The sequence below is a fragment of the Spinacia oleracea genome, chromosome 4 (assembly GCF_020520425.1).
Source record: "Spinacia oleracea cultivar Varoflay chromosome 4, BTI_SOV_V1, whole genome shotgun sequence".
Lineage (NCBI taxonomy): Eukaryota > Viridiplantae > Streptophyta > Magnoliopsida > Caryophyllales > Amaranthaceae > Spinacia > Spinacia oleracea.
In genome coordinates, this window is record NC_079490.1 from 150,772,093 (window position 1) to 150,844,181 (window position 72,089).

Consider the following 72,089-nt stretch of genomic DNA (forward strand, 5'->3'; position numbering starts at 1 on the left):
TGGGACACCATAGTACAATCCGTCTGTTGCGAGTTCAAAGCTACCAACAACGAAGCAGAGTACGAAGCTTTGATCTTGGGGTTGTCATTAGCACTCGACATGAATATCCGCCGACTTAAGGTACGTTGCGATTCTTTATTAATTATCAGCCAGATTAACGGTTCGTATGCAGCGAAGGACTCAAAGATGCAGGCCTACTTGGAAATAGCAAAAATGCTCGTGAACAAGTTCGACTCATGCACCTTACAACAAATACCAAGAGACCAAAACACCCAGGCTGACGCCTTAGCCAATCTTGGCTCAAACATCAAACCTAAACTCACCTCCATCCCCGTAGTCCACTTAATGTATCCAGCCATCACCAAAGATAACCTACCCATCACCGAACAGTCTCAACCTACTCAAATGCCCTCATGGCGCGACCCTTATATACACTGGCTTAAACACAACACTACCCCACCTGGAGTCACCCACGAAAAAGCCTTCCGCATGAAAGCCTCCAGATTTATCCTAATCCATGGGGTATTGTTCAGAAAGTCGGTTGCAGGACCGTACCTGAGATGCCTTGATCATGACGAGATTGAGTCGACATTGCGCAACATACATGATGGAGAATGTGGAAACCACGCCGGAGGAAGAAGCTTAGCCCACAAAACCCTTACCATGGGATATTTCTGGCCCACCATGAAAAAAGACGCAATCACCTTTGCTAAGAAGTACGACTCCTGCCAACGGTTCGCGTCCATCTCTCATCAACCTTGTGAAGTACTCCATCCTATCTTGTCCCCTTGGCCCTTCACGAAATGGGGGATGGACATAGTAGGTCCCTTACCACAAGCGTCAGGACAACGCGTCTTCATGTTGGCAATGACTGATTACTTCTCCAAATAGATCGAAGCATAAGCTTTCAAGCGAGTTCGAGATACCGAAGTCATCTCGTTCATCAAACGAAATATCCTTAGTCGGTTCGGTATCCCTTCCGAGATCGTCTGCGACAATGGTTCTCAGTTCATCAGCAACAAAACCAAAGAATTCTGCAGTAGGTATAACATCACCTTGCACACCTCAACACCAAGATATCCTCGAGCAAATGGCCAAGCCGAGTCAAGTAACAAAATCATCATCAATAACCTCAAGAAACGCCTCGATGACGCCAAAGGAAGATGGGCAGAAGAGTTACCTATGATCCTTTGGGCCGACAGGACGACGCCAAAGACGGCAACCAACCACACTCCTTTCTCCTTGGTCTTCGATTGCGAGGCAGTCATCCCTCCCGAAGTCGAACTCCCCACAGCAAGAAGCAGTTTCATGGCTCCGGGAATGAACGACTCAGTCTTGGCTTACGACATCGATACTGTTGACGAACTTAGGGAAGCGGCACTAGTCAGGATGGCCTCCTACCAACAAGCCGTCGCGAACAGCTACAACAAGAATGTGAGGGTTCGGATATTTCAGCAGGGAGATTGGGTTCTGCGCAAGGTCTTCCCAAACAAAAAGGATCCTCGACACGGCAAATTGGCCCCGACATGGGAAGGTCCCTACCAGATCGTGAGACGAACAGGACATGGCGCATACGAGTTGGTCGACAAAGACGGCACACCCATCCCAAGAAGTTGGAATGCGACACACCTAAAACTATACCATTTATGAACAATCGAATAATTTTTGCTTTCTAGTTTTTCTAACACAACAGGTACTCTAGAATTCATCACCATTATGTCGATACCCCCGAGACAGAGTGGGCATGACGTATTACGAAGTCGAGAACATCTCGAACTATATACACTTATAAGTAACAAGAAGTTAAGTTCCTCTCCTCTATCTTTTTTTTTTCTTTTTCTTTCCTCCTTGTATGTTATCACCATTACTGACTTAGGCATCGGAGGGTCGTTGGCTCCACCAACGGCCAACCCTCACGCCATCGTCTTGTTTTGCAGACAACACCGTGGCAACATCATAAGTATACACTTAGGAGTAATAACGAACATAAAGACTCGACTCGACTTCGTCCCGTATTTCTCCTTGAACTCTTTCTTTCTTTTTTTTTCCTTGTCGTAATTTCCTCTCATTTTTATGTTGCTCCATACTGACTTAAGCATCGGAGGGCCGTTGGCTCCACCAACGGCCAATCCTCACGCTCTGCTGTGTTGACAGTATGGTGCCTACATGGTGACGGATTCGACAAGGAGAAAACAGATGAAGCAAAGTGTACAACACAGCATACAGGAAAACAAAAGTCGAAATTGTGCACGCATGTTTAGAAAAACGAAGTGAAAGGAAAACAATGTTCTTTTATTCAAAAATGCTTGTATACATTGCATATTACAAATCTTACAAACTACAAAACACAATTTAGGGCATTATAAAAACGCCTGGTACACTACAATGTACACTACATACATAATGGAATACAGATCTACATTTTTTCTACAGCATACATTTCTTGCAGGTTCCCCTTTGACAGGCTGGAGGCGTCACCAAAGTCGAACTCTAGGTATGTGCCCAACCTGCAAAACAAAACACCAAGCCAAACACATTTTTCCAAAAACAAAGCAAGCAACACAGAATTCGCAAACCACAAATATTTGCATGACTTGCCCCCTTGGACAAGCCCAAAAACATTCAAAAGACTGCCGCCTTCAAGGCGAAACACAGCCACAAATATGTTTTCGACCTTCCCAAAGGCCGAACACACAAAACATTGTTTAAAAAAAAGCCATTGTGTAACAAACACAAACATTCAAATTTTAAATTTTTTAAGGAGGGGGGACAGAACCACTCCTGATGGTCTGCTGGGCCTGCATTCTCCCCTTGTTCGCCATCGCCTGGTGCCGCCATCGTCTCGACATTGGGGCTGGTTGCAGTTGCACCCTCCTCGACGTCTTCTTCATCGCTAACGGCACCAGGGGGGATATAGTCCTCGGGGAATGCAGTGTTGAACTGAGCAATGTCTTCGTCAGGAGTCCAGTTCACATGTTTGCCCGCCTTGAACTCCTCCATCATCTCGGCCTTCATTTTCCAAGTGTAGTAACCAGCACACTCGTAAATCCTCGCCTTGACTTTGGAGAGAGACGTCTTCAGCTCGTCGACCTCAGCAACCAGCGTCTCCTTCTCAGCGTTCAACTGTGCGACCTCAGCAGCCCCCTTCTCTTGACTCACCTGCAGCGCCTCAGCCCTTGTTGTCGCCTCCTTGGCCACACCGCCAAGACGACCAGCCTCCTGCTTTGCCTTCTTCATTTCATTTTTCAGTTTTACTATTTGATCTTCTAACATGATGACATGATGACGTGTGGCTAGAGCAGATTGCAGGGCCTGTGCGAAAGCAAATCATTTAAGAGTGTTTAAGAGTGATGAGATGAGGATGGAAGAGGCGAAGAAAATAAAAAAGAAAGAGCAAACACATACCCTCCATGCATCCGAGACACTCTCGACAGTTGCAGCTACTGGGGACAAAGATTCCTGGCGATCCCGGCTTGACGGCATCCAGAGCGGTCGACTTCAGGCCAAAGCTGAACCCGTGGCGCATCTGCCGACCCGTAGTCGTCAGGGAACTCCACTGCAAGCTTCCTCTTCTGAGACGAAGGCGGCAGCTTTTTCTCAGCAGGCAGAAGCGAGCTGGTTTCCCCCGTCACCGTGGTGTCAGTTGAAGCCTTTGGCGGCCTCGGTGGTGACAACACAGTGATGGGTTTGGCTCGAGACACACTTCCCAGTGACTCCAGCCTCTTTCTCAGCAATGCATCCGCAGATGGGGCCTTGCCAGAGTGTGTCGACGGGCCAGTACCTGTTGATAGCATTTATTTGACGACTCAGTCTCGTCACAGCAATTGTAAATTGTATTTCGTATTGAAAAGGGCGACGAACCCAAATAGAATGTAAACTAACCCTAATCCATGTTTACCTGTTGATGTCGACATGTCCGTAGGTTCAGAAACTTCTTCTTCTTGAGAAGGCTCCTCGCGTTCGAACTTGAGGCCGATGAAAGCTCTGTCCTTTAGAGGGACCCCCAACAGCACAACAGTCTTTTCTATGGCTTCGGCACCGACACCAACTGTGTCGAAAGATGCACCTACAAAAACACAAAAGTGAGACAAAGTCAAATCAACAAGCCCAAAAAACACCAAAAACAAACAAAATACCTCTAGCCATCCACTCCCCCGTCAAGAAGTCGGAGTCGGGCCCCAAACTAGCCAACTCCACAAAAAAGAACCGACCCATCCACCCGCGGTCGTTCGACTTGTCCGCACCAAGAAGAGCCTCCCTGACATCCTTGACATGCAGCAAGTACCTACCAGCCCCATAATTTTGGATCTTGTAGGTGTAAACAAGGTCCTCAACCCGAAATTCCATGTCCAGTTTGCCGGCCAGATGGTCGACCAAGTACATTACCCTCCAGACCTGCGGCATCAGTTGCGCTGGCGGCACAGCCAGTGCCCTTAGAACTCCTCGCACCAGTGGCGAGAAGGGATAAGTATACCCAATTCTGAAGGGATACTCATAGAAGCACACCCAGCCGTCCGATACCCAATCGGCCCGTTCGTCGGGCTGCGGCAAGCGAATTACCCCCGACGGAGGAAAACCACACTCCTCCCTGAGCGCCTCCACATCCTGCTTCCCCCAAGTGGCCGGCCGAGCATTCTTCCTGTCTAGAATGTGGGTAGGGCTGAAAATCGGCCCCTCAACCAGATCGCACTCCACCACCACTCTCTTGTTCTTCGCACGGGTGGATTTCGTCCCCATTCGTTGCGACATAGAAGGAATCAAAGAAAGAAAGAAGAAGAGAAGAATATGGAAGCCGAGCAGTTACCTGAAAGAAGGAGAGAGAAAGAGCGCCGATCGTTTTTTTTTCTGGGAAAGAGAAGAGAGAGATTGCAGAAGTGATTGCGGATGGTTGGAAGCGCAAACCTATTTATTGGCGCAGATGGACGGTTGGCTTCTCCAAGGTAAAATTCATAATGATCCTAACGCCGTCAGTGTTGGGGAGGTTAAGAGGCGGTTTTCGTTTTTCCTTCCGTGAAACCCATTTCTCCTTTTTTGAACTTCCCGGAATAAATTCAAAATGGGTTTGGGGACAATTGCTAGGGGGAAAAATACCCTCTTGGTGACATTGGCATACGTGGCAAGCATTGCTTACGTGGATGCCAACAAGGCGCAAGGTGGCATTATTCAAACGGTATTCCCAACTGCTGGGCTCAAAACGGACGTTACAAACCCTTGATGAAGTCGGCCTTCATTACGTATTTATTACCTAATTACGAGCAATTATTCTATAAACGTTACATTCTTGTTGTAAAAGCCTATAAAATGTCTTAGTCTTGTCTATTTTACATACATGATTTTCCAAGCAATAAACCTACGATTATCTTATGCTATTACAACTTGCTCTCACCATTTTCAATTATCTAGCTCGATCGATTGTTAGCACCTTCATCAAGGCAAGCTCGTCTCTAAGTCAAATTTGCCCAAAACATTTACCAGAACACAAAATGAAGAATTCACTGTCATACTCATATATGTTTACGATATGCTCCTTACTGGGACAAATCAAAGTCAAATAGAAGAAGTGAAGAAACAGTTGCATGTAGCTTTCACTATCAAAGATTTGGGGCTATTGAAGTACTTTTTGGGGATTGAAGTAATGAGGACAAATGATGGAACTCTTATATCTCAGAAGAAGTATATCAAAGACATTATCAATTCTTTTGGTTTAGATAATAGTCCTGGTCTTTCTACTCCTCTACCTATGGGTCTCAAGCTTTCAACTGATGTTGGTGAGGTACTTACAAACCCAGAAGATTACAGAAGATTAATTGGCAGACTCTTATATCTCAGTATTACGAGGCCTGACTTGTCTTATGCGGTTCAACATTTGTCTCAATTTTTGAGTTGTCCAAGAGAACCTCACTTGAGAGCCGCACATCATATATATAGTGAGATACTTGAAGACTACTGTGGATATTGGTTTGTTTTATTCTGCGTTCTCTTCACTTGATCTAAATGCTTATTCAGATGCTGATTGGAGTGGTTGCCAATTCTCTAGTAGATCTCTAAGTGCTTATTGTGTGTATTTGGGAGATAATCTAGTGTCTTGGAAGACAAAGAAGCAAAAGACAGTGAGTAAATCTTCAACAGAAGCTGAATACAGAAGTATGTCAAGCACAACAAGTGAAATGGTTTGGGTTGCAGGCCTATTAGAAGATCTGAAGATAAATGTTCAGAAACCCGTGCCTTTGTTCTGTGACAACAGTTCATCCAAGTTTTTAGCACATAATCCCGCATTCCATGAGCGTACTAAACACATTAAGCGAGACTATCACTATGTTAGAGAACAGGTTGAAGAAGGTTTTGTTGACACAGTACATGTTTCAAGTGCACAACAACATGCTGATTTGCTCACAAAGGCACTGCCTTCTGCACATCACTACACTTTGATGTCCAAGCTTGTTCTTGATCAGTCCAGCTTGAGGGGAGAGTATGGGAGTTGTAAATAAATATAAGGGTACAAGGGTAATATCACTTTGGTATACCCACAAATATGTTGTTTGTCGGCATTTGTAGGAAGTTAGTTTAGCTCCCTCATTAGTTTGTATTTATACTCTTCTATCTGTTTTGTAGCTAATTAATCAAACACATTAATACAATTACCATTTTTCCTTCTCTTTTGGTCTGACTACTTTCAGTGAGACAGAGGCAGATTAGTAAACACACAACGGGGTTGTCTCTCTCGAACGAATAGAATGGGATTCTATTCTCACTAGTAGAAAAAACCCTTATTGCAGCGGGCTTTTAGACCCCTGTTGCAGCGTACATCGTATGCTGCGACTGGGGGGCCTGCAACAAGTCTGAACTTGTTGCAGCGTACAATGTTCGCTGCTAAAAGTGGTTTTTTGCAGCATACATATGTATGTACGCTGCAACAAGTGCCAAAAAATTGGCAAAAATTTGGATATATGTTCGCTGCAAAAGACTCAACTTTTTGCAGCGTACATTTATTTGTACGCTGTAACAAGTCTGGAATTTTGCGAAATTTTTTTCCCTTGTTGCAGCGTACAATATATATGTACGCTGCAACAAAGCACTTTTGGCGGGAAAATTCTAATTTTGTTTAGGGATACCTAGAGTGCCTTGCACCAAATATAGAAACCTGTCAAAACAATAATAGAATAACGCAACCTGTATAACAAATATAAAAACAACAACTGGAGTTTTGTATATATCCCAAAACCAAAGTGTACGTACCACATACAATTAAATATATGTATGTTCCAATTTCAACGAACGCATACATTTTAATATAAAAGATTGTTCTATAACATCTAAACCAACTCGATCAAGCGCTCATGCCAATAACAAATACTTGCTGGTAAAAACCTTAGCCCATTGCTCACGAACCACATCAATTTCCTCACTAGCATAAGGCGCATTCCTCGGAGTATATACCTTTACAAAAATAAAAATAAAAATTAAGCATTAGATTAAATGCAAATTAAATGTCACATTTTTACATTCAAACAACTAATGACAATGTCCTAACAGTCTAGAATACGAATCAAAAGTAAGGAAAATGTCATTTTAGCAAATGTTGGTACTACGGGAAAACAGATCCAGCAAATGTTGGTGTTGTGAAATCTCTGTATGAAGACCTCAATCTTCAGGTATAATGAATGAAAAAATTATCCTAGAATAGCATGCACAGTAAGTGCTGATTGTTTTCTCCCTCATTTAACTTTTTTTTGTTTTTGGTGTGATAATGATATGTTTATGGTAGGGGATCTTTGCTGAGTATGAGAATCTAACAGTCAGCATTGAGATTCATGCTGCTTTGTTTGTGATTATGAAAAAATAACGACAGTCCCACTTTGTACTGACTGATCTAAATTGAGAAATGGGAAGTCTGGAAGCAAAGACAGACTATTATGATGATCTGGCTTAGGGTATTTAGAATATACCTTCTTTACTTGCATACGCCCATTTTTATCAGGATATACAACTGCAAATGACAATTTTGCATCTCGTCTTCTGGCAGCTGGAGATACTTCTTTCACCTGAAGGTAATAACAACCAATATCACACACATGAAACCTGTGGATACGAGTGAGGGAAGACAGGAGATAAAAATGATGAATAATAATGCGGAGTTCAGGTTTGCAAACATACGAGATCAGTCATCTCTCTAAGTGTAGCATCCATCCAGGTATAAATTTGAACCTTGTCCTTGGGTTCTCCTTGCCTCTCACTGAAAAATCTTCTTGGGTATGGTGACCTCCAATCTAAAGAAGATGAGGAAATTAAATTTAAATTCAGCCAATCTGCAAAATAAACCTGTTTGACAAACCAGGAAATGCATACTAGATACAGAATCATTACAAAGCCATTATCATCTCATAATGACAGCACCAACATATTTTAAAGCATTAAAGAAATGGTCACTAAATAAGTGAAAAGACTGTAGTTTGATCTGCTAGCGCGCAAACGGATAGGAACCTTATGAGAATCATGGCAATCTAAAGAGCTAAAATGCTCACAGGCTAACCATAAGTTATTCAGCAAATGTGCTTTCTCAAAAACATCTTGAGCTAAAAAAGAATCAGTAACAGAATGCTTCTGAGGAAAAGGCGAAATCAAAATAGGAGTATGATTATTTAACTGGATGTGCGGCCGGAGCTCGAGAGATTGCTGACAAGAAAGTGTCAGCAGCTCATGCATGGGTAGAAGCATTAAAGGCCAGTGAGAGAGAGATCAACATAAAAACTGCACTAGTGGAGAGAAAAATTGGAGAACTGAAGCTAGAAGAAGTAAAGAGGATAGAAGAATCGAAAAACATGGCAGAATCGACAACATAGGAGCTACAGCAAGAGAGACACCAAAAAAACAAGAGCTTTCAGGAAAAAAAACAAGAGACCATGAGTATACCTCAACACCAGTAAGTCAACCAAAGTTCTGGAGATCTCTCAACTCTCCTACTACAAGACGTATGAGCACTTCAACTTCTTTATCTGTGAAAAGGAGGATAAATGCAATGCTCAAAGTTGCTTAATATTTTTCTAATGAACGCACTGAGAATGACAAGGCAGACACTCACAATTAATCAGGTTCTCTTATATTTATTCCATAGAATCACATTCAACTGCTATGGGATATACAAACCTGCTTCTTCAGAGTGTATTTCTTTTTGGAGATTTTGTAGCCAATACAATGATTTAATAACAAAGTTCTACAGATAATCTTTAGCAAACTTCAAAAGCAGTCTACTCGTACTTTAAAGCCGATTACAGTAGAAAGCATACCAATCAAAGTTGTACTATACTGCAAGCAGCAAGAGGTGATCAAGCTGACTCCAAACCGAGAATGACCTGTCAAGTCTTCAGGCCCATCACTCCAATTATCTTCATACGCTTTGCGCCAGATTCATGTTAATACGAATCTCAATTGCATACTGCGCTTTCTGAAATTGCACGGAGAAGTTTTATAGGTCAAAAACTGTAGAAAGAGAACACACCCAGGGAGAAAAGATGCAGCTCAGAGAGATAGAGAGGACCTCTATAACCGGAAGAGAGGCAAATGTCCTCTTTGCTTGAGCATTCTTCAAATAATGCGACTCATCTGCTATGACGACCTGCATAAACACAATAGTTCCTAAGACTTTTACCTTGATTTTTATTTGCAATTTCAAGTAAAACCCATCACTAAATTAAATTCACCAACCACATTTATCAACGAAGAAACAAAAACTAACAAAATTCAGTCAATTGCAAGAGTAGCAGCTAGATCTGTATTTTATCTATTTCCTCAAAAATATGTTTTTTCTTGCAGGCCAAGGCAAGAAAGGAGCCAAGAAATCAATACCAGGCATCCAGACCAACAGTGAGACAGAGTGTTGCATTTTGGGAACAGGGAGCAGGTCAGTGATCAGCCAACGAACCAGGTTTAGACAGACAAATATCTGTTCAAATCCAAATCAAATTTTCACAGACTGAATACAGAAAAGGGATAGTGAACCCTCCTAAGACACTAAATCAGAAAAATACAATTAAAAAAGCGAGCTAGAAAGTCTAAATAAAGCTCAATAAGAGAATCAAACAAACAACTTTTATTGTGGAGATATCCTCTGGAAAATATCCACCACTAGGACTCTCGACTAAATTACACGTGACCTAATGCTTCATATTTATATTTCTTAAGCCTATAACTAAGGCTATCTACGAAGTAATATCAAGCACCAATATCAACAACACTGGTACAATAAAAGGATCAAGAATTCAACCAGAAAAGAAAAAAAGAGATCAAGAATGAAGAATCAAATATGGCCATCATCTTTTGGAGGCCGAACTCTGAGTTAGATCCATTTTCAACTCAAAACTGAAACAATTCAAGAGTTCTTGCAGATAAAATGGAGAAAAGATAAGAAGAGATTTCATGAAGTGTGTATATTGTAATTCATGTGTATCATTTAATTCCTACTTTGTGCAACATCAAACCCATAGCTTTTTTAATAATTCAACATGTACACATTTATTCCATGAGTTATTAATGTGACCAACATGTTCAAATGCCGCATTTAACAATCATTGTAAGGTTAGTGGTTACATGAATACAAGGTGCTTAAGGTAGAGACCAAAAGCTAAACTGTAATTATGTCAAACCATTTCCCCCGTAAAATATCCCAACAGAAAATTGGGTGTAGTTAGCAGAGAACAGCAGTGGAATTGTGTGTGAATGCATGAGAATTTACTCAGAGAACTACTTAAGGTTTATTACAAGGTTGTAAGCTTTGACAGTTTTCCGATAGTCGTTGGAAGTGAACCTGTAATCCCTTTATAGAAGGATATATCACTGCATTAATTAAAGAGAATGAATCAGAATCTCAACAGGACAAGTAAAATACCTTCAAGCCTATCAACTTGTTCGATTGAACATGGGCATATTTCAGATGCATTACATGTATAATGTGGTTAAAAAGTTATGAAAACCTACAGAATCTGCAGTTCAGACAATGAATCCAGGTCTCCAGTTAGCTGACCTGTCAAATCCATACTTGTTAGTGTTCTGAACAACAACAAAACAACATTGAAAAGTTAGTTTTCACCCCAGAAAAGTTGTATAGGAATTGTGAGCAGAAAAAGACATCATGAATCTTCAGGTTGCTGCGAATCTTAAGAGCAGGAAAAGAATTTTCAGATATCAAAAGAAGATAAAATCTGAACAACAAAAACCCCTAAAAGTACCTAGACTTAGAAAATTCGTAAATTGACAGAAGGTAGGAATTTGAAACAACTAAAACCCCTAAAATTCGAATTTAAAATACCAAGACCCTAGACAATGCAGAAATTGAGAGAAGCGAATCTGAAACACCAAAAACCCTAAAAAAATCGAAAATTCTAAAAATCAAATTCAGCCCCAAATTATAGAAAAGAAAACCCTAATATACAATTAAATTCATCGAAAATTTTTAGTCACTAAGCCAATAATGGAACAACTTGTATAAATTCAAATTCTACAGAGAAAAAGAAGATGTAAAATTTGAAGAACTTACCTAGTACATATGGTGAGAGGTTGAGAGCATAACTGCAGGAAGGAGAGAGGAAATCATGAAGAAACGAAGTTCGTAGGAGGAGGAGGGACTGAGGAAGTTCGTAGGAGGAGGAGGGACTGAGGAAGTTCGTAGGAGGAGGGACTCGTCAGTGAATTTCGTAGGAGGAAAGAAAAGGATAGAGAGGAGGATAGAGAGGAAAGAAAAGAAAAACCAATATTGCAGCAAACTAATTTTTTACCCGGGCTATTGCAGGGGGCTTTTACTATGTACGCTGCAAAATAAAAGGTCTATTGCAGGGGGCTTTTACTATGTACGCTGCAACAAACTCTTTTGCAGGGGGAAATTAATTTGTACGCTGCAATAACCCTTTAAAGGGTTTGACCCGCGTTGACCTACAGGTTGTTGAAGCGTATTAATCTTTGTACGCTGCAACAAGGGGGCTGCAAAAGGGGGTTTTTCTACTAGTGTCTAATAATGTATATATAGAGAGAGAGAGACAACCCTAATAATAATGTATAAGGTCCTTATAAGCTTATATATAGAGAGATATAACCCTAATAATAAAGACAACGGTAATAAGCTTAACTGTGTATAAGGTCCCCTCAAACGAAAAGAAGTGTGTTTAAGTTGTCTCCTTCTTTTGTATAGTCTCAACTTCTGTATGTACTACGACTTTGTTATCTTCACATGGTCTGATCTGATTTTTCTAGTTTCTGCTCTATTCCGTTACAACTCTTCCTGGTTTAATTTGATATTGTCTGAATACATTCTACGAGAGTGTTTGTATTTTCTGGTCTGATTTAGTCTTATTTTTTCTATCTTGGCCTGATTTTTCTTCTCTGATTTGAGCTTTCAAATTAATCCATTTTGACAAATATTTAGCTTTTTTTTATATTTAAATCAACATGCAATAACACTAGCATGAAAAAGATATTATCACTACCCAAAGCTTAAGCCCTCCTTGCATAAATAGAGAACGTCCCAATAGTGTCCTTTCACTATACGAAATATCTTTTTTTTTAATTTTGTCATACTTCTCAAAAGATGGCAATGAAAAGGTAACTTTACTCCCTTGACTTTCTTAGTGATCTATCGAAGTAAGTTCCTGTAAGGAATAGTCAAGCAAGTTCTTGTAAGGAACAGTCAAGCAAGTTAATGTAAGGAAGTTCTTGTAAAGAAGTCAAGCATGTTCCTGTAAGGAACAAATCTTAGAATTGTTAGATATAATTTATGGGACGAAGAATTAGGGCCGTGATAATCACTGTCCTTAAAGTAATATTAGCCCCCACTTTTCTTGTTATGGGTTACCGGCTAAGATACTTACAAGATTTTCCTAAACTGAGATTAATTATAGCAAAGCAATAATCTACATATTAATATAGAAGCAGTTTTAGAGATAGAGAGGAAGAGAAGAAGATAGAGATTAATGAGAACAGTTAGTAATATAAATAGCCAGATAAACTGACTTGAAACAACGTAACTGTTCAAAATAAAGAGATAAGATTAAGAGGAAGTTAATTAACCACTAATTGCGTGATTAACCAAAAAGCGTGATTAATTATTAACTAATACTCTTAATAAGTGCTAAGTGTTAATCTTGACTATTAATATATATATATAGTAATATTAATAGCCTACCACAAGCACTCCCAAGCCCAAAGCACACACTAGCCCAACTAGTAGGCCCACTTCTATTCAAACATAAGAGGTGGTCTACTAATATAAACGACTCTTTCCATCTTCATTCTATCAATGTGGGACAATTCCCAACAACAAAAACTCACCATTCTTAAAGACTACTCTAACAATCCCCCACTAGTCTTTAAAATATGGTGTCTAATATAATCCAACAGAAATATGCATAAATGAAGGTATCTTTCGATTTGGACCTTCACTTAGTGTAATCTTTCAAAGTACAACGAAATTAATGGCGGCATACAGCATTTGAGCCATAATTTCTAATGTCATAACCGGAAATATTACACACACAATTCTATTACAAGATACGTTCATAAAACTGGTAGCACCATTATGGCCATGTGTTCATCTTGGTCTTCATGAACATCTCCAAAAGTTAATCATACTTTTGCTAAGAGCGGCACCACTCTTTATGTTCATATAGGTGAAATTCAATCTTTACACTTGAAACTTCATTAAGAGTCTTAAACTCATCCTAAAAACATATACTAATTGTACCAAATTAGTATATCAATCAGTTACAACTTGTTTTTACCACATTGAACCTTTATATAGTGATAATACTACAGAAAAGTCCAAGTGATTCAAAACATTCAAATGGGATGTCAAGATGGATTCTTTGACAAAGAAACACCCATAAGTGAACTTGAATATTGAAGTCACAAAGGATCCCTAACCCAGGTCATTGAAAGGTGGACGACAAATGATTAATGAAGATTAGATTGCAAGTAGATTTGTAGTTCGGTTTCTTGAACTAGATTGACTGGATGTCAAAGATCTTTTGCATAGATACTTTTTGGATCTTGTATCGGATTGACCATGAGAACACTTTAAGAGATTAAAGTCATGTCATAAGTAGTTCTCATTAATGGTGATTAGAACTGTTCCTCAAAACAGGAGTAATTATGATTGCTCGTTTGAATAGTTCGCTTTGATGCTCCCTAAACGTCGCACCGTAAAAGGAGACTATAAAAGCAGTTATTGGGCGTACTATGAATCAAAGTGAGAATTCATAGATTGCAAGACTGGATTTTCCTACTATCTTTGATATGATATGGTGTTGTTGTGGAACAAGGCCTCTCGGAGTGTTAGATACTGTGAAAATGCATGGCCGTGCTCATAATGGTTAAGGCTTAACCTTCTGTAAAATTTGAACAGCTGCACTCAGTAATCTGAGAAACACTTTTGGACCTAATAAGGATGGCTTGGATCTTACCTTATGTCCAGTAAGTAACACTAAGCGACAAAGGAATGTGAATGCACACTTGTCTGAATCACAAGTGGGAGACTGAAGGAAATATGTCCTTCACCCAAGGTGCATTAGTCTAATACCAAGGTTCAGATTAATTACTAACAATTAATTCAGTGAGATCAAGTGATCAGAACAGCTGGCTGGAGCAATGCTTCCGAACAGTGAGTTCTAATCTATATTAGGCTCACAGCTTACTCTTGACTGAACCTATAAGATCACACCAATGGCATGTAACAGATCATCGGATTAAATGAATCTGAAATTCATTTAATAGCTTTTCCGGAACTAGTTCGAAAAAACATAAATATACGATATGACGTTGGATCGGAATCGTATATCGTATCTCGTACATTAGTAAGCTAGGAAAAACAAATAATCGTATCATACGACGGTGATTCGTCAAGTATTATACAATAAACAATAGCCGTAAGGCATTGGTCAGGGATACGAGCAAGGCAAAGTTGCCGGCCCGTCGAGCCTAGCGCGCAAGCGCGTAAGGCCCAACGAGCGCAGCAGCTCGCCAGCGCGAGAGCAAGGCCCATGGCCTACGGCTGGGTGCGCGCGGGACAGCAGCAGCGGCAGCGCACAAACAACGAGGCCCAAGGCCCACGGCTGTGTGTTGCTGCGCACGTGCTCGTGGGCTTGTGCTAGAGAGATGGTCGGCCTAAGGCCTTGTGCTTTGGCCGGTCATGTTATAACCTAAGGGTTATAACACCTCCCCTTATCATTATGTTTTTTCAATTTATCATTCTACGTAATTCAGTTTAACCTAAATCAAAAGAGAAACCCTAATCTCTTTTGAGTCTCCGTTCAAACTGTTCTTCCCTAAAAGCCAAAATATCTTGAGTTACTTCTAAGTCGTCGATCGAAAGACTGATCTGAACGTGTCGGTTAACCAAGTAGAGGAACGACATCTGGAGTTCTTATTCATGTTCGTGGTACGTTGAATCTAGGGAAAACACGCTACAAAAGTAAGTCTGCGAAATCTGTACCTTATACATGGTTTCTGGCTTTAAGGATTATTCCGCTGCGTTTATATGTTTTTAACTGTGTTCTCCTACAATATATTCACTTAAATACTTGATCCGTTCACGTACTATTTGTGTGACCCTACGGGTTCAGTCAAGAGTAAGTTGTGGATTAATATTATTAATTCCACTTGAACTGGAGCGGCCTCTAGCTAGGCATTCAGTTGACTTGATCTCACTGAATTATTAACTTAATTAATAATGAAACGCATTTATTAGACTTAGCATTAAATGCAGACTTGGAACAAGGGAATTATTTCCTTTAAAGTCAGCTTATTTTCTCCTCACTCGTTCGGATACGCATAGCCCACCCACTGGTCCTTTTAATTGGAAATTAATATGGAAAATAAAAGTGCCTTTTAAATATAAAATGTTGTTATGAAACTGCAGGAATGAAATATTGCCAGTTTCCAAACACCTTTCCACTTTCCTCCCTCTTATTTCTCCAACTTGTCCACCTTCCATTTATAAGATGCAGGTTTGTATCAGAAAGCCACATTCATCTTTTTAGAGATTGTTGGGAATCAGGGATTTTGTGGAGTTTTATTTTTCAAAGATTAAGAACTAACTGAAATTTTAATTTCAGATCTTTTTTTAGCTTGACTTGGAAGGATTGGCTCATATTTAATTTATCACAGGATAAGGATTGGAAAGTTCTTTTCTGTGTTGCTATGTGGCCTATTTGCATTTCCAGAAATAATGCAGTTTTTGAGCAGAAATTGAAGAAGTCATTCTCGGTTTATAACTCTTTTTATGTTGACTATATTTCTACTAAAAAAATTATGCAGGGTCAAGAGACTCAAATTCCAAAGCTTCCTCAAATTCCCTGGAGTCCTCCTGCTTATGATTTCTTGAAGCTTAATGTTAATGGTAGTTGGCAAAGGATCAATGAATCAGGGAGAGGGGGGTGTTCAGAGGTGTCTCAGGGAATTGGTACATGGGGTTTTCTAGCAAGATCGATGCAATTACTCCTTTAGCTGCTGAGCTCTATGCGGTCCGTGAAGGTTTAACGATGGCAGTGGATTATGATATTCAGAACCTGGAAATAGAAATTGATGCACTTTCCATTATCAGGATACTAGAAACCGTTGGATGACTCCTATCATCATGAGTTATTGTTTTGGACAAATTCGACTTAGAGACGAACTTGCCTTGATGAAGGTGCTAACAATCGATCGAGCTAGATAATTGAAAATGGTGAGAGCAAGTTGTAATAGCATAAGATAATCGTAGGTTTATTGCTTGGAAATCATGTATGTAAAATAGACAAGACTAAGCCATTTTATAGGCATTTACAACAAGAGTGTAACGTCTATGCTTAATTGCTCATAATTAGATAATAAATGCGTAATGAAGGTCGGCTTCATCAAGGGTTTGTAACGTTCGTTTTGAGCCCAGCAGTTGGGAATACCGTTCGAATAATGCCACCTTGCGTCTTGTTGGCAACCACGTATGCAATGCTTGCCACGTATGCCCACGTCACCAAGAGGGTATTTTCCCCCCTAACAATTGTCCCCAAACCCATTTTGAATTTATTCCGGGAAGTTCAAAAAGGAAAAATGGGTTTCACGGAAGGAAAATGGAAACCGCCTCTTAACCTCCCCAACACTGACGGCGTTAGAATCATGATGACTCTTGCCTTAGAGAAGCCAACCGTCCATCTGCGCTAATAAATAGGACTGCGCTTCCATCCATCCGCAATCACTTCTGTAATCTCTCTCTTCTCTTTCCCAGAAAAAACGATCGGCGCTCTTTCTCTCTCCTTTTTCAGGTAACTGCTCGGCTTCCATCTTCTTCTTTCCTTCTTTCTTTCTTCGATTTTCTCTATGTCGCAACGAATGGGAACGAAATCCACCCGCGCGAAGAACAAGAGAGTGGTGGTGGAGTGCGATCTGGTTGGGGGGCCAATTTTCAGCCCTACCCACATTCTGGACAGAAAGAATGCTCGGCCGGCCACTTGGGGGAAGCAGGATGTGGAGGCGCTCAGGGAGGAGTGTGGTTTTCCTCCGTCGGCGGTAATTCGTTTGCCGCAGCCCGACGAACGGGCCGATTGGGTATCGGACGGCTGGGTGTGCTTCTACGAGTATCCCTTCAGAATTGGGTATACTTATCCCTTCTCGCCACTGGTGCGAGGAGTTCTAAGGGCACTGGAGGTGCCGCCGGCGCAACTGATGCCGCAGGTCTGGAGGGTAATGTACTTGGTCGACCATCTGGCCGGAAAACTGGACATGGAATTCCGGGTTGAGGACCTTGTTTACACATACAAGGTCCAAAATTATGGGGCTGGTAGGTACTTGCTGCATGTCAAGGACGACAGGGAGGCTCTTCTTGGTGCAGACAAGTGGAACGACCGCGGGTGGATGGGTCGGTTCTTTTTTGTGGAGTTGGCTAGTTTAGGGCCCGACTCCGACTTCTTGACGGGGGAGTTGATGGCTAGAGGTATTTTGTTTGTTTTTTGGTGTTTTTTGGGCTTGTTGATTTGACTTTGTCTCACTTTTGTGTTTTTGTAGGTGCATCTTTCGACACAGTTGGTGTCGGTGCCGAAGCCATAGAAAAGACTGCTGTGCTGTTGGGGGTCCCTCTAAAGGACAGAGCTTTCATCGGCCTCAAGTTCGAACGCGAAGAACCTTCTCAAGAAGAAGAAGTTTCCGAACCTGCGAACATGTCGACATCAACAGGTAAACATGGATTAGGGTTAGTTTACATTTTTTTTGGGTTCGTCGCCCTTTTCAATACAAAATACAAATTACAACTGCTGTGACGAGACTGAGTCGTCAAACAAATGTTGTCAACAGGTACTGGCCCATCGACACGCTCTGGCAAGGCCCCATCTGCGGATGCATTGCTGAGGAAGAGGCTGGAGTCACTGGGAAGTGTGTCTCGAGCCAAACTCATCACTGTGTTGTCACCACTGAAGCCGCCAAAGGCTTCAACTGATGCCACGGTGACGGGGGAGACCAGCTCGCTTCTGCCTGCTGAGAAAAAGCTGCCGCCTCCATCTCGGAAGAGGAAGCTTGCAGTGGAGTTCCCTGACGACTATGGGTCGGCAGATGCGCCACGAGTTCAGCTTTGGCCTGAAGTCGACCGCCTCTGGATGACGTCAAGCCGGGAGCGCCAGGAATCTTTGTCCCCAGTAGCTGCAACTGTCGAGAGCGTCTCGGATGCATGGAGGGTATGTGTTTGCTTTTCCTTCTTATTTTCTTCGCCTCCTCCATCCTCATCTCGTCATTTTAGTGACTTTAAATAATTTGCTTTCACATAGGCCCTGCAATCTGCTCTAGCCACACGTCATCATGTCATCATGTTAGAAGATCAAATAGTAAAACTGAAAAATGACATGAAGAAGGCAAAGCAGGAAGCTGGTCGTCTTGGCGGTGTGGCCAAGGAGGCGACGGTAAGAGCTGAGGCGCTGCAGGTGAGTCAAGAGAAAGGGGCTGCTGAGGTCGCACAGTTGAACGCCGAGAAGGAGACGCTGGTTGCTGAGGTCGACGAGCTGAAGACGTCTCTCTCCAAAGTCAAGGCGAGGATTTACGAGTGTGCTGGTGTAGACACCTACTTTTGTCCCCGTTCCCGCAAGGGAAAGGTCCGATGATGAAAGCATAAAAACTCCACTTGACAACGCATCTCCTATAAAATAAACGAATCTTGATTCCCCATTTCATTTCACCCGAAACCTGCTATTTATGGAAACCTGCTAAAAAGTAATTGCCGTAAAAGGTAGCTTCTAAAAGTGGCAAAACATAAAGGATAGAAACCTGTCAGAATTAGGTGTTGCACTCCAACATAAATCCTAAATGAGATAGAAAACTGCGAGAATCCTATTCCTAATAGGGTTCGGAAATAAGAGTTACGTATTAATTAAAATCCTAACGAACCTAGGGTTCGTAACGGGCCCAGGCGCATTCCGTCACAAAATTAATACGCGCTAAAAGACTCGAATTAATCTCAAACTCTACGGATTTCAGGAATCCGAATCTGACAAAGAATTCGGCCCAGACATCACTTTCAACGCCCAGAGCCCGGCGCCGAAATCTTTGACGCCCAGCCCTGGGCGCTGAAATTGCATGGATCTCTATTTTCAACGCCCAGCCCTTGGCGCCGAAATCTTTGACGCCCAGAGCTGGGCGCCGAAATTACCTGGGACGTGTTTTTTCCTAATTCTTTATGGATTAGAACTCTGCAATTCTATCTTTCCACGAACTCTTCCCTATAAATAGGCCCCTAGTTTCGACGTGAAAGAACACACAACAACACATAATATATTCTGAGTATTGACTCTAAACCCCTTAGCCTAAGCCTCTCGCTGCGAAACTGTTCACGCGTTCTGTCGCAATCGATCCATAAATCGAACAGAACGTATCCTGTCCCATAATTGAGATTCGTTAAATAAAAGGAGAAATAGCAAAGTCAAAGTGGTTAGTTTTCTGAGAACCGTGACGCACCTCTCAAGGGTGCGTCGTGATGTGTCCCATTTCGATGATTTACCTGCTTTCCTCGCCCTTTTTATGAACTGTTAAACTAACCTAATATGATTGTTCTATCACGCCTAACAAATACAATATTTTTGGGAAATCGGATTATCATGCTAGGTCCCTTAATGTTATTTAAATCAGATAATCACGATCGAATTAGTATTATATGTTGCATATTGCTAAAATCAACTCAGATTAGTTTAATAGTTAACGCATGTCCCTTCACTTATTTATGCTGAGCTAGTAAGGATATCCTGCCTCTGGAGTTATCGACGAGCGAATTACTCCTCTCGGTAGTTACAGTCCCCCGAACCCTCAATCTCTACCTTGCGGGTGTATATTGAGAGATCCCCACACCAGGGATCACAAGGGAACCTACGGTCGTCGTGGTCAAACATAATTGCACTCCCTTTATGTCACAATAACCGGGTTTTGTCAGTTTTTCTCATTGTCGTTAAAAACTGAATGGCGACTCCTATATTACTAGTCAATTGGGTGTATACTCACAGGAAATCCAATTACACTTGATTGAATAAAAAGAATCGTCACACCCACGAGGGACAAGGTCACGCATTAGCCTCGCGCTTTTTCGACCCCCTCACAGTGGCGACTCCGCTGGGGATATTGAAGGAAATACTCGTGCTTGTAGGTAATCAAAATAGCCGAAGGGTGAAACGATCCTACCCCGCGTTTATTTCCCCATCAAGTTGGGACGACCTGAAAATCAGCATATTAATGTGAACGGACAGAACATCATAACGAATCTCGGCTCCCTCGGGAGTTGGGACTAAGGATACCTTTTTTCGCCAATAGGGGGGTGCATACGCCGCGCATGTTTCCCACTCGGTACTTGTGCATGTAGTACACCTATCCCGAACCCAATCGCTCGCCCATTAGGTCCCCCTCGCCTGCCTACCCCCTTGGCTTGCACTTGCGAGTTAGCCTCTTGAACGAAATTCGTCTGTTGAAGACACTACCTCGACCGGGGCATGTGTTGGATCTACGATAGAAGCGGTACCAAGCCAGGCGCAAATACTACCCATAGAAGCCTATCATAAACTACGTGGCATATTTAATTTTCAAATCCATGTTTGTAATGTAGTTATGTGTAGCGAAATATGTGATTGTGTGTGACAAACTATCCTAGAAAACCAATGACCTTAAAAATTGCCCAAACATTCATAGACTAATTTGCCAAAGAGTTATACCGAAACACGTGTTCCGCAAACCCGAATGATCGCCACAAATTAAGCGACGCTCGGGATGGCCTGTAACGAATCCCACAAACGCTGTTACCCGTAAAGGACGTTATTAGGCAAGCACGCAAATCGAAGTCGCATAAACAAAAAACAGAAAACGAGAACCAGCCAGGGACGCATTTTCAACGCCCCTGGCTGGGCGCCAAAATTTCTCACGCCCACTGCTGGGCGCTGAAGTTGCTGCTTCGCTTTTTGGTCAGGCGCAGCAGCCTCGGTGCCCAAGCAAAAAGAAAGTACGTAGCACAAAAAATGCTCATCAAAAGAATTGCTACGAGGGCGTAAGAAAAGCACTCGATTTCAAAAGGCGACTCGTAAAAAATTAATAACTCTTTGCGTCGTTGTTAGGCCTCCTACGACGACAATGCTCGGCACTAAAAACCGAACATGCTAATAATTATGAATGTCACATGGGCGAAGTATTCAAAAAAAAATGTTCGAATAAAGTCTTCAAGAAAAAATAAATGTTCAAATAGAAAATAAATAAATCCGAGTCTAGACTAGGCTATGCCGAAGTACAATCTAAATCCTAAGTCTTAGTTAGAATCAGTCCTAATACTTGGTGTCGTTCTGCAAGTTAAAAGGTTAAACCATATTGAGTCTCCCTTCCTAACATTTAAATCAATGAGCACCCATATATAATTGTCATCCCTTGCTAGGAATCCACGGCATCAATACTCTCTCTCACCAATAAAAGGAATATATTATAGTATTTGCAAAATGGAAACGGTCACATTCTGAAAATCATTCCCCCATAGTCGCACAAACCCCAAAGTGAACCTAAGGTGTCAATACCGTTAGCAAAAAATTAATAGCCTCAAGGCTTAGGATCACATTGGGTCACGACTATCATAGTCCTCTCGAGTCACTCACTCCTTGAAATACTACTAAGTACGGACTAAAAGATTTTCCACGAATGCAACATGACCAACCATGAAAATACCCAAATCGGCATACCATAAGGCTACCATTGGGGTAAAGCAATACACATTAAGAGAGAAGCCGCACTAATGATTCTAGTCTTACAAAAATAAAAATTCGATCTCCCCAACTAAATACCTTGCCAACATTAAGCAAAATGGCGCATGACAAATGAACACCCAAGGGTTAAAATCTGAAGTGTCAACCAACGAAAATTATGGTCCAATTATCCTAAGTCTGAGAGTCGCTTGGTCAAGTGTTATAGGCTTACGCCACGTCACTATTTTGAGTCTAGGCCACCTCCTTATATTCATACACGGGTTATAATCGGAAAATTAATAAAAGTTCGAGTCTAAATCACAACTTCCAATTAAATCCCGTAAAACTGGAATCTGAAAAGAAGCAAAAAAAATTATTTTCGATGTAATTCTTTCATTAAATTTCAATAAGGTAAAAATAACATTTTGAATCTACGCTATTCGCACATTTTAAGAAACGACTTAATACGCTTGCAAAGTAAAACAATTTAAAAGGTCCACCCTAGGCCTACTAAAATTAAAAGGCCCACTGTAGGCCTACCAAACGAGGCTCACTCAGTCTCGCCTCGTGACTCAAAGACCACAACCATCTACCTTTTAGCCCAAATAAAAAATTGATTGAAAGATTTATGTTGGGGAGAAATCCCAAGCAAAAGGAAAAAATAGAAAGAGAAAAGGGAGAGCGAAAAGAGCGAGCCACGAAATACTTAGCCCGTACCTCCCAAAGTGCGAATTTTACCCAAGTAAACGAAGGAAAAGAATTGAGTCAACCAATCCAAATCATAAAATTCTACGATGTCTACCCTTTCCAATCCTTATGCTCTTAGACACCTTCGCTCTGGGGTCCCTGTGCAGCTCATTTAACCCATCCATGTTCTCGTTGCCATAACCCAAGAAACCATTACCTCAACTCTTGTTTTTGAACTTGTTATCAACCGCAAACCACGCACGGCCATTAACACGTGCGTCGTGCCCATCATCTCCAAAGTCCAAACCTGCTCTTACACCACCGTTGGCATAATGACCATATAACTCGTTTGGATACATCCCGTTGATATACCCTTGAGCCGTCCCCATGCTATTCATTGGCCTTGGTTGATGTAATCCTCATGCTCGAATAATACCTATACAACTTATCCTATCTCATTCAACCCATCTTTCAAGCCGTCTTGAGTCACAAATAAAAAGAGACAAATGAAGAGTACATTCTACGCTCAACGTAAAAATAAAAAATGTGAATAATAAAAAGGAAACTTTTCAAAGCGCCTCTAAAGTTAGTCTAAAAAGAAAAGAAGCATTTAGCGCACCAAAAAGATCCGCCCAGAAATAATTTTCAGCGCCCACAGCTGGGCGCCGAAATCTTTAACGCCCCAGCCTGGGCGCTGATTCTCTCTGCTCGCCAAATATTGTCCAGAAGTGCTCGTCATTTTATCCGCACATACACGGAAAAATAACGAACACTTGGGGGGGTACAACACGTATTCAGACATACATACCACCAAAAAAAAAACACATGTACCTCAAAAAAATGTATAAAACAAATTTTTGGCTTACGGCAAGGCAGCAGATTAAAATAATAATAAACTTCACTTATTCTACCATTTCAAATAATATGTTTCCACCTCGGAACGTACTTGTTTAAAATCGGCATTCTAAGAAACCATTTTCTAGGCTAAGAACTACGCAAGACCTGATTCCAAATTAAATCTATTTAAGGCGGATACGTAGGCAATCCATGATTCGGTCCAACCAATTTGACAAAAATATTAAAGCCTATAGAAAAACAAGAATAAAAAATAGAAGTCCCTTATTGAAATTTAATTACTTGCAACCCAAGTCGAAAGAAAAATTGAAAGCACGAAAAAGAATCCAAGTCATCAAGATGCCAAAATTAATGAGCGCACGTCGAAAAATAATAAGGGTACGTACCCTTGCCAGAAAGAGCACTCACAATCCTAGGCACTTAGGCAAGACTAAAAAGATCACTCTGCCTCAATTGAATGGGGGCTAACGCAAGCGTCCATGACCTCTAAAGTACTCGACTTGACCCTCCCTAAAGCGAACTAACTCACTTAAAGACTTTCTTTCACAACTAGACATAGTCGTTCGCTTTAAGACCTTCTTTTACCACTAGACACAGTCATAATCGCCAACAAGTAATAAAGGCAGTAAGCTTGCAATAAAGAGGATTGTTCTACGGAGTCGCCCCATCGTTCCTTCGAACTCAGGGCACCCGTCCATGATAATTCAAATGCTTGCTAATCCCCTGTGAAAAAAATAAGACATTTTCAATAGGACTTGGCACTTAACCAAGGCTCACCCTACTTAGACATATGACACGGGCCTCTAAAATCGAAATCTAAAAGTATCATTAAAGGGAAGACACAACAGCAACTAGGGGCTAAAAATTGAAATGAAAGAGCTAGGGAAAGAACTAAGTATACCTTGACCTTTTGTACAGACATACACCAAGTAAATCTAAGTCAATTTGAAAACGGTTTATATTCCCGCAATTCTGGAGAAGATGGCCCTAAAAGCCCAAAGCATGTGCCACACGGGCACAAGTAATATCTTGACGCCTGCACCCTGGCTTCCAGCAAATCCTTAGACAGCATTCCAAAAATCGTAACAGTATTTTGATTCACTCATGTGATTCTGTACGAACCCTTCTATAAGTCAGCCTACTTAGGACACCTCGGATTGTACACAGCAGGATTCGGATTTTAAATAATTTCCAAATAATTTTCAAAGACTTCTTCGAACATAATAAAGAGTCGTTGGTTTAATCTAAGTATGCGTTTTGCAAGTGAGTCAAAGATATTTCTAAATATAATTATGGGTAAAGAAAGGCACCTAGCTTTTGAGCAAGGCACACTTCAACATGTGACTACCTTGACCATGGAAATGTCGCACAATACGACATCTACAAGAGAAGCAGCAGATCACTACTCGAACGTACCTCGCACTAAACGAGTCTGGTTCAAACTATTCATGATTCGTGTCACCATGAATGCGTAAAAAGCGTATGCAAAGCATTATAGCACCAAGCCAATCCCATAGCTACAATTGGGGGCTTGAGAAAAACACTCTAAAAATGCTCGGAATGACGATTTTATCGCAAATTCTCGACGCTAATGCTATACATACATCATAGGGGCACAATCCTAAGCTTTAATCGTGTAAAAAGAACTTTAGAATGGCTACAACCCCTCCCAAATTCTAAAGCACTACTTAGAATATATAAAGTCACCCCACTAACAAGGGTAACTGAAAATCGCGAGTCACCAAAACTCCGATCAAACCACTGCACATAACGCTCGCCCTATAAAGCGCCCGTTACACAGTCTACATCGTTCCAAAGCAAAAGCGAAAGAAAAAAAAAATCAAAAAAACTGTCAAAGTTCTGCCCAGAAATCATTTTCAACGCCCAGAGCTGGGCGCCGATATCTTTAACGCCCCAGCCTGGGTGCTGAATCTTTCTGCTAGCCAAGTTTTGCCCAGATACAAAAACAAGAAAGAAACACCTGTGAATCATCGCATCGAACGAAGTAGTAAGCCGTGCAAACCCACGCAGAAGGTGCTACACTTGTTCGAGCACCTGAACGATTCAGCACGATGAAGTACTCCAAATAATGATATCCCAACACTTGGAGGAATGTTCTAAGACACGCCGTTAGGCCATACAAAGCCTGCGTTGCAATCCCGCAGTACAAGTCTAAAAAAAGGGTAAGGCACATTGCACTAATGTAGGCACGACCAAGAGCACGTGTAAAAGAGGCAAAGACTACTTATCGCCCAAATTCAAAATGCAAGCCACACGACTTCTACATTAAGGATTAAAGGTAGCAAAATATTACCTACCACGAAAGGGATAGCTCGCACCTACACGAGCGGAACCCCAAGGCATATTTCCCGAAAGAACCTACAAAAATCGTACGCCAAAAGGAAGCATCCCAACATGCATACTTGGGGGCTCCAAGCTACGAAACAACCATAGAAAAATAAAAAAATCTCGAAACAAATGTTTGAATAATCGAAAGGGTACGATGTTTGAGTCCACTTCATGAATGGGCCTGAACCTGAACCCTATCAAGCTTCTAAACAAACTATTCAAAATCAGTCGTTGCTCAAAAAGATTTTCAAGCAAACTGATTAATGGACCGCACACAACGGCCATTCTATGAACACTCGTTCGCACATACATATCATCATTCACGAACGCATTCAAAAGAAAAAAAATATATACACAAGAGCGATCAAAGTCTTACGCCTCAAGGTATGTTCCTCGGGCCATATAGACTCGCCCAACTGTTGCAGTAACTGCACGCCTTAAAGAGCAACAGTTCCTTAAAACAATCGCCCCAAAGCGACAAGCACCGTAGTCCACCAATCGGCTACGGCTTCTCAAGAAATCATCACGTTCTAAAAACAAAGAAAAAAACAAAAGAAAAGAGAATACATAGAACTTCCAAGTGAAATAAACGAATGAACAAGAGGCCAACTGTGTCATCAAAAGACCAGCCCAAACAACACTTTCAACGCCCCACCTGGGCGTGAATTATTTCAACGCCCCACCTGGGCGTGAATTATTTCAAAGCCCAGGCTTGGGCGCCGAAAATGAACCCAGGCTCAAAAAAAGGCCCTAACTTCTATTGGGCCCTGCCATACTCATTCGACTTGAAAATTGCCGAAAGTCGCACCTCACGGCTTTTTTCAAAGTAGCACACCACTACAAAGATCGCTCGCACTTACGAGCACAATCCCAAACACGATCAAGGACATTACAGAATGCGTATCCCCAAGGAACCTCTTTGACAAGAAATGACCGTCAAGCACGAATGCTTGGGGCTCGAAAGAAAATATATATTATGCAAAGTAAAAACAATATTCCCAGACTACGCTGTACGAAGTCCCGTGTTTGGATATCTCAAAAAATATATTGTTAAACAAAAATATACACAGTGTGGACCCACTTATAAGACACATCTAATCAGGAAATATTACGGCCCACCAACAGGTTGTAATCACAAAAGCCCTTCTACATAGGCAAAATAAGAAATTCAAAATGGGCTCGCCCACCCTCAGCGGGCGGGGTCTGCGTCACAAAGCCGCGCAGGTCCTCAGTTTTTGAAGAATAAAGTCTTCAAATTTAAAATAGGCTCGCCATCTTCATCCGGCGGGGTCTACGGCGCAAACCACGTAGGTCCTTATTTTCAAAAAAAACAAAATAAAATTTCAAAACCGATTCGTCCACTTCTATCGGACGGGGGGTCCACCCTCAGCGGACAGGCTCGCCATCTTCAGCCGGCGGGGTCTACGTCACAAACCGCGTAGGTCCTTATTTTCAAAAACATCAAAACAGATTCGTCCACTTCTATCGGACGGGGGGTCCACCCTCAGCGGACAGGCTCGCCCACCTTCAGCGGGCGGGGTCTGCGTCACTAACAGCGCAGGTCCTTAGTCGCTGCAGCGATAACTTTTATCGGTTTTCCCTTTTTCCGAAAATTAAAGGATCGGTTTTCCCTTTTTCCGAAAATCAAAGGATCGATTTTCCCTTTTTCCGAAAATCAAAGGATCAGTTTTCCCTTTTTCCGAAAATCAAAGGATCGGTTTTCCCTTTTTCCGAAAATCAAAGGATCGGTTTTCCCTTTTTCCGAAAATTAAAGGATCGGTTTTCCCTTTTTCTAAAAATTAAAGGATTGGTTTTTCGTTTTTTCCAAAAAAGAACGATGTGTTGGATTTTCCTTCGTTTTACGTCCTATAAAAACAAGGGGGTTTTCTCGTTTAGCTAGCCCTGAAAATGAGAATCTTTAAAAACGTTTTACCTCGTGATTGGGCTTGGCCAGGCCCAATTACACTTTATAGCTTTGATTTCGAAAAACTTTGTAGCTACTCCCAGTGACAAAGTGAGGGAGTTTCTACGCATCTTTAGATCCTTCCAATGACAAAGTGAGGAAGTTTCTATACTATCAGTTGACAAATCCCAATGACACGTGAGGGATATGTCGACACTTCAAGTGATGACCCTTAAGTCAAATGTTATCACTCGGGGGCTCGTGAGACCCTCGCAAAATAGGTCACATACACCATGGCCTGTGTGACACACTCCGTCTAATACTTTGACCATCGTCTTACTCCAAGACTCAGTCAAAGTGGGGGCTAACTGTAGACACCTACTTTTGTCCCCGTTCCCGCAAGGGAAAGGTTCGACGATGAAAGCATAAAAACTCCACTTGACAACGCATCTCCTATAAAATAAACGAATCTCGATTCCCCATTTCATTTCACCCGAAACCTGCTATTTATGGAAACCTACTAAAAAGTAATTGCCGTAAAAGGTAGCTTCTAAAAGTGGCAAAACATAAAGGATAGAAACCTGTCAGAATTAGGTGTTGCACTCCAACATAAATCCTAAATGAGATAGAAAACTGCGAGAATCCTATTCCTAATAGGGTTCGGAAATAAGAGTTACGTATTAATTAAAATCCTAACAAACCTAGAGTTCGTAACGGGCCCAGACGCATTCCGTCACAAAATTAATACGCGCTAAAAGACTCGAATTAATCTCAAACTCTACGGATTTCAGGAATCCGAATCTGACAAAGAATTCGGCCCAGACATCACTTTCAACGCCCAGAGCTGGGCGCCGAAATCTTTGACGCCCAGCCCTGGGCGCTGAAATTGCATGGATCTCTATTTTCAACGCCCAGCCCAGGGCGCCGAAATCTTTGACGCCCAGAGCTGGGCGCCGAAATTACCTGGGACGTGTTTTTTTCCTAATTCTTTATGGATTAGAACTCTGCAATTCTATCTTTCCACGAACTCTTCCCTATAAATAGGCCCCTAGTTTCGACGTGAAAGAACACACAACAACACATAATATATTCTGAGTATTGACTCTAAACCCCTTAGCCTAAGCCTCTCGCTGCGAAACTGTTCACGCGTTCTATCGCAATCGATCCATAAATCGAACAGAACGTATCCTGTCCCATAATTGAGATTCGTTAAATAAAAGGAGAAATAGTAAAGTCAAAGTTGTTAGTTTTCTGAGAACCGTGACGCACCTCTCAAGGGTGCGTCGTGATGTGTCCCTTTTCGATGATTTAACTGCTTTCCTCGCCCTTTTTATGAACTGTTAAACTAACCTAATATGATTGTTCTATCACGCCTAACAAATACAATATTTTTGGGAAATCGGATTATCATGCTAGGTCCCTTAATGTTATTTAAATCAGATAATCACGATCGAATTAGTATTATATGTTGCATATTGCTAAAATCAACTCAGATTAGTTTAATAGTTAACGCATGTCCCTTCAATTATTTATGCTGAGCTAGTAAGGATATCCTGCCTCTGGAGTTATCGACGAGCGAATTACTCCTCTCGATAGTTACAGTCCCCCGAACCCTCAATCTCTACCTTGCGGATGTATATTGAGAGATCCCCACACCAGGGATCACAAGGGAACCTACGGCCGTCGTGGTCAAACATAATTGCACTCCCTTTATGTCACGATAACCGGGTTTTGTCAGTTTTTCTCATTGTCGTTAAAAACTGAATGGCGACTCCTATATTACTAGTCAATTGGGTGTATACTCACAGGAAATCCAATTACACTTGATTGAATAAAAAGAATCGTCACACCCACGAGGGACAAGGTCACGCATTAGCCTCGCGCTTTTTCGACCCCCTCACAGCTGGTTACTACACTTGGAAAATGAAGGCCGAGATGATGGAGGAGTTCAAGGCAGGCAAACATGTGAACTAGACTCCTGACGAAGACATTGCTCAGTTCAACACTGCATTCCCCGAGGACTATATCCCCCCTGGTGCCGTTAGCGATGAAGAAGACGTTGAGGAGGGTGCAACTGCAACCAACCCCAATGTCGAGACGATGGCGGCACCAGGCGATGGCGAACAAGGGGAGAATGCATGCCCAGCAGACCATCAGGAGTAGTTCTGTCCCCCCCCCCCTCAAAAAATTTAAAATTTTAATGTTGTGTTTGTTAAACAATGGTTTGTTTTAAACAATATTTTGTGTGTTCGGCCTTTGGGAAGGTCGAGAAGATATTTGTGGCTGTGTTTCGCCTTGAGGGCGGCAGTCTTTTGGATGTTTTTGGGCTTGTCCAAGGGGGCAGGTCATGTAAATATTTGTGGTTTGTGAATTCTGTGTTGCTTGCTTTGTGTTTGGAAAAAATGTGCTTTGGTTTGGTTTTTTATTTTGCAGGTTGGGCACATACCTCGAGTTCGACTTTGGTGACGCCTCCAGCCTGTCAAAGGGGAACCTGCAAGAAATGTATGCTGTAGAAAATGTAGATCTGTATTCCATTATGTATGTAATGTACATTATAGTGTACCAGGCGTTTTTGTAATGGCCTAAATTGTATTTTGTATTTTGTAAGACTTGTAATATGTAATTTATACAATCATGTTGCTTTCCTGTATGTTATGTTGTACACTTCATTTCGTCTTTTCTCCTCTTGTCGAATCCGTCACCTTGTGGGCATCATACTGTCAACACAGCAAAGCGTGAGGATTGGCAGTTGGTGGAGCCAACGGCCTCCGATGCTTAAGTCAGTATGGAGCGACATGAAAATGAGAGGAAATTACGACAAGGAGAAAAAAGAAAGAAAGAGTTCAAGGAGAAATACGGGACGAAGTCGAGTCGAGTCTTTATGTTCGTTATTCCTCCTAAGTGTATACTTATGATGTCGTCACGGTGTTGTCTGCAAAACAAGATGATGGCATGAGGATTGGCCGTTGGTGGAGCCAACGACCCTCCGATGCCTAAGTCAGTAATGGTGATAACATATAAGGAGGAAAGGAAAAAAGATAGAGGAGAGGAACTTAACTTCTTGTTACTTATAAGTGTATATAGTTCGAGATGTTCCCGACTTCGTAATATGTCATGCCTGTTGCGTTAGGAAAAACTAGAAAGAAAAAATTATCCGAGTGTTCAGAAATGGTACAGTTTTAGGTGTGTCGCATTCCAACTTCTTGGGATGGGTGTGCCATCTTTGTCGACCAACTCGTATGCACCATGTCCTGTTCGTCTCACGATCTGGTAGGGACCTTCCCATGTCGGGGCCAATTTGCTGTGTCGAGGATCCTTTTTGTTTGGGAAGACCTTGCGTAGGACCCAATCTCCCTGCTGAAATACTCGAACCCTCACATTCTTGTTGTAGCTGTTTGCAACTGCTTGTTGGTAGGACGCCATCCTAACCAACGCTACTTCTCTGAGTTCGTCAATAGTATCGATGTCGTAAGTCAAGACTGAGTCGTTCATTCCTGGAGCCATGAAACTACTTCTTTCTGTGGGGAGCTCGACTTCGGGAGGAATGACTGCCTCGCAACCGAAGACTAAGGAGAAAGGAGTGTGATTGGTCGCCGTCTTGGGTGTCGTCCTGTCGGCCCAAAGGATCATAGGTAACTCGTCTGCCCATCTTCCTTTGGCGTCATCGAGGCGCTTTTTGAGGTTGTTGATGATGATATTGTTGCTTGACTCGGCTTGGCCGTTTTCTTGAGGATATCTTGGTGTTGAGGTGTGCAAGGTGATGTTATATCTACTGCAGAATTCCTTGGTTTTGTTGCTGATAAACTGAGAACCGTTGTCGCAGACGATCTCGGAAGGGATGCCGAACCGACTAAGGATATTTCTCTTGATGAACGAGATGACTTTAGTATCTCGAACTCGCTTGAAAGCTTCTGCTTCGATCCATTTGGAGAAGTAGTCAGTCATTGCCAACATGAAGACGCGCTGCCCTGATGCTTGTGGTAAAGGTCCCACTATGTCCATCCCCCATTTCATGAAGGGCCAAGGGGACAAGATAGGGTGGAGTACTTCACAAGGTTGGTGAGAGATGGATGCGAACCGCTGGCAGGAGTCGCACTTCTTACCAAAGGTGATAGCATCCTTCTTCATGGTGGGCCAGAAATATCCCATGGTCAGGGTTTTGTGGGCCAAGCTTCTTCCTCCGGCGTGGTTTCCACACTCACCATCGTGTATGTTGCGCAATGTCGACTCGATCTCGTCATGATCTAGGCATCTCAGGTATGGTCCTGCAACCGATTTTCTGAACAATACTCCATGGATGAGGATGAATCTAGAGGCTTTCATGCGGAAGGACTTTTCGTGGGTGACTCCAGGTGGGATGGTATTGTGTTTGAGCTAGTGTATGTAGGGATCGTGCCATGAAGGCGTTTGAGTAGGTTGAGACTGCTCAGTGATGGGTAGGTTATCTTTGGTGATGGCCGGATACATTAGGTGGACTACGGGGATGGAGGTGAGTTTAGGTTTGATGTTTGAGTCGAGATTGGCTAAGGCGTCGGCCTGGGTGTTTTGATCTCTTGGTATCTGTTGTAAGGTGCATGAGTCAAACTTGTTCACGAGCCTTTTTGCTATTTCCAAGTAGGCCTGCATCTTCGAGTCCTTTGCTGCATACGAACCATTAATCTGACTGATAATCAATAAAGAGTCACAACGTACCTCAAGTCGGCGGATGTTCATGTCGAGTGCTAATGATAATCGCAGGATCAAACCTTCGTACTCCGCCTCTTTGTTGGTGGCTTTGAACTCGCAACAGACAGACTGTACTATAGTGTCCCCTTGTGGCGATTTTAGCACGATGCCGAGGCCTGTCCCCCGTATATTTGAGGAGTCGTCGGTGTGTAAAGTCCATGTTGATGAGGATCCACTGTCGGTTAATATGTTGACTTCACGATCGACTTCGAGTTGGAGGCTCGGGCTGAAGTCAGCCACAAAATCGGCTAGGGCTTGCGACTTGATGGCGGTGCGAGGTTCACACCTGATGTCATAACAACCTAATTGTATTGCCCATTTGGACATCCTGCCAGACAACTCGGGTTTCCTCATGATTGACTTCATGGGATAGTTAGTTCTAACAATAACGGGATGGCATTCAAAATAAGGACGTAATTTAACGGAAGCAACAACTAGTGCAAGCACAAGTTTTTCCAGATGAGAGTACCTTGTTTCGGCGCTAAGCAAAGACTTACTGATGTAATAAACAGGTAATTGCTTTCCGTCTTCTTCCCGTACTAACACTGCACTGATGGTCGACTCTGTAACTGCGAGGTATACTTGTAGCACTTCGTTGTTTTTTGGTTTGGACAGTAACGTGAGGTTTGACAGGTATTGCTTGAGTTGCTGCAATGCGGCTTCGTGTCGGTCAGTCCAGCTGAACTTCTCATTCTTCCTGAGGATGTCGTAGAACAATTTGCACTTGTCGGACGACCTAGAGATGAAGTGGTTGAGGGCAGCCACTCTGCCTGCTAATTTTTGTACGTCCTTCTGGTTTCGAGGTGATTGTAGGTTGATGATTGCGCGGATCTGATCAGGACTAGCTTCGATGCCTCTTTGAATAACCATGTAACCTAGCAATTTTCCGAAAGAGACTCCGAACGAACATTTGGTGGGGTTGAGTTTCATGTTGTACTCTCGCAACACGTCAAAGGCTTGCTGAAGATGCGTGATGTGATCCAAAGCTTTCTTGGATTTCACAAGCATGTCGTCATGTAGACTTCCATTGTGTTGCCCAACTGTTTTCTGAACATTTTGTTTACTAGGCGCTGATAGGTGGCGCCTGCGTTCCTTAATCCGAACGGCATGACCTTGTAACAATAAGTTCCCCGCTCCGTGATGAAGGCGATTTTCTCTTGATCTTCTAGGTGCATCAAAATCTGGTTGTAGCCACTGAACGCGTCCATGAATGTGAGCATCTCGTGTCCCGCAGTAGAGACTTCGAACTAGCATTTGGTGGGGTTGAGCTTCATGTTGTACTCTCGCAACACGTCGAAGGCTTGTTGGAGATGCGTGATGTGATCCGAGGCTTTCTTGGATTTTACAAGCATGTCGTTGATGTAGACTTCCATTGTGTCGCCCAGCTGTTTTCTGAACATTTTGTTGACTAGGCGCTGATAGGTGGCGCCTGCGTTCCTTAAACCGAACGGCATGACCTTGTAACAATAAGTTCCCCGCTCCGTGATGAAAGCAGTTTTCTCTTGATCTTCTGGGTGCATCAAAATCTGGTTGTATCCACTGAACGCGTCCATGAATGTAAGCATCTCATGTCCCGCAGTAGCATCAACCATGGCGTCGATGTGGGGTAGGGGAAAACAATCTTTAGGGCATGCTTTGTTGATGTCGGTTAAATCTATGCACACTCGCCATTTCCCATTCTTTTTTCTGACTACGACGACATTGGCCAACCAGTCTGGGTATTTTACTTCCCTGATCTTTCCTGTATCTAGTAGTTGTTGAACTTCATCGTTGATAATTTGGTTGCGTTCTAGAGCGAATTTCCGCCGCTTTTGTTTGACGGGCTTATGTCGGGGGTCGACACTGAGTTTGTGAGTGATGACGTCTGGGCTGATGCCTGGCATATCTTCATGTGACCATACGAAGCAGTCCGCGTTGGCTTTGAGGAATGTAACAAGTTCCGACCTGATGTCGTCGGGTACATCACATCCAATGAAAACGACCTGTTCTGGCTTAGCAGGATCCAAGATGATCTCGTCGAGTTGTTCAGATTTGGGCTCTTCGTAGCTTGCTGGTTCGGAATTGGACTGTAATTGCTATAATGAGGATTTATTTGTGGCCGATGGTTTTAGGGCCGCCTTGTAACATTCTTTGGATTCTTGCTGATCCCCTTTGATTTCTTGAACCCCCCATCGAGTCGGGAACTTGATGGTTTGGTGATATGTCGAAGGGATGGCCTTCATGTCGTGAATCCAGGGCCTGCACAAAATAATGTTGTAAGATGAAGGGCAATCAATAACACAAAACTTTACCTGTTGGTTGATTCCTTCTGCGTAAACAGGTAGGGTAACTTCTCCGAAGGTGGTTTTTGCTTCGCCACTAAACCCTATTAGCACGGTGGATTTTTTGACGACATCTGTGTCTGGGTTGAGCCCCATCTCCTTGAGGGCTTCGAGCATCATCACGTTAGTTGAGCTACCATTGTCGACAAGGACTCGTTTGATCATGCAGTTTCCAACGGGAATAGATATTACCAAGCCGTCGTGATGTTTGTCCGAGATGTCCCCTGCATCAGATTCATCAAAAGATAGGGTTAGGTATTTGGCGGCTACGGCTCGGACTGGCCTATTTATCTCATTTTCTCAGGCGTGTCTCTTCGCTGCAGAATAAGTTAAACCACAAATGTCAGAACCTCCAGCAATGAAATTCAAGTTTTAGTATGAGGGGGAGGTGGAGGAGGTCGAGATGGAGAGTTAGAGTTGTCTTTGTTGACAACGCCACGAGCTTTATCTGACATGACGTCCTTGAGGTAACCATTTTTCAGCAGGTAGGCTACTTCTCTCCTCAACGCAACGCAGTCGTTGGTTGTGTGACCGATGTCGGCGTGGAAATCGCACCACTTTGAGGGATCCTTCTTCGACTCGGGTTTGCTAGACTTCGGCGGCCATTGCACTGCTTTCCCCATCTTTGAAAGATGGTTCATCAGACCTACAGTGTTAACACAAAAAGAATATTCGTTAATTTTCGGAGGCAGGTCCGGGCTATTCTTCCAGTCGGAGTCGTCGTCATCTTCCACCACTGCTACGTGTTGAGTTCGGAAATAAGGAGCAGGGCGATCATTGCTTCTCTTGGGATAGGTCAATCGTCTTTCCGTCTTTGAGTAGTCATTGCCCCCTTTCCGAGAATGGAGAGTCTCGTCCAACCTTACTTGGGCCATTGCTTTGGCTTGAGCGTCTTTGAACGTCTTGCAGGGGTATTTGATTAGATCCCTCCAGAGGTCGGTTTCGCCATACAATCCTTGCCTGAACGCTTCGATAGCTGTCGAGACATCGCATTCAGGAACGGTCACCTTCTCCCTGATGAACCGGGCTATGTAATCCTTCAGGGGTTCGTCAGGACGTTGGATTACTCGGTATAAGTCGCTTGTTTGCTTCTCTAAACACCTGCTGCTAGCAAAGTGTTGGTTGAACATGTTGTCGAGGTGAGCAAAAGAGGTAATGCACCCATTTGGCAGGCTAGTCAACCACTTCAAGGCGGGCCAAACCAATGTTGAACCGAACCCCTTGCAAAGGCTGGCTTCTCTCATGTGTTTGGGAACTGGAATGGTCATCATCCGTTGTTTATAGGTCAAGATATGCTCGCTTGGATCGGACGTTCCGTCATACATAGGCATATTGGGTGGACTGAATCGCTTCGGGATGTCTATTGCATCAATGGGATCGGCATACGGCGAGTCGGCATAACTGTCTAGGCTGGCTTCTTTGATTGGTGTTGGCACTCCTGGGATTTTGTTTTTCATGGTCATGATTTGTTGGAGTTGGTGATTGGTGTCCTCGCAGATGCTGTTGAGCACCGGGACGAGTGGGCTGAAAGTTTCGGGCAGGCTGGCTTGGAGATGTTGATAATAGGTGTTTTGAGGATATACACCATGAGGTTGATGGGGAGTGAACTGCGGCACCACTTGTTGTATGTAAGGGGGCGTTCCTTGAGTAGCGTGGGTACCTGCAACGTAAGGGAAAGGAGTTACGAAACCGTGACTAACCGCATCGACTGACCTGTTAAGAGGAGTGTATGGAGAATAGTTTCGAGAAGAGTCAGGTCGCATTAGGGCGTTTGGTAACGCTGCTTGTGGCGCCTGGCTGGCCAGAGGAACTGCCATCAACTGGGGAGGTGCTCCTGGCGCCGAAGTGACAACGTTAACGACAGGTTGGACGGCTTGCTGAGAGAAGAACTGGTCCCATGGCATCTGAGCTACTGGCGCTGATCCTTGTGCCGGAAGCGTAGCGGATAGAGGCATCGACATGGTTACCATTTGGGGAGGTAACGGGCGAGACGCTGGAACAGAGGCGGGGACCGACACCGTGGTGGATGTCGTCATGCCGACTTGAGATGGGGTGACCTGGGCAGCTGTCGTGGCGACGGCTGTCGCCGATGTACCTGCAGAAGATGGTTGAGTTGGAGGTGGGGGAAGCCAACTCGGGTTAGAGCGGGGCTGACTCGGCAATGGATCGAATTCGCGGATCTGCTGGAGAACAGGACCCCCAGGTTCGCCAAAGGGCACATGGAGGGGGTGATCTGGAGCAGCATCAAGATCCAAGCGGCGGCTCAGCCCGGAGGTGTCTCGTCGGTACTGGAACCTGGATCCGGTGGCGATGGAGGCGGTGGACCTGACTTGGGAGTGCAATGCTTCGTTTTCCTTTTGGAGGATGTTGATGCGCTGCTCCATGGCTTCGAAGCGACGAGTAATGTCGTCGGATGAGCTAGTGTTTCCGGCCATGGTGATTGGAATGGTATTATCAAGCTGTTTTTGATTGTTAGCCCCACGGTGGACGCCAAATTGTTTTGGACAAATTCGACTTAGAGACGAACTTGCCTTGATGAAGGTGCTAACAATCGATCGAGCTAGATAATTGAAAATGGTGAGAGCAAGTTGTAATAGCATAAGATAATCGTAGGTTTATTGCTTGGAAATCATGTATGTAAAATAGACAAGACTAAGCCATTTTATAGGCATTTACAACAAGAGTGTAACGTTAATGCTTAATTGCTCATAATTAGATAATAAATGCGTAATGAAGGCCGGCTTCATCAAGGGTTTGTAACGTTCGTTTTGAGCCCAGCAGTTGGGAATACCGTTCGAATAATGCCACCTTGCGTCTTGTTGGCAGCCACGTATGCAATGCTTGCCACGTATGCCCACGTCACCAAGAGGGTATTTTCCCCCCTAACAGTTATCACTTGTGATTAATGATGTTTCATGCCTTACAACGCGGTTTAAATCTCTGGTATTCAAGCACATTCCACGAGCAAGTAACAAAGTGGTTCATTGTCTAGCGCAATATGCTCTTTCCATGCCGGTGGGACAAAAAATGTTCTTAAACCCACCCCCTTTCACAAGGGTAGCCTATGAAGGAGATCTTGAGAGAATGAGTAAACGGCAGCTATCAAGCGTGGATACACAACAAGATGACCAAGGAGAACGTGCAGTTATCAATTTGGATACCATCTCTTCGCCTGTTCCAACTTCAGCAGTCACCACAACACAAATTATGTTTGGCACATTACCTGCAACGATTACCCTAGCTAACAGCAAGTGATATCAAAAGGAAGAGCAAGATGTGTGTGGAGGATGGGGAAGACAGTTCGAAAACGGGTTAGTTAGTGGGTTTGGTTTGTTCCCCAATTTGGATGTTAAGAATGTGGGCTTCACAATGTGGGTTGGGACACCTTTTGTTGTTTAGTTTGTTTGGGTACTCTTAGCAATGTAGATTCGAAAGTTATTAGATGAGCCGAAAGTTTTTGGGATGTGAGCCCATTTTGTAATCACTATGTTTAATATATAATATATCTCCGTTATTGTGTTAAAAAAAAAAATTAAAAAAAAAAAAAAAACATTGCTATTTTTTTTTGCATTATGTGCTCAAAAAATACAAACAAACAACATATGGGCAGGGAAATAGCTAGTATTGGTTGTAACACACTACGTATGTCTTTATTCACCAAAAGTAATTTAGAACATATGTCATGCATTATTAATAGCTAAATATTTTCAAATACTACGTATCAGATATGAAGAATTATGGCGTAATGTATAATTAGACTGATAAGAATGTTAAAGACTCTTAAGAGTACGAATTTCAAAGTGATTAAGAATGTTACGTGAAAAATTCATTGTCCTTCGTATGATTAAGTATGAATAATTTAATAACATTATTAGCGGTGGGATTATTAATATAAGTCAACTTTGAAACAATAATGTTTTGTCAAAGAACACGCATATATTGATAATATACCTTCTGCATTCAAAGAGCAATTATTTTAATTTAATAGTCAACTCGAAAATACACCTATGCTTATCATATAATACCTCAATTCATGAAAGTTCTCTACACTTTAAAATATGTGTCCAAATTATAAAAACTATAACGATGAATTCTCAGTAATATATATGGAGTACATCGAAACACTATCAACTTTTGATAAATTTTTCTCATACGAAATTGGTTACTCCGTATATAAATAATTAAGTGTTGAATTGAACTCCGTGCAAATAGTGAGTGAAAACAATTTTTACGAACTGAGGTTTATGTTCCCTTGAAAAAGTAAAAATAAAAAATACACCAATATAAAGTAGAAATTAAGTAGATGTTACATGAAGTCATATGAAGAATTTGATAATAATCGACGGAGCACATGAATGTTCAAATTAGAAATGAAATTGACTTTAGAAATATTTTCCCTAATCAAATAAATATTAAACTTTACAATATACTAACGTATGTCTTTGATGATAATCTACATGCTATAACTAATTCGAAAATAATAAAGGTCGCAACTTGTGATTTTTAAGTTATGTTATAATGATTACATAATATGTTTATGTGTCACGATTTAAATTGGAAACTAAAATATTTAATTTATATTACGCATAACCTATTATACATCTTATGTAAAAGGTAGGAAAATCTTAATATTCTAATTTACAAATTAATAATGTAAATTTTTATTTCAAAAAAATATTTATGATTTTAATAGGAAATATTTGTTTCCTTATTGGTATGGACTACCTTATTTACATATTTTCATCTATTACTATATACTAAAAGAGACACCAGGAATGACACGTGTCATCTCCTGGTGCGATTTTTTCCCGCCAAAATATTTTTTATTTTTACATTAAGTTTTTAGGAAACTAAGATAAAAATATATTTTAATTACCATAGATGTTTACTGCATAATATATTATTGGAGGAAAGCTAAATCAATATTATTTTTTCCTTTATGATATAATTTTATTTATGTATTAGTATAACTTTTTAATCTGATAAGAAATATAAAAAATATTGATAAATGAATTTCTAATGTTAGTCTACTATTAATAATATAATACATGGTAACTGGTAAGTAAGAATGTTAATTAAAATAATAATACATGGTAAGTAGACTAACATATATGTTTATTTATCAAGATTTTACTCAATTCAAAATATGTTGTATTTGACTAACTCGGTTATACTCGGGTCTTTTCGAAAATTAGTCTTGAGTCATTCGGGTTTGGTTAACGTTGTTAGATCGTTCTACATACAAGTAAACGACTATAATTTTTAACTTTGTATAGTAATATGCAAATTTAGTTCATTTGAATATTTTTTTTTACACAACTTTGAATTTTTATACTTTTTCATATATCCTTTTTACTTTCATGTTTCCTAATATCACAAGTCTTTTAATTACTATTAAAATAATAAATTGTTTTATTAGTAGTCGTGCGTTGCACGGGCCATAAACTAGTTGTAAAAATATTGCAGTGACAGTAAAAATATTTTGATGACGCGCGCATGGTCTACGTGACGCCCATATGTACCATTTAGAATCCAACACGTAGAACTATGACAACTAAATATTGTAGCAACTAGCTAATTTTTTTAGCTCGATCGACGTAAGGATTATATTTTTTTCATGCAATTATGTATCATTATAGATTTGACATACGAAAATCATTTTATCCAAAAGTGACCCTATTATAAACGGATATAGGCCTCTATAATTGTACTAAAGGTGGCACATGAGTCGTTTGGGTCGGATTGATTCAGGTTAATTTCGGGTGAAAATTTAATCCGGTTAATTTGGAGTAGAGTCAATTCGGATTAGTATTCGATTGTCAATAGACTTATCATTATAAAATTAGTATTTGCTCCGGGCGATTCCCCGGATTACAACGTTGAATACGTACTATATGGAGCATTTTTCTACGCACAATTTACACGTGTTGGTATGCAAGTTTGACTTATTAAGGGTGTGCTTGGTTCACGGATTTTTTGTATGAGGTATGAGTTTTAAAGGGTGAAGCTATACCTTGCGTTTGGTTAAGATAATTTCAATTTCTAAACTCAAACCTCAAACCCGGCCAGGGGGCACGCTGATGGGTATGACTCCTCACAAACAGGTAGACATAAAAAAAACGTTTTTGGATATAACAAAATATACAATATTACGGTATTACTGTATTACGAGTATTACAGTAGTACTATATTAACCCATACTTGTATGTGAAGCGAATAATTGACACTTAAATGAAAATTGATCCTATGATTATCGTCTTGTTTATTATAAGATATTCTCGTGATCGAGTATAATTAATTTGTAATATATGATTTGAACAATGCATAGTTCCTAGTTACAGTGCATAGGGACAAAAAGGATCTTCCACGTTAGTGCATGATTCTAGTAGCCAACGACGTAATACGGTACATTACGTTGAATAGTTAATAAATTAATGTAGTATGTTTCCTCTTACTATCCATATATAAGTGTTGTATGTTGAATGCAAGAAACCACACTTGTTCTTTGATATTTTCTTAAATACGTTCCACAAAGTTATGAGTGTTGCAAGTTGTAGTACATTACTTAAGGCACTAACCATTTGGCTTATCTTGGTTTTGGGGAATGTCGATGAATCTCATGGCTCCAAATTGGGTGTAAAACGCTCTAAATTGGGCCACCGTGGCAATAAAAATAAATCCCATGGATTTGGTTTGTATGAAAGGCGATCAAAATTTGGTGGTCGAAATAAATCTGACGGTATTGTTGATACATCAGAAGGTTATGAGCATACACGCAATCGATACCGATACGGTGTGATAATTGAGTACCAGAGGAAGCCACATGGTTCAGTTGGGTTGCGAAAGAGTAGTCGTGCAAAGCATCGGTCGTATACGTATAATCAACGAGAAAGGCGAGGAAGTAGTCCTTATTATAGTCCTTTGACAAGCTCTCCTCCGGCTCCAAACACGTACCCGTCAATTTATGGCACAAGTCCACCGTCACAGTCAACAAACATTCCTAATCCTCCAACCAATTCTTACAGTGCTCCTTCAAATCATTTTAATCCTCCTTCAATTCCTTCTAGTCCTCCCCCTACTCCTTTTATAAATACCCCTTCCCCTTCAATTAGCCCTATTTCTCCTACAAATCCTCCAGCAGATATCGATCATCATACAAATAATCACTTCTCCCCTTCAATAAGTCGACGTCCTACTCAAATTCTTAACCCTCCAACACCTCAAATAAACCCATGGCCATCTAGTAATCCTTCAACTAGTGTTTTATCCCCTTCACCAACTCAATTTATAAATTCTTTTTCTCCTTCATTAAGCCCGACTAGCTCTTCTTCTAATACTCCCATGTCTTCTGCTAATCCTTCGACTACTAGTACTCCTATTGATCCTCCTACTCATTCTTTCTCTCCTTCAATGACTCCTTTTAATTCTCCTCACCCTTCAAATATTCCTTCGCCTTCTCCTCTAACACCTACCACGGATCCTTTAACACCTTCAATAACTCCATCTACTCCTCATTTAAATCCCTCTAACACTTCGATAAGCCCTTTTATGAATGCTCCTTCTCCATCAATTATTCCTTCTATTCCTCCCATTAATACTCCCATTAATACTCCCACACACGCTCCAACTCTATCAATAAGTCCTCCTATTACTCCCATTAATACTCCAACAAATGCTCATGTTCCATCTATAAGTCCTTTTAGTCCTCCCCTTAATAGTCCGACAAATGCTCTAACTCCATCTATCAGTCCTTCTAGTCCTCCCATAAATACTCCGCCCACTCCATCAATAAGTCCTTCTAATCCTCCAACGAATGCTCCCACTCCATCAATTAGTGCATCTAATCCTCCCATCAATGCTCCTTCTCCATCTATAAGTCCATCTATAAGTCCATCTATTCCTTCAAACACAAATTCTTCCAATCCATCTAGACCTTTTGGTTTGCAAGTAGCCTTCTATAAAGGTTTATGTCCTAATCATATTTTGGATATCGAGGCCACCATTACATCTCTAATTCAACAACATTTTCGCAAAGATCCAACTCTTCTACCCGCCCTTCTTCGCATGCAATTTCATGATTGTTTCGTCCATGTAAGTAATACCTTTGTATGTTACATTACTTAAAAGTTGACGTCCGTTTTTTTTATTATTGTACACTGTTCATTTATGAGCATGTTTATTTTAGGTTAATTCACAATATTGGTTATGATTAGTTATGGAACTAATTTTTATGTTGAATTTTGATAAAAGGGATGCGATGCATCGATTTTAATTGATGGACCTTCGAGTGAGAAAGTTGCTGGTCCAAATTTAAGTGTTAGGGGGTACGAGTTTATTGACGCTTTAAAGGATGTAGTAGAAGAAGAATGCCCAGGTGTCGTCTCTTGTGCTGACATAATCGCTATTGCTACTAAAGAGCTTATCAAGCTGGTAAATAATGCATGCTCTTAAATTAGTCCTGCTTATTTTTCATTAAATGTTCACTTTATCTTATGCCTAACGTTTTGATTTTGAAACTTATTTAATCTTTTTATGGATCTCTCTCTCTAAACAGGGTGGCGGGCCAGAATATTTTGTACTAACAGGGCGAAAAGATGGGCTTATCTCAGAAGCCCAGGATGTGAGGTTTCCAAACCCATTTGGGCCAGTCACACAAAGTATTGTAGCCTTTGGTGATAAAAACTTTACTCCAGAAGAAATGGTAGCACTTTTTGGTACGTCCTTTTCTCCTTGAGTTAGTAACTTTATTTTTAAAATTTTCATATATTATACAACGTATGTAAAAATGATACCTTATACAATTTTCTCTAAGCATTGGAACTACCAAAGATGTTAAAATTGTTCTAAATATGTCATAGTATGAAGATGAGTTATTTTCTTTACTTTCCCTCCAAATAAAATGTTCTTTACTTTGAATTTTATATGAAATTCGGAGCATGCATCATGCTTCGTACGACCTGGTGCTTAAATAATTCTATCTCCATGAAACAGGTGCACATACTGTCGGAATTTCACAATGCATTTTCTTCCAAGATCGTTTGTACCAAGGAACATTCGAATTCGATCCGAACATGGATCCAAACCTTCGTCGACAATTAATGCCTACTTGTCCTCAAGGCCCCATAGCAAACAACTTCACCTTTCTTGATCAAAATCCACAAAGCTCAAACATATTTGACAACTCTTTCTATGATCAAATTCTTAAGCGACGAGGAATCCTAAAGATAGACCAAGAACTAGCACGTGATCCTCAAACTAGAGGATTCGTTCTACAATTTGCCCGAAATCCTGCCTTATTCAATACTAAATTTGTAAGTGCTATGATTAAATTGCAAGCTCTAGACGTCCTCCTCGGTGATGAAGGACAAATTAGGAAAGTTTGTAGTAAAGTCAATTAAGGGTCACAACTCACAACTAGTACTAGCTGAGATAAAGTTTGTTTCCGGCTTGTATTTTTACTATTTGAGAAGTTAATGATCTAGACGACATTCACATTCAAGCAACTTAAGGTAGTTGGCCTAAAGTAATTGTATATGCTTTAATTGCGTGTAGTGTAAGTTTGCATCTGACCGTCAGATATATAATATATTGTATCCGAGCTTGTGTGATTTTGAGTTGAGCTCAATGGTATATTGAGTTTGAAATTTTCATCCAATAAAAATTTATAACAGATATTATTTACAAACTTTTATTTTTAATAGTATAACTAGTGTTTATGTACATGATGTTTGCTTGGAATTTTATATGAATATCATTATCATTAGTCCATTATCTCAAAGAGGCATTCTAGTGTAAAATATGCTATTAATTGCGGAGTCATTGACCAGTGGATTGTAACTCGGCAACAAGGCTACCCTCCTAAGGTAGGCATTGAACAAGATGAAGAAGAAACCATTCCTGACCCGAGTGGCATCAGGTCTACAACTGAGAGAGAGTTCCGCACTAGAATGCCTGTTCTCTGTTGATGATCATCTTATGTAGAGATTTGTTTTGTTAGCTTCAAAAATTAAAATGATGGAACCTTCTTTTAAGGTTAGATTTAGAATCATAGTATGTGTATTGTTTCAACACTTTTCATAGTATATGTCTAAATTTTGTTCTAGGCCATTTGGATTAGCTCTTCTTATCATAGTATTTTGGATTTGTATTGTTTGACTTCATTGATCTTAGACTACATTATGACATTGCTGCAATAGCTTCTTGTTTAGGCTATGTCATTTGTCGTTCAGATCGATGGAGATAATTACTTATTTCTCTTGTTAATGGATGATTATGAAGCACTACATGCTTTTCAATATCAAAATCTCCATTTTCATTCTTCTTTGCAAATACTTGAACTTCACATTTTGTTCTTGTTATCAACACTCTCCTTTTACTTCCTTTTTTCTTTGTATCTGATTGATCATCTTTAATTTTGAGTTCTTTCTTAGGGTCTCTTATTCCATCAGCAGAGAAGTAGAAGTATTTTTCATTAATAACAATGGATTCTTCTTTATATCTATTCTTTCCTTTTCGTACACTAAACCCGATAATAGCAGCATGTTGGCAATATATGTCAAAATTTCATTAGTTGTTTTCCTTGCTTCTCCAATTAAACAGTCAGCTAGTTATTTATCAATCTTTTGTTGTTGTTCATGATTTGAATTCCCTAAGATTATGTGGTTTGTATCAATTGTATGTATTATTGAACCTGTATAGAGATAAATGTTTTCACTATTTTAAGAATACTATATAGGATTACAGTAACTATATAAATAGTTACTGTTTATATGTTATAGCTATTCTACACTTACTATAGTTATTGTTTATATGTTATAGTTACTCTACAGTTAATACAGTCCTTGTTTATATGTTATAGTTACTCTACTGTAAATATAGTTACTACTTCGTATATTACATGCAAGAATAACTATGTTAACAAAAGAGTTACTATTTGATTTATTAGACTTACTATATGATTTAAGCATAAACTTAACCATATATATTCATGATTATAAATTTAAAGTTACAATACGACTATTAGATTTATTAGACTTACTATATGATTTAAGCATAAACTTAACCATATATATTCATGATTATAAATTTAAAGTTACAATACGACTATTAGAGTACCTATAACATTATAAAAATAACTATATGAAAGAAATAGTTACTATATGTAAAGAAGAGTAACTATATAATATAAATAGATATATATATGTAGAGAAGGGTAATTATTAGAATACAAAGAGTTACTATATTTTAGGAAAATTTGGTAATATTAATCCAACCTTTGGCCGATTTTTTTTTATTATGTCCACCTACGACATATTTTTTAATAATCCCACCTTTACTACCCAACGACTTTTATTGGGCCTAACAGGTAATAAACTTGTTGTAGACGGTAATATGTCTCTACGTGGAAGTACCCTCTCTCGATATATTCAGTCATTATCATCAATTCATCACCATCTCGTTGACTTTTTCACCGATTTTCGATCACTTAAGCCCAATAAAAGTTGTTGGGTAGTAAAGGTGAGATTATTAAAAAAATATGTCGTAGGTGGGATTAATAAAAGAAAATCGGCCAAAGGTTGGATTAATATTACCAAATTTTCCATTTAAATGAGGGTAACTATATGATACAAATGGTTACTATAAGTAAATAAAAGTAACTATAGAATACAAATAGTTACAATAAGATTATGTGTTTTGTATCAATTGTATGTATTATTGAACCTGTACAGATACAAATGTTTTCACTACTTTAATACTATATAGGATTACAGAAACTATATAAATAGTTACTGTTTATATGTTATAGTTATTCTACACTTACTATAGTTATTGTTTATATGTTATAGTTACACTACAGTTAATATAGTTCATGTTTATATGTTATAGTTATTCTACTGTAAATATAGTTACTACTCCGTATATTACATTTAAGAATAACGATATGTTAACAAAATAGTTACTATATTATTTATTAGAGTTACTATATGATTTAAGCAGAAACTTAACCACATATATTCATGATTATAAATTTAAAGTTTTAGTACGACTTTTAGAGTACCTATTACAGTGTAATTAAGAATAACTATCTGAAAGAAAGAGTTACTATATTGTTAGTAACTATGTAACATATATTAGTAATTATAATATTAAAATGTTTGTACACTATTATAGTAACTTATATTACATAATAGGATAACTATATCAACGTAAGAGTTGCTATATACATATTAAGAGATACTATATCATACCTTCTTCAATACAATGATCTACAACCATAACTTGCTGAGATATGCTTTCATTTTCAACATCGTATAAATTTCGATGATTCTCTAAATTTTCTAAAAAATAAAATCACGCAATCAGTTTAATACGGAGTAGTTACTATGATTCTTCGTAGTTAATAGGATTAGAATATTACCTTCGTAATTATACAATTTTTCTTCTATTGCGCGATTTAAATCGATATTCAAATCGATTAAATCGTCCTCCACTGTTGAAGCTGAAGGAGAGAGAAGGTACTGGAGGAGAGAGAAGATAGAGGAGAGAGAGATTTTAAGGTTTCGTTCAAATTGGATTGCGCGTTTTCTGTTTTTTCAGATCACATGAAATCATCCTAATTAGTGCTATAAAATTACATAATTACCCTAGTCCACACTAATTATATGGTGGATCGGGTCCATGCAAGTGGAATTGAGTAAAAGCCTTTACAATACGATCATGTGGCGATATTTATTATTTAAAGGTAAAAGGAGGCTCTGATCCTATTTATGCCATTATGGTTTTCGTCTTTTGATCATTCTATCTCCTTCATCATCCAAAAGAATTTTCTTCTTTTCAATTATTTTACGTTGTTTGGTATGGCAAGAAGTGAACAATTTTCCAATAATTTTTTCAAGGTTTGAAAACACATTTTCCATTTGAACGGAAGGAAAAACCACTTTTTCATTTTTTCCTCCTTAATTACGTAGCTCCCTCTCATCTCTCTAATTTCATCCATCCTCTCATCTACTCTTATATATTTCCCTTTTTTCTATGAATTTTCTTGTAAGGAACCAAACAAAGGATAACTAATTTGGAATTGCGCATTTTTCATTTTAAACGTTTTCCGCAAACCCAAACAAAGTCTAAAGGGTGTTTTTATGTCATATGGTGTACCCTTCCAGATCCCCCCCCCCCCCACCCCCCGCACCCGGCCAGATGATATACGTAAAAGGAAAATGTGAGGGTGTGCATCCAAGGATTACTTTGTCAATAAAAAAAATTCATTATTAAATTTTCGGTAGATGTAATCTTATTATAAATGGGGTTCCGAATAGGCAATCCATTTTTAGTTTTTTCTTGGTTTGAAAATTTAGGTAAGCAATAGGTCAAAGAATATAAATGAGTCAATCGGTTCTTTAATTAAAATTTTCAAGCTTAAGATCTAAAAAATATTTCTTAAGATATTTAAACCTTCATAATCTTATTTGTTCGATACATTGTATGAATCATCCACAAGTCAACATCAATTAGTAGTAAATTTATGCATCATATTCATAGAAGACAAACAAAATAAGAAGTGGAAGAACACAAAGCCATGACCCTCTTATTATGTTACTCCATTGCACGTCTAATACAACATGAATTGTGAGAGTCGTGCATGCCACTTTCTTTTTTTGGAAATTATAATTCTTTCTTTACCATCATATATAAATTGCATGCATTACACCATACAAAAACATCATCTTCCTCCAAATTAAAGCATTTTACCTATCTTTTTTATTTTTCGGAGGAGCTCCAAAAAAAATAAAAAAAATAAAAACCAAAAAGCCAAAAAAAAATGAAGTTTCCTACAAATTTTGGGTTAGTCATGGTAACCCTAGGGTTAATGTTGATATCAAGTCCATTGGCTGAATGTGGTGCATTTGGCTTAAAGGTGAATTTACGTAATCCCTTTTCAAAACAAAATTCAAAGCCAACAAAAACAAGTGAAACTCCGGCGCAATCTCCGGCGGCCGGGCTTGCTCCTGCTCCTAGTCCATTTTCATCATATCCGTGGACTCCTTCTGGTTCTGGTTTGGTAGTTGGTTTCTACAATGATAAATGTGATTCCAATGTTGAAGTCATCATCGAATTTCTAGTTGAACAAGAGTTTAAAAAGGATCCTACCATTCTTCCTGCCCTTCTTCGTCTCCAGTTCCATGATTGTTTTGTCCATGTAAGCTCCTTTTTTCTACTCGATCGATCTTTCACGCTAATTATGTTTGACGTTAGACCGTTGGCAGTCGCGTATATTATTTATCGTCTTTTGAACTAGGGGTGCTTATGAGCTCAGCGAACTCGCGAGCTACTCGAACCCGACTCGGTCAAAGCTCGGTCAAAACTCGACTCGAATCAGCTCGACTCGAGCTCGAGATCGACTCGAAAATTTAACGAGTCGAGCAACTTGATACTCGACTCGAAAAGCTCGAGAAGCTCGAATTATATATATATATATATATATATATATATATATATATATATATATATATATTAATATTTTATTAAAATAGAAATTTTTTATTTTATCATTTTTATTCATCATTTTATGTTTTTTTGTTCCTTAAAAAATATACTTGTTTTTTTTCTTCCTAAAATGGATGACTAAATTATTAAGGACAAAAAAAAAAAAATCGAAATCGTCCATTTAAATTACACTATTTGGCAGCCAAAAAAATTTCTATAGTTACTCCAACATTGGTATATAGATGAGGGAGGAAAGAAGGAAATAATTATATTCATTTTGTCCCACATAGGTAAATAAGTGAGGGAGGAAAGAAAGAAAGGTTATATTATCTTTGTCCCACATTGATAAATAAGTGAGGGAGGAAAGAAGGAAAGGGTTATAAGTATTACTCTTTGAGTGTGAAAGTGTACAAATCACTTCCATTGGGCTTTCATTTGGGCTAATGGATATAATGATTTGGGGTATAAACTTATTTTTTATAAGATTTGAACGTGATTCAAGTCGAGTTTGAGCTCAATTTTGGATTTTCAAATCGGGTTTTGAGCTCGAGCTTGAGTTTAGTTTTTGAGCTCGAGTTTGAGTTTTCGAGCTAATTTCGAGCCGATTTCGAGTCGAGTTCGAGTTTGGCTTTAGTTTTTGAATTCGATTCGAGTTTGAAAATTTTAAGCTCGCGAGTTTTCGAGTCGAGCTTGGCTATAAGTTTTTGAGTTCGAGTCGTGCTTAGCTAAACTCGAGCTCGACTCGGCTCATTAGAATCCCTTACTCTTTTCTAATTCCAACTATACCTTTAGGCTACAAGGCAATTAAATCAACACTTCCTATAAAAGAGATTCTTTTGTATTATCATGATAAACGACATTCTTTTGTATAAATTCTTGTAAAATACGGTCCCGTAGATTTTTATCTGCCAAGCCAAGTACTATAAATCAAACAAATTAAATAGTTTAGGGTCCGTTCGGTATCATTTTTGTTTACAGTGTTCTGTTTTTTACAAAATATGAAAACCACAAAGTAATTTCTAGTTTTTTGTTGTCAGTTTTCAAAATAAACATGATTACTATAAGTATGACTATTTTTTAAGTTTATGATTCAATCTAAATCATATGACTTTTAAAACCAAAAAGCCAAAAATCCAAGAACTAGAAACCGATAAACAAAAAACAAAAAACTAGGAACCAGTAGTTATACGGAACGAGCCCTGTTTGTCTGACCGGCCATTTGTTTATGGCAGATGGTCTTGAAAAGGAAAATTTAAGTAAATATAGGTTAGGATAGTGTTTTCTCTAGCCCTTTATTTTGAGATTAAACTATATGATGAAGCTTGATTTGTCATGTTAATGATCTTTTTGATGCTAACTATATATCATAGCGAATTATTTCATTAGAAATATCATATGTAGTATAGGTTGATTAATGTGACTAATTGTGCTATATATTTGAATTTGAATTTGAATTTGAATTTGAATTTGAATCATGTGAAGGGTTGTGATGCATCCATCCTTGTCGACGGTCCATCGACAGAGAAGACAGCAGAGGCTAATCTCAGCGTCAGGGGTTATGAATTTATCGAAAGATTGAAGGCCGCCCTCGAATCAGAATGTCCTGGTGTCGTCTCTTGTGCTGACATTATTGCGGTTGCTACTAAAGTTCTTATTAAACTGGTAAATACTATACGAATAGCTAGTTTTTCAATTAATCTCTAGGTACTCGATCGATCTGTTAGTACGTATTATTAAGACATTATTAAACAAACAAACAAACAAACAAACAGGGAGGAGGACTGGACTATCCGGTAGAAACAGGACGAAAGGATGGACTTGTATCCAACGCCGCAGATGTTCAACTTCCAAATCCTTCCATGACCGTTGACGAAGCTGCTGCTGTTTTCGCTGCCAAAAACTTCACCTTAGAAGAAATGGTTGTCCTTTTAGGTCAGTATCTTACTACTTAATAGTTAATACTTGTAGAATTAGTTGTGAGTTGTGACTCGATGGTTAGCATATTGTCACGATCAATAAATATTCATGAATTAACTTGAGCTTACATATATAATAACGTTACAATTTTAAAATTCCACTCTATAATAAAGTTACATTTTTAAAATTTTAGGCTATCACGCTGTTGGAATTGCACACTGTAATTTCTTCCAAGACAGACTTTACCAAGGCACAGCCCAATTCGACTCGGAGATGGACCCAAGCCTTGTTAGACAGCTAAAGCAAACTTGTCCACAAAGCCCAATCACCAACAACACTACTCCTCTAAACCAAGATTCAACCAACAACAACACATTGAACAACCGTTTCTATGGCGAGCTCCTCGGAAACCGGGGACTTCTCGCAGTCGACCAAGCATTGTCCCGTGATCCTGCAAGTTCTACCATCGTTACCAAGTTGTCCCAAAATCGTGCATTGTTTGACATTAGAACTGCACAAGTCATGATTAAGCTGCAAGCTGTTGAGGTCCTCATAGGAGACCAAGGTGGAATTAGGAAAACTTGCGGCAACATTAACTAAGACTAGTACGTGTTTTTGTGATTTGTTGATTTCTTCGTTTTATTTTAAAATTTCCACATTGTTTCCAAGTTATCTTTTTCACATTATACGCTAGTTTCAGGGTTACATCCCTAATTAGCAAAACGACCTACGTATTATTTATATATGGAGTTACTCATCTTTGTCTTTTATTCTTACACTTATGATAAACTTATACGTTTTGATATTTGATCGCGGGCATAGATAAATATTTTATATAAGTATATAAAAAGAAGGGCATTATAGAGGATCTTTTATCAAATTGGCTACTTTGACACATTTATTTACCAAAACGGCTACTTTTAAAATTTAATTCCCAAACTAGCTAAATTTGATTTACCAAAATGACAATTTTTTCTTTAAGGCCAAATCAGTGAACCGGTCTGATTTTTTTTTTTTTAAGAATTTGTACGTATAATATTTTATGGGTTTAAATATTAGTTATTTACAAATAATATTGCACAAGCGATAAGAGGTTTTATAATAAAGTGGAATACTTACCAACCGTGTTTACTTTGTAGAGAATCTTGGCCATACATATGCTCGTGGTGAGCGCAAAGAATATATGTAGGGCTATTTAACCTATGTAATAATTGATTACCGTTAATAAATATAAAAAATTCCATAAGATTTCCAATGAAAAATAATATTACGTATTTATCAATTTTAAGAACTTCATAAAATCGAGTATATAATTGAATAAAAGATAATCTAAGATATGCTTTCTCTTGTTTGCTTCTAGTATATATCAAAAGTTGAAAATTGAGAACTCCCTAATCACTACAAGTAAATAATTGAATGTAATTAAACATGAAAAAAAAATTAAATAAAGAGAAAGAAAATTATATACTTATTAATTTTACTCTTAAAACCTTCATTAGGAAAACATAAGGATTTAAGGATGTCGATTACTCCCTGTTAATTGAGTTGGAAAAGTAGAAGTCGCGATGTTGACCAACTTCCCAAAAAATAAAAAAAATTCCTAGACGGTTCACTATATTTAAAAAAAAAACATAACCGTTTTATTGGTTTTTGCTTTAAAAGGTAAACTTTTAGCTAATATGGGAATTAGAATTTAAAATTAGCCGTTTTGGTAAATAAATTCGTCAAAGTAGCCGTTTTGGTAAAAGATCCCATTATAGATGTAATTAAATCCTCGTAAGTTTACTTATATGATATTTCGGGGTTGAAACGATGGTATGAGCGTTCTTGGTGTCTTGAGTTCCAGCCACGTACGGTGCCTGAGGGGGTCCCCGAGGCGGAGCCTCCGACGCTCAAGTCATTACAATTGCTGTGTAAAATGAGAGTATTTCGGGGGAGAGAGAGAGAGAGATGGGTGGTTTCTCTAGGGTTAGAGAATGACATCATTTAACTTGGCTCATGAGGGGTATATATAGTGCTCTGTTGGGCCTTTGAAGCCTTATGAGTGATATTAGGCCATGTGTTTTATTAGCTTTTGGGCTAAAATGGTATGCCTATTTAAGCACCCAAACAACATGCCCCACAGACCCAATTCTATTTGAAAAATGGGTTGGGTTTTGATTTTGATCACGCCCAAGTGAAAGTCGATTTCAGCTTGGAATTGTATCCCTTTAGCGCGGAATTTAGCTTTGGATTTTATCCTCGGCTCGAATTTTATCTTCGGATCTTGTCATCGGGTTTTACTGTAATACCCCGTATTTCAAAACATATTTTATTAATAACAAAAAGTTTTATTAGCTTTAAAAAGGTCTTAATTTGAACTTTTAAAATTTCGTTTCAGTAAAGAAAATTTCATTTCTATTTATTCTTTCGATTATTTTAATTATATTATTGAAATTAAAATGTTCTGGATTATAAGTTCTGATTATTTTTACTAAAATCTACCAATTTACTAAGTTACGATTTTAAAGCGATTTTAATATTTTTATAAGCGAAACTTATATTCGTTATTGACTTTAAAGTTATTATGATTTAAGTTTAATTACTTTCTAATATTCATTTATAAAATTACGATTTTAAAATCATAATAATTTTATATAAGCAATTTATTTTCTATAAACTTATTTTTTTTTTTTTTTTTGACATAAGCTCAAACAAACAAACTAAGGAAAATTGCAAAAGGAAAAAAGAGTTGTAGAAGCCGCCTTTGCCAGCAAGTGTGCTTGTTCAATTCTTGATCTATCCACCTTGTTAATGCAACACCAGTGAAAGGTATTTCCTACTTATTTAATTTCAGCAAGTGTCCAGATTAGATGAATATCCATAACCTCTGTCGATCGAAGAAGCTCAACCAGACGGTGGGAATCCGTGAAAATTGTAACTCTCCTAAGTCCAGCTTGACAAGCCCACCGCAAACTTAAGAGACACGCTAAAACCTCAGTCTGGAGTGCCGAAATTGTTGTACCAGGTTGCGCTCCTCCTATAATTCGATCACAGGAAACCAGATCATTTTCCAAACACCATCCCATACCTGAATTCTTTGTGGTCTTAAACCAGGAACCATCGATCAGAATAATAGAAGTTGGATCTTCAGTTTAGATACCAGCCAAAATTTCTCTAGTGAAGCCAAGCGGATAGATAGGATCATCCTCTGGTGGATGGAGAAAACCTAAATGGAGAGAATGATTTTTAAGCAGAATTGCATGCTGCTCCAACCCTAGTTGAATAAGGTTATTAACTCCCGAGGTATTAAAAACTTCCCCCCTGAATACTCTTTTGTTCCTAGTCAACCATAAGCTCCAAAGTGTACTAACAAAATAAACAATCCTTGGACTATTGATACCATCCTGACGGTGAAAAAGTCGGATATAAAACAGAAACCATTCCTGAAAAGACATAGTTTCGTTGAAATTTGAATGGATAGCGAGTGAACCACGCCTCCAAACATCACGTGCAAAATAGCAGAAACGGAAAAGATGTTGAGAATCTTCATCTGCTGTATTACACACCTCGCAACTTGTGGACACATGGATTCCTCTCCTCTCTAGATTAGCCTTAGTAGAAATCCCATTATAAAGTAATTTCCAGATAAACAACTTCCATTTCGGAAGGAGGTTCATAGACCATAGCATCTTGAAGAAAGTAGCCTGAGAATTAAGTCCATTGTCTTTTAAGTTTTCTAAAGCCAGCATAGCGTAGGCTGACTTCACTGTAAACTTACCTGACTTTTGAAATTTCCAATAAAGGAAATCTTTCGAATCTGAAGACGGTAGCTCCATCCCTACTATACTTTTAGCATCCGAAAACTCAAAATTTGAATTAATCTTCTCATGATTCCATCCTCCCCCTGAAGGTAGAATAAAGTGATGTACTTTCCAGTCTTTAGCATTCCTAAGGGAAACATTTGACTTAAAAATGGGGATATTTCCATTTACCCAATTGTCCCTCCCTGCAATAATGGATTTCCCATTACCTACTTTCCAAATACAACCTTGTAGAATGAGGTTTGAAGCCCTACCCAACCCTCTCATACCCCAAGAAAGTCGACGACCAAGTAATGAAGCATTAACTCCAGTCTTAATAGGGTTCAAGAACTGCTTAACGAACTCTCCATCCAGCAAAGATTGAGGATTGTTATTTAAACGCCAAACTTGTCGCATAAGTAAAGCTTTATTCAAGCAAGAAGCACTGCGAACACCCAAACCCCCAAGACCTCGAGGCAACTACAAAGTACTTCTTTTCACCCAATGAAGTCCTTTACCATCTATCCCTGCCCAAAAGAACCTAGTAATAATAGAGTCCAGCTTTGATGTAACTGACAAAGGTACCTCCATACAACTAAACACATGAGATGCCATAGCCAGAAGAATGGAGTTAATCAATACTAACTTCTGAGATTGAGAGAGATTGCAAGAATTCCAAGCTGAAATCTTACCTGCAACCTTATCGACAATGAATTGGAAATTAGAGTGTTTTTTCCCCTCCAAATCTATTGGCACCCCTAAATGTGTTCCCGAATTCTGAACCAAGTCCATCTTCAAGATATCTTTAAAAAGAAGTTTAACCTGTACTGGCGTATTAGGACTTACTTTTAAAAGGGATTTCTGCAAGTTAAGTTGTTGACCTGAGATTCCACAAAATCTCTGTAGTATGGAAGCAATTACACCACAACTTTCCTTTGTTGCATTGAAAAAAAGAAGTGCATCGTCCGCAAAGAACAGGTGAGTCAACTGCGGGCTTCCTCTCGATAAACTAATACCTTTAAACTGCTTCAGGTCATTTCCTAGTTGTAACATTCTTGATAAAATATCCATGCAGAAGAGAAACAGAAATGGGGATAACGGATCTCCTTGACGAATTCCACAACCAGGCCTAAACTTGTCTGAAGTTTGTCCATTGATTAAAATTTTATAGGAAACCTTAGATATACATTGATGAATTAGTCTTAACCAATGCTGTGGAAAATCGTAACCCCTAAGAACTTGAATAAGGAAGTCCCAATGCACTCTATCATATGCCTTGCTCATATCTATTTTTAGAGATGCCAAATAACTTCCACCTCTTCGATGACAGTTAATTTTCTCAATCACCTCATGACTCAACAATATGTTATCTGCCATAAAACGCCCCGAGATAAAGGCATGTTGAAAAGGCGAGATAATGGTTGGAAGAATTGACTTTAGTCTCGACACCAAACATTTAGAAGCACATTTGTAGACCGTATTACACAGACTTATCGGTCTTAGATGACTTGTCTCTTCTGGCAAATCTCTCTTCGGAATCATAACCAATATTGAGTGATTCCATTCTTTAAGCAGGTATCCTGTAGAGAAGAAACTCCGAACCGCTTCACAAACCGAAAGTCCAACTATAATCCAATGTTTTTTGAAAAAAGCCGCAGTAAACCCATCTGGCCCTGGTGATTTCGAATCCCCCATAGAGAACATAACATCCCTAATTTCTAAGTCCGAAAAATCCTTTTCAAGATGACAAATTTGATCATTTGAAATTTGTGGCAATCCTAACTCCCTGATTACCATTTCAATATCTTCATTTGTTGGTAGCACATAATCGCTTTTGAAAATCTCTTTAAGGTTATTAATTACCAACCTTTGAACCTCATGATGTCCCTCAACCAACACCCCATTCTGGTCTTTGAGAGCTAAAATCTCGTTCTTTTTCTGCCTCACTTTCACTCTAGAGTAGAGCAAAGTTGATGGAATGTCTCCATCTTTGATCCATCTTTCTTTCATACGTTGTTTCCAAAATTGTACTTTGATAGAAGCCTCTGAAAAAGCCGAGTTTACTTCCTCTATGTAATCCTTCGCATGATTTAACCTTATTACTCTCATGCCTGTTGCTGATAGCTTTTCACTTAGATCTTTCCAGTTAACACCCCAACACTTTTTGTTTTTAAGACACCAGGATTTAATCTTAAGTCTAAGCGTAGCAAGCTTCCTAGAGAGTAAAAACATAGGGGAACCTTGATCCAAACCTCATCCACTAGCTTACAGACCTCGGCAAATTGAAGACACCAATTTTCAATTTGATAAGGCCGAAATTTCTTGAAATTACTACTCTCATTGTCAAAAACAATCGCTGAATGGTCTGAAGCAATGAAAGGTTGATTAGTGATTTTACTATCCGGAAAATCAATAAACCATTCATTCGACATATAACCTCTATCAAGTCGTTCCAAAATAAGATTGATATCTTCTCTCTTATTGGACCACGTAAATCTTGGTCCCGAAAAAGGAACTTCGAGAAGATTACTTTGTAAACGGAAGTGATTAAAAGAATCCCACCCCTCAATCTGTTTTCTACCTCCTAATTTATCCTGAAAGTATTCAACTTGATTTATATCCCCTAATATTAAACTTTTAGGATACAAAGCAAGAATTTCTAACAAACCATCCCAAACATTCTGTCTATCATCTAGGGAAGGCGAACCATAAAGAAAAGTCACATAGTACACATTTCCATTAACTTCATTGATTTTACAAACTACATAATTAGGAGAACTAAGAACACAACTTACATCAAGATTACACCATCCTAATACAAGCAAACCTCCACTACTGCCTATCGAATCTACACCACTACAAAAGCTTGGGTTAGTATTCTTAAACAGATTTACAGCATTTGAGACAGACATCTTTGTCTCTGACAAAAACAAAAACTTAGGGGATTGAGCGCGAAGAAGCCAAAATATATACGGTAACTTAGGAGTTAGGATGTCATTTAACCCCCTACAATTCCAGCATATAGATTTCACTTAGTGGAAGAAGGCCCTGCCTTCGCTTGAGTAACAGAATAAGAAAAACCTGAACCAACTGAACCTGACTGATTCATAGGATACTTCGAAATAGGCTGAAATTGGATTCTATCAACAATGCACCTACGACCCTTCTTGCTTGGAACTGGAACGCTTTGCATTTTACCCCTCTTTCTTTTGCTGGTATTGCTGCCATGAAGTAACTTAATAATGTCTTCCTGCACCTCAATCTCCAAACCTCTAGCAACTTCCACATCTGAGATACATTTTGAGTACAAAACAGGCACATTGCTCTTCCTAGACCATCTATTAAAGCCTCCCTTTAATTCAAGTTTCTGTAACCTTAGCTTCCTTCTCTTGTGTTGCCAGTCAGTATCAACGGTGAGAAGGTAAAACATGAACCGAACTTCCCCTTTCACTTTCATAACCACCTGGCCTCGAACGTTTCTTAGGCCAAATTGCTTCGAACTTTGTTGCTAGACTTGAAGTAATGGATTTTGTAGTCGAATTACAGCTTGAAATATCCACCCTTGAAGTAGAAGGATCACTCGATGAATAATCACTGACCACAAGAGCTGCTTTCTGTTTACAACCCATATCACCAGCAGGGGGGATAACCACAGGAGAAGGTATATTATCCCCCAAACCTCGAGATATCATACACGCAGAGAAGCTGCCAGGTTTGTTAATAATAACTGGAATCGGAGGAGAGTCTATATAACCTCTTCTTGGACTTGGAATGGAATGGAAAACTCCATCATAAAAGATTTTTGGCTTGCCCTCAACAAAGTTTTGAGATGGATCAGTTTGCCTTTGAGACACATGAAAATGAGATTTCAAATCATGCACTGGTTCCTGTTTCTTCAAAATATCAGGGATTATAGGAGGTTTAATCAAAACGTGGTTAATCACCACTTGAGCCTCAGAACCCTGCACAGCTGACCCACCAGCAAGATTATCACCTTGATTCTGCACAGCTGACATACCACCAATATAAACACCTTGATTCTGACCAGGAGGTCTAGATGGTTCCCCTCTTTCAAACACTGCATTTCCCCTACCAAATCTAAACGAAAAACCATGTTGCAACCCTGTATTGCTCTCTTCAAACGGAGGAGCTGACACTCTGAAAGTACCCCCACTATTGTTACTTGGAGAACCAATTAGAGGAATTGGCTCCAAATAATTACGAGCCTGAGCATTGACATTAGTATCATCATTAATCTGAATTACACCTGAGAATATTCTACCTCCCTGATGAATCAAACGCGGGTCATAAAACCCATTTTGCCTTGGAGATGAACTTCTCTCAAATTGATTACTTTTATTGTCATCCTCCCCCTCTTCTGAAAGATGTTCTGAAGCAGGATGATAAGTTGCCTCTGATTCATTACCAGAACTTTGAGGAGAAAGGTTACTGTTATTATTTCCCCCTAGATTACCTCCCCCAAAACCCCCATAACCATTACCATAATCATTATCATCTCCTCCCATATCATCATCACCCCCTCCCTCATTGAACTGGTAAGGATCCGGTTCTCCCACCATTGATAATTTAGCAAGTTCAACTTAGAATTACGGTTCGAAAACCTATCTGAAAGACCTTGGATTGAATTGGAATAAAAAGGTTGATGAATCGAACCATGCATAATTGTAGAGCCAAGAGCTTCTAGCCTATCAAAGTAATCCCCAATCTTCCTACTAGCAGCATAATCAGTGACAATACAATTACTAGTGTAATGCCCAACCACCCCACATTTTTTACAGAATTTAAAAATGCCTTCATAACGAAAGTTAACCCAAACAGCTTGATCAGAAGATAAGGGTAAGAAACAACCTGGAATAAGAGGGTGGGAGAGATCGATGGTCATCAGTGCTCTTATTTCAGATTCTGGAGGGACATCTTGATTACCTCCATCAATTTCTTCAATGACTCCCACGTGTTTCAGAGCTTGCACCCCCCACTGATAATTGAAAAAACGAAGGGGGAGTCCATGAACCTTAACCCATATCTTTGCTTTATCAAAATTCAGTAAATGGGGCACCACTTCATCATGACCTCGCCTAAATGAAATCAACGATCCATCCATGACTGTTGTTTGAATTCGAAGAAAAGCTTCTCTATCCATGAAATTTGAACACAAAAACACAAAGTACAACCCTAATTTAAGCACCTGAATTGGACCCCTTTTTACCCATTGAGAATCAGCGACGTGTTGCACCACCGACAACGGAGGTGAACCAGGACCATAGAATTTACCAATTACAGAACCATCCCAATTAATTGGTGATCCCAAAAGATGCGACGCAGGCGGTGAAATCAATACTCCCACCCTATGGTGTCTCCATTTGATTTGCTGCCCTCTAGGAGGCATAGCTAATTGAAAATAGTAGAACTCAGAAAAGATGATGAAGAGAATTTGTGAAAGAGACAGAGAAAACAGAGGTAAAAAAACCCCCACCAGATGAAAAGTTTATTTAAGAAGATTAAAAAAAATTATCGGAAAAAAAAGAAAAAGATAGAGTGAGAAATGGCTACTTGCATGAGATAACAAGTGGCAAGAGGATTATCACTATCTCACACGTAATTAACACTCAAATAAAAGAGATTGGGAAGAAAATTGAGGGATTAGGTGAAGAACCTGGATGATTGAAGAAACAAAAACCCTAGAACTCACAACAAAGGTGAGAGATGCGCGAAATTTCGAGAGAGAATTTTTCACGTGTGTGTTTCCAATTTTTTTTCTAAAAACTTATTGATTGGGTCCATACTACTCAAGACCAACAAAATAATCCTTACAAGCCCATGTCACCACGTGATTTACCTAAATCAGCAAATAGACCAAAATAGAAAAAGGAAAACTCCATCATCTTCATCATCACCAACATCACGCATCATCATCTTCATCTCCATCATCTTTATCTCTTCAATGCCATGATGATAATTAATTTACCACACCATCCATAGAAGCTTCCTTCAAATCACTGACATTTTCATCTTCTCCTTCCATGTGTATGAAATCTAATTAAACACCATTATCAATTTTCTCCTCCACAAGAAGTAGACCTGGCAAAACTGACCCGGACCCAAAAAACCGACCCGATTGATCCGATCTGTAACCCGAAATTGATCCGAAACGACGATCAGAAATTAACCCGAAAACCGAATAGACCCGACCCGAAACCGAAACCGACTCGTAAGTAATTTGACCTGAAATGACCCGATACCCGAACGACCCGAACCGAAATACCCGAACCGATCTTCACCCGAAACCGAATTAACCCGAACCGAAAATAACTGTAAATTTTAAATCAACCTGAACCGATCCGAACCGAAAATCTAAAACCGATCCGAACTGAAGAACAACTCAAATTTACCAATTAATTTAAATATAATATAAGATTTTTTAGCTTTTCATAGGATAATTATTTACTTCTTTATTATTATTATTATTATTGTTATTATTATTATTATTATTATTATTATTATTATTATTATACTATGACACTATAACACAATACTGGATATCAATATATAAATGCACAAAATCCGTGTGTATTGTATAATATTGTGGCATTATATAACCATAGAATCTCATTCATTTCATCCACATACAGTCGAAGCGGGAGGTAATCGTACGCTAACACTGTCCCGAAAATCTTCAAATAGTACCAATGAAAGATATTGGTACAAATATCTGCGATCTGAAATTGGGGGCTATCTAAGTATATCACATTACAAGTCCTCATTTTATTACATAAAAGAAGATAAATGGCAATACAATAAAGCGACTTAATAAAAAGAATCAAATAGCAACCATAAATTTCATTTATAACGATATTTTTTCCTTGAAGTAATCCCAACGTTTGGTCTCTATACTAGTTAAGTACTTATTTTACTAAATCATGATAATTTATTAGGGAGTATTATATTTGTACATGTCTCAAATCTCATTTTCTCGACCACAAATTAATAGTAGAACTAGGACTAGAATCGCCTACTTTATCACTTGTAAAAATTTGAAAATGTAACCTTTAAGTTATTGTTTACTATAACTCTCATACCATAAACCATTCACCTTCAAACCGTATACGCTTAAGTCTAAACCCTTAATTTTTTTTGTAATAATAATAATATAATAAATAAACAATAATAATGTATGACCATCAAAACTAAAGATAAATAAGCTGATCAAAACTCGAAACCCGAAAAATCTGATCCAACCCGAAAAGCTCGATATAACCCGAAAAACCCGATATAACCCGAAAAACCCGATCCGATATGAACCGATCTGATACGATCCGATCCGATATTGATCCGATCCGATTTTGACCCGGTATTTTGACCCCAACCAGAACCGACCCAATTATAAAAAACCGAAATAACCAGAAACCGACCCAAGAAAAAATAACCCAAAATGACCCGACCCAAATGGACTCGACCCGAATCCGATCCAAACGACCCGTTTGCCAGGTCTAACAAGAAGCACCTCCTTGAACAACCAATTGAATTGGAGAAATTATTATGATTTTTCATCTCAATTCATCTATAAATAGAGGAGGAATTTACCCATTTCAGTTCACGAATTCAATGTTATACTCACCTCAAATTTCAGCAAATTTAATTCAAGAAAAATCAATTAAAATCCCCTTCTTTTTTCCCCGCCACCTCGGTCGACGCACCTTCGTGGCCCAGCCACCCACCCACCTCTCTGCCCTTTCTCCTCCTTCCTTCACCCTCTACTCGCCGCCCTCCCCCTTCCCCTTCCGTGGTGTTTCCCCTTCCCATGCCTCCCTCTCTCGCAGCTCCCTCATCTTCTCCCTCTCGTGTCCCCTTCCTCTCCTCCGCCTTGCTGCACCGACTCCAGCAGCTCCACCACCCAACCGCGCCACCCTGCAACCCTATCTCCTCCTCCCTTCTTCATCTTCTTCCGTCGCTCTTCCCTTCCCTGCTACCTTCTCTCCCTCGCGTTTGCTTCCCTCATCTCCCTCTATTTCTCGCCTTTTTTTTCTCTCCTCCACGACCACCTGCAGTGCCGCCCTCCATGGCGCCGCGAATCACCTGCATCTCCGCACAGCACCAGCTCCACAACCATCTCATGCAGCTCCTCCTTCTCTTCCTCTCCTCTGCTTTTTCTCCCATTTCGTGCTTCGGATTGCTCAAGACCAAAGTGTGGTCATTTATTTTTCTAAACAGAATCCCTGTCTCATGAGCTTCATAAAAAGTCCATGCTCTTTTATTTCCTTGACCCATTAAAGAGTAAGTTGGCCTATTTTTATTTTATAAATACCTTATTTATTTATGTATTGCTATTTTGAGTATAATTTTATTACTTCCATTGTCATTTCTGTTTTTTTTTTATAAACAAATTAATTCATTGATAAAAAGTCATACGACATCTACATAAAGATTTAAATCTAACAAATACATAAAAATCGAATCAAATAAAAACTTCCTTTCACCATAGCTATATATGATCGTAGTATATCAAACATTCTGTATACCCTCTTTTATATCGTTGTGATTTACAGCCTTCATTGACAAGGGGGTCTATAGATCTATTGTAGCCGTGACAAATATGATTTTCGTCTGATTCGTCTGATTGTAGTCGAAAGATTGACATCATCTTCAATCCCGCATAAATCTTTACCAAAGAAATAACCTGAACTAAACTAACACACAAAACTTAACTAAAAACAAACCCACCATAGGGGTACTTACTACACTGAAACAATCAAATCCACCATAAAGATACTTACTACACCACATAGAAAACCCTAAATTTGTAAACCCTAAAAAGTGAGAGAAAAGAGGGGGAGAGGGGAGAAGCGGCTCTAACCTTGTTTTAATTCTTAATGTTCCAATTATTTTGTTACGATTTGAGTTACTTTAATAAAATTGTTGGTATTAAAATATAAATTCTAATAATGTTGTTGTTATTATTATTATTATTATTATTATTATTATTATCATCAACAAGAAAATAAAATTTTCCTATTTCATTCGATGTAAATAAAATGGATTATTCGTTATTACTTTAATTATTATTATGGATTATATTTATAATAAGCTAAACAATTTTCATGAAAAGTTTAACAAGAATATATGTTTAAAAACTAAAGTAATTAAGGTCATATTTTGCAAACATAATAGGAGTAACTACTTTAAAGTATTTAAGGAGTTAATGTATGTTCATTTTCTTATATATATATATATATATATATATATATATATATATATATATATATATATATATATATATATATATATTAGTGTTTAGGCCCGGGCGACGCCCGGGTTACTACATTAGTAAAATTTGTATTATTCTTATTTGAAAATATTATTAATCAATTCGCCTTTTATTACATTTATTAGTATTTGTTTTTGCAATGATAGCATATAACATGTTATAGCTAAGTGGTGAAGACTTCATTATCTAAAAGTGAGGTAAGGGGTTCAAGCCTTATACAGTTATACATGCTCCATTTCTAAATTTTTAATAAATGACATTTACGGAGTACATATGAAATACCCATAAGCAGCGCACCATATGGCACATAAACTACTTTATAAACTCATTTTAATATATAGTATAGATTAGGAGACTTTTATGCTACAATATAAAAGCAAAGATTCTAATTGTAAATATTAGAATGAGACACTAGAAACGGAAAGTGTGAAGAATTAAATTGGGACGGAGTCAAGGAGGGAGTATTTGTGAAAACAATTACTCCCTCTGTTTTTGTTTACTTGCAAGTTGCATCCCTTTGACTGTGACATTATATACTTCGTATATATAATATATTATTAAGGCATATCTATTGTGTAATGGGCTTTGTAGGTTAAGTTTGTATTTATTGTATTTAACTTAGGAAGCCCGCATCTATTTTGTACTATATAACACAAAAAGTGTGAAGCAATACAAATCAAGGAATTTGATAACCTAACAAACTTATCATGGTATCGGAGCTAGCAGCCTATTAAACCCTATCATCTCAAAACATTTTTTTTATCATATATACATACTAAGTTTGACTTGAATTTTTACCAATTATAATAATAAAATGTTATTATGTAAAATGTTGTTGGATTAGCCACAATACATATTTTTATAATTCCAACTTTTAATTTTTACAAATACAAAATTAAAGATATTTAATGGTGAAATAATATATTGGCAAATTTATTGATCCAAGGATGAAAAAAAAAAAATAGGTTCCCTCAAAAAAAAAAAAAAAAAAGGTCCGGGATATTTAACTACTCCCTAAACACTAAACTGTAATTAACAACTTAGAAAAGGGCAAAAATGGAATGCAAAATTTACGCAAAAATTACATTTTTTTTATCATATATACATACTAAGTTTGACTTGAATTTTTACCAATTATAATAATAAAATGTTATTATGTAAAATGTTGTTGGATTAGCCACAATACATATTTTTATAATTTCAACTTTTAATTTTTACAAATACAAAATTAAAGATATTTAATGGTGAAATAATATATTGGCAAATTTATCTATCCAAGGATGAAAAAAAAAACAGGTTCCCTCAAAAAAAAAAGGTCCGGGATATTTAACTACTCCCTAAACACTAAACTGTAATTAACAACTTAGAAAATGGCAAAAATGGAATGCAAAATTTACGCAAAAATCACGGGCTGAGCGGCTTTATATATATATATATATATATATATATATATATATATATATATATATATATATATATATATATTCTCAAAGTGTTTTAATGAAAGAAATATTTAAAAGCTAAGGGTGCGTACTTCAATAAGCTTTAATGATCGAGTTCAAATAATTACTAGCATCGTGATTAATTTCCTATATTACAAGATTCATTTCTCGGAGATCAACAAGCTAGAACGTTCTATCAGAGTTAAGGAGTAAGGATTATTAGTTGCATGTTGAGGTAACATCTATAGCTAACACCCACAATCCCCTTCGCAAATGCGTTTATGGAAATGATTTATGAATTTGAGAAATGCTTTATGATTTACAACCATGTTTACGATATAATTCTTGATTGGATTGTGGGATGCCTTTTGATTTCAATAATGATTTTATGACAGTATGAATGATTTTAATGAGTTTTACGATGCATGATTTATGATTATGAAACGTTATTCTGTCAACACATGAATAAGAAACAAAACATGATAATGAAAAGTGAAAGACAAGGTTCTGGCAGTATTTGATCTATTCCGTTCTGATTCTTATTCTGATTATGGTCGTGCACGTACCCTCGTACCCCGATACCCCTTGATGGATAACATCTTTTTCTGTGTTATTATGATGGTATGATCTGGTGGGAGACGTCCTACATTATGCTCATACTTGCCAGTAACCATGAATGAATATTTTAATAATATAATGGAAAACTATTATGTTATTTTATTTGTTTATCTTGAATTGCAAAGGAATTTATGAAATGATTTGCAAAAAGTTCTTACGATATTCTACTCTCCTTTTGTTTGCAAATACAATGAATTGAAATGAATTTACATTGTTAGGGCAGTTGTTACTGGGCCTCGGCTCATGATGTTGCTTTTGGTTTTAGGTAATGAAGAAGGACAGCGAGATGAATTAGTGTGAGGGTGTATCAGTTAAAGCAAGGTTACTCAGTTTAATAAGCGAGCTTCACTAGTTAATTATTGTACTAAAACTCTAACTTTAATTTGTAAGAAATTTGGTTTGTATTATGACGATTTAGTTAACATCACTAGTCTTCTGTTTCATTAATCTTTGTGTAGATTAATATTGAATTATGCACCTTATATCTCTCAATAGAGAGGTACGGCATGTGACGCGCCGACTAAACTAGGATTCCGCTGCTAATTATAGATTAATTAACTTAATAAAATTGATTAGAAGTCGGGGCATTACATTTACCCTCGGATCTTAAAGCCACTTTAGATTTGAATTTGCACTTGAGACAAATTCGAGAATCTGTTTTAAGAACTTGCTAGCCCAAAGGTAGTAGATGATGCTAATTTCTTCCAAGTTCTTGATTATCCAAGCGGATTAACTTCGGTAGGCCAAAGACGATACCGATGTTGTAGGGGAATACAGTTTAATACATATTAACATGTGCGGAACAATCCCCAAAGCCAGGAAACGTGTATAAAGCACAGATTAAGCAAACTTACATTCGAAGCGTGTTTTCCCTAGTTTATGATTCACAAACACGAATAAAAAACTCCAATTGTCGTTCCTCTATTTGGTTCACCGACACGTCCAGATCCGTCTTGAGATTCGTATCTTAGACAATGCTCAAGAGTGTTTAGCTTTTGGGAAGAACAGTTATTAACGGAGAGCAAAACTGAACGTACATAATTTTTAGAATTAGGTTAGGGTTTGAAAAAACATAAGTTGTGTTTTGTGTTATAACCCTTAGGTTATAATGTGACCGGCCAAGGCACAAGGCCTCAACCGGCCACAACACACGCACACCCGAAGCCCACATAGCATGCGGGCATCGCAGTCGTGGGCCTTGGGCTTCGCTGCTTTGCTCGTTGCATTGCTGCACTACCTGCTCGCATACGCCGAGCCTTGCGGGCTGGATGCTTGCTACACGCGAGTTGTTGGCTCGTTGGGCCTTGCGCGCATGCGCGCTTGGCTCGATGGGCCGGCAGCTTCGTTGCGGCTCGTATTGGCGACCAACGCCTTACGACTATTATTTATCGTATCGTACTTGACGAATCACCGTCGTACGATACGATTGTTCGTTTCGCCTAGCTTACGAATATTCGCGATACGATATTCGATTCCGATCCAACGTCATATCGTATATTTATGTTTTTCCGAACTAATTCCCGAAAAGGTATTAAATGAATTTCCGATTCATTTAATCCGGTGATCTATTACATGCCATTGGTGTGATCTTATAGGTTCAGTCAAGAGTAAGCTGTGAGCCTAATGTAAATTAACTCACTGATCAGAAGAATTGCTCCAGCTAGCTGTTCCGATCACTTGATCTGACTGAATTAATTGTTCGTAATTAATCTAAACCTTGGTATTAGACTAATGCACCTTGGGTGAAGGACACATATCCTTCAGTCTCCCACTTGTCATTAAGACAAGTGTGCATTCACATTCCTTTGTCGCTGAGGGTTACTTGCTGAACATAAGGTAAGATTCAAGCCATCTTTATTAGGTCCATAAGTGTTTATCGGATTACTGAGTTCAACTGTTAAACTTTTACAAAAGGTTAAGCCTTAACCATACCGAGCACGGCCATGCATTTTCACAGTATCTAACTATCTGATAGTCCTTGTTACACAAAAACACCATATCCTATCAAAGATAGGAGGACAATCCATTCTTGCAATCTATGAACACTCACTTTGATTCATAGTACGTCCAATAACTCTTTTTATAGCCACCTTTTACGGTGCGACGTTTTGCGAGCATTAGAGCGAACTAATTCTCAAACGAGAAATCATAATTACTCATGTTCTGAGGAATGGTTCTAATCACCATTAATGAGAACTGCTTATGACATGACTTTAATCTCTTAAAGTGTTATCATGGTCAATCCGATACAAGATTCAATAAGTATCTATGCAAAAGATTCTGACATCCAGTCAATCTAGTTCAAGAAACCGAACTACAAATCTACTTGCAATCTAATCTTCATTAGTCATTGGTCGTCCACCTTTCAATGACCTGGATTAGGGATCCTATGTGACTTCAATATTCAAGTTCACTTACGGGTGTTTCTTTGTCGAAGAATCCATCTTGACATCCCATTTGAATGTTTTGAATCACTTGGACTTTTCATGTAATACTAAAACCAAATTAAATGAATATGAAATAAAGAATTTCATAAATATGAAATGGTTAAACCAATTGTTTTTAACACAGATCTAACAGATGTTCTAAAACAAAAATTAGAAAATCAAAGCCAGTCTCCAACATGCTTGATTCCCATAGTTGCTACATGTGCGTTGTGCTTCACTTGTGGCAACGGTTTAGTCAATGGATCCGCGACGTTGTCGTCAGTTCCAACCTTGCAAATCTCAATTTCTTTCCTTTCAACGATTTCTCGAAGTATGTGAAATCGCCGCAGTACGTGCTTGGACTTCTGGTGGCTCCTAGGCTCCTTTGCCTGGGCAATGGCTCCGCTATTGTTGCAATACAAAGCCATTGGTCCTTTAATGGAGGGGACAACCCCAAGTTCTTCGATGAACTTCCGAATCCAAACAACTTCTTTTGCTTCTTCTGAGGCAGCAATGTACTCGGCTTCAGTTGTAGAATCCGCAATAGTGCTTTGCTTAGCACTTTTCAAGCTTACTGCTCCGCCATTGAGGCAGAACACAAAACCAGACTGTGATCTGAAATCATCTCTGTCGGTTTGAAAGCTTGTATCCGTATTGAAGGAAATATGTCCTTCACCCAAGGTGCATTAAGTCTAATACCAAGGTTCAGATTAGTTGCAAACAATTAATTCAGTAAGATCAAGTGATTGGAACAGCTAGCTGGAGCAATGCTTCCGATCAGTGAGTTCTAATCTATATTAAGCTCACAACTTACTCTTGACTTAACCTATAAGGTCACACCAATGACATGTAACATATCACCGGATTAAATGAATCGGAAATTCATTTAATAGCTTTTCGGGAATTAGTTTGGAAAACATATTATACAATACGACCTTGCGTCAGAATCGTATATCATATCGCGAATATTCGTAAGCTGGGCGAAACAAATAATCATATCGTATGACGGTGATTCGTCGTATACGATATGATAAATAATTGTCGTAAGGCGATCGTCGCGAATACGAGCCGCATCGGAGCTGTCGGCCCGTCGAGCCAAGCGCGCAAGGCCCATCGAGCCAGCGAGCTCGCAATGCAGCAAGCAAGCCAGCCTGGGGCGTGGCACAACGCGCATCACCGCACAACATCGCAGCAGCGAGCACGCAAGGACCACGGCCCATGCTGCTCGGCTGCGCGCGATGTGGGCTTCGGCCTGTAGTGTGGCTGGGCGCGGGTTGTTGCTTGCGTGGGGATGTGGCCGGTCAAGGCCCTTTGGTCTTGGCCGGTTACATCATTAATATAATTAGGTTATTATATTTTTCCCCACAAGCACACAATCAGTTTTCCATCTAACCTAAACCTAATTCCCAAATTACGTTCTTCAATTTTTCTCTCTGCAAAAACTGTTCATCGCGAAAAGCAAAAATCTTGTGCTTTGTCTAAGCTACAATAATCAAGACGGATCTGAACGGGTTGGTGAACCAAATAGAGGAACGACAAGTGGAGTTCTTTGTCCGTGTTCGTTGATACAATATTCGGGAAAACACGCTTCGAATGTAATTTTGCTTAAATTGTGCTTTAGTTTCCTGGCTTTGGGGATGTTCCGCACATGTTATGTATGTTTAACTGTATTCCCCTACAGTGGTATCATGAGCCTTATGTATTCAAAGCATTTTTTAGCATGATTTATTGTTTTTGCTGGTTGTCGAATTTTTTGGAATTTTGGTGAATTTTCGGAATTATTATGAATTATTGGATCGATGAATTGCGTAATAGGTTATGAATTCAAAAATATTCGTATTTTCGACTTTTCTGACCCTAATCTGATTGAAAACGATTTTCTAAGATCAATTGACGTGAACGGAAATGCAAAAACAGACCTCGGAGTATGTGTTTTTGGGCGTTTTTGTTAATTTTCGTGTTAAAATTAATAAATTCGGAAAGTTTTTCAATTAATTGGTCGAGCTAAACTACTCGGAATTGATTGAAAATTTGACACAATGCTGTTGGGTATTTAATTATGGTAAATATTTCAGCCGTTTTTGATAAGTATAAACCCTAATTCTGCTTTCCCCAAATTCGTAAATTTTAGATCGCTAATTGATTTTTTAAATAATTTGGATCTAGTAATTTGGTTAATTGGGAAAGGGAATATAATTTCATGTTCAGTGGCGAATTTTAAAAATTATTGGATTAAAATTTTGAATAGTTTCGTTAATTTTAATCGACACTTAAATCAAATTCGTAAAGATCTGAAATTTAAATGTTTAGAACGATTTAAAGTTTTAGATTCGATTATTTAAAAGTTCAAATTTTCAGTTGAAATTGTTGGTTCTTAAAATTTGAATAATTTTAGCCTTGATTTAATAATTTTAACGAAATTGGATTGTTGTTAAATTAATTAAATCGTAAAAACGTTATATTTCGAAAATAAAAATCGTAAATTTTGTGAAAAATAACTTAATGCAAATGTTCATGAATTTTTTTTTTAATTAGTTGGTCCGTAGGCACGAACCAAAGGCACGAACTCGAGGGTGGGGTAGACGTTGGCTCGTCGAGCCATGCGGGCTGCCACGCCTGTGCCGAGCCGCAGCGACGCTGGCAGCAGCAAGCGTGCAGGGTGCCGCGCGCGCGCTGGGCAAGGAAAGGGGCAAGCAAGGCAGGCACGCCATGGCTTGCGAGCTGCGAGAAAGCAAGGCTGCCATGCCTTGCCCAGCGTCGAGCACAACATGCACATGGGGCAGCGAGAGCTGCGGTACGTGGGCGTTGGCTGCGGGGCATGGGCAGTTGATCGTGTGCCTCGTAGGCCACACAACCTGCATTGCTGGGTTTGGGCGCAAGACTAGCCCGCATTGCACTCGAACAATTTTTTTTGTTTTGTTGGGCTTGAATTTTATGTTTGCATTAAAATTGGCTAACGGGATAATTAATAATTATTTTATTTAACTTGGGCCGGGCCGTGAGTTTAATTTAATATTTAAATATTTAATTATCCGGAATAATTATTGGTTTGAGTGGGATCCACTAAATGAAATTAAAAATGAAATAATTATTTTAATTAT

The 72,089-nt window shown here is 39.1% G+C and overlaps 2 protein-coding genes across 2 annotated transcripts; both read left to right on the top strand.

Moving 5' to 3' along the window:
* Window positions 1-41,536: 41,536 nt before the first annotated feature.
* Window positions 41,537-44,629, top strand: LOC110783605 (uncharacterized). Its single transcript, XM_021987956.2, has 4 exons — window positions 41,537-43,127; window positions 43,287-43,466; window positions 43,591-43,750; window positions 44,028-44,629. The coding sequence occupies exons 1-4, from the start codon at window positions 41,574-41,576 to the stop codon at window positions 44,432-44,434; spliced, it is 2,301 nt and encodes a 766-aa protein (XP_021843648.2). The 5' UTR covers window positions 41,537-41,573; the 3' UTR covers window positions 44,435-44,629.
* A 4,123-nt stretch (window positions 44,630-48,752) lies between these two features.
* Window positions 48,753-52,242, top strand: LOC110783588 (peroxidase 57-like). The gene is made up of 4 exons (XM_021987942.2): window positions 48,753-49,233; window positions 51,003-51,182; window positions 51,293-51,452; window positions 51,631-52,242. The coding sequence occupies exons 1-4, from the start codon at window positions 48,856-48,858 to the stop codon at window positions 52,035-52,037; spliced, it is 1,125 nt and encodes a 374-aa protein (XP_021843634.1). The 5' UTR covers window positions 48,753-48,855; the 3' UTR covers window positions 52,038-52,242.
* Window positions 52,243-72,089: the final 19,847 nt, after the last annotated feature.

Coding starts and splice junctions, on each gene's coding strand:
- LOC110783588 (XM_021987942.2), top strand. CDS start 48,856: ATGAAGTTTCCTACAAATTTTGGGTTAGTCATGGTAACCCTAGGGTTA. Junction 49,234..51,002: donor TCCATGATTGTTTTGTCCAT/GTAAGCTCCTTT, acceptor AATCATGTGAAG/GGTTGTGATGCATCCATCCT. Junction 51,183..51,292: donor CTAAAGTTCTTATTAAACTG/GTAAATACTATA, acceptor ACAAACAAACAG/GGAGGAGGACTGGACTATCC.
- LOC110783605 (XM_021987956.2), top strand. CDS start 41,574: ATGAGTGTTGCAAGTTGTAGTACATTACTTAAGGCACTAACCATTTGG. Junction 43,128..43,286: donor TTCATGATTGTTTCGTCCAT/GTAAGTAATACC, acceptor TTTTGATAAAAG/GGATGCGATGCATCGATTTT. Junction 43,467..43,590: donor CTAAAGAGCTTATCAAGCTG/GTAAATAATGCA, acceptor CTCTCTAAACAG/GGTGGCGGGCCAGAATATTT.